We start from the raw sequence: 72,089 nt of genomic DNA on the forward strand, positions 1-72,089 counted from the left end.
AGATGTTCTCAGGGGACTCCATGCAGGCTGGTTTAGCTGGACCTCTCAGGGAAGACATTCTGCAAATGGTTCTGTGCTCCCTGAGGAGCATGGGTGCCTGCACACATGGTACTTCACTCCATTTGCCCTCATTTTGACGCAACGAATCTAATTGAAAGATGGTATTGAACGCAGAGAGCTAATGACCGGCCAGGTTTCAGAACCTCCAAGTTGATACAATCATTTTTTTCCACTTCAGACTATCTAGACACAACTCTGGTCTTTTCCAGGGTTTCGGCGGGCATCCCAAAGGGCTGTGATCAGGCACAGATTTATTCTGCCACTGCTGTTAGGTATGACAACAGGGATGAGATGCCCATGAGCCTCAGGCATTGGGGTCCCGGAGACAGAGACCCTCTTACAGTTACAACTTTTGAGGGTACTTAGGAATGTTCTCCTGGGAGCCCCTTAGCTCTATCTAGAGAGGGCTACAACACCATCCCATGTGTAGTCCTTGGTGGATCCTCAGGCAGGAATTACTGGGTGCAGCCCAGCTAATTCCTTCCACCTGCTGCCTCTCTCCCAGAGCCAGTTTGTCTAATTGGGACAAAGCATTCAATCAGGTACAAATGACATTTCTTGATTCCTATCTTTCACTCTAAGTGGAAAGGGTTAAATATAGATATACACACAAAGGCTTAGAAAGCCCCTAATTGGGAATTCCCTGCCCCAGGATCTCCATGATTGATGATTTAATATCATGAGTTTTGTAACTGATGACTGTAAAACCATGTCCTGAGCTACAGAAAAGCAATCAGTGTTAAGCAGTTTTCAAACCAACTACAGGCTAATTCTTTCAAAATCTTAGTAAAACTCCACCTTTTGCAGAGTATGAACCCTCTCAGAGTGAACTTTCTTTAAGGCTACAACAATAGAAAAGAAGGTGTCTTGAGCTAGCCACATCCAATCCCTGGCAGTGTCCCAGATGAACTAAAACGTGGCAAAAAGCTTCTAACAGAGCCCTCCTACGTAATGGTTATAAAAGCTTCTGGCAATTTATTGAAAAATCCCAGAGAAATCGGCACTGCCCCTCTGGTTGCCTTAGTAATCTTGTAGGGCATCTGGTGGACAGAAAATGAGAAATCTGGGAGGAAGAGAAGTTTCTGCTTAAGTAGAAACATGCAAAAGCGAAGATCTCTCATCTTCTCTCAGGGGATCCACGTCATGCGCCAGTGAGGGTGCTGCTTTTGCATAAGACGTCTTCCCTGGAAGTTACCTGGGGAGTCAGCTGAATTACTCATCGCTGAATACTCTCTCCCCTGGTGAGAGGAGCCAGGGCCGACAGCAACCAACTGATTTGACCCCAGACGAACCCTCCCTATTTTCCGACCGCAGGCATGTGGACTCAAACAATGTAATTTAGTGTCTTATTCTTTGGAATGGAGTGGGACTCACAAACACTACGGGTGTGCTGCCTTTCCTCAGACTGGAGGGAGATTTCTTCCCCTTCGCAGTCTCATAAAAAACCTGCAGGAAGAGAAAGATAGAGAAGGGGAGGGCAGGGGTGGGCAAAGAGAAGAGAGAGAACACCACCAAACAAGATAGAAAGAAACATTTGGGGGAACAATTGAATTTCATTCCCCAATGGCTTACCTCTGGTGTCGCTCACAAACCTGACTGGCTCCCTGGTAGGAAGTTCAGCACCAGAACTGTCATCCATGGGGGAACTAGCAAACTCCTAATCTGTGTGGCTTCTTAGGGACCAGAGATAAGTATTGCTCACTCTCTCTCCCTTCTCCCTCCTGGCTCCCCTTCTCTCCCATTGAGTGGATTCCCATTCATAGCAACTCCCCCTGTGACCACAACTCTTTATGAGAGTAGAAAGCCTCATCTTTCTCCCAAGGAGCAGCTGGTGGTTTCAAACTACTGACTTTGCGGTTAGCAGCCCAACATGTGACCCAACGTGCCACCTACTCATTGATGCAACACTATAGTCACACCAAGTTCTTGCTACTGTGAGTGTATGGAAGAGCTGTGTCAATTACCTGGGTGCAAGCAAACAAATGCTGACTCTCAGAACCTACTGACACATCTGATTTAACAATCTTTACAAATGACTTGTGTGAGGTGGCTTCAAAAAGTTGATCGAAAACAGAATCAAAGGATGATAAATTATTGCAGTGGCCAAACGCAACTCACAGATAATCTTCACAATTACAAGGTTTATTTGGGAAGTTAATAGCTACAATTCAGGATCAGAAATACTCACGATGTTATTTTTTGGACAGGGCCATATCTTCTCAGTTTTGCCCATGAGCATGCCTCTCTCTATTCCTTGGCCTACTCGCTCACAGCCATCAAGTCAATGCTGACTCATGGTGACCTTACCAGATAAGGTATAACTGCACGTGGGGGTTTCTGAGACTGTCATTCTTTATGGGGTTGGAAAGCTTTTCTCTGGAGGAATGGCTGGTGGCTTTGAACTGCTGACTTTGCGATGAGCCGCCCAGCTCAGAACCACCATGCCATCGGGGTTCCTATTGGCCTACTAGGGAAATGTTAGAAAGCTCTTTTAAATCTCTATTTTTAAAGTTTTATTGACATATAATCTACAAAGAATACAACTCAATAGTTCAATCACATACATCAAGATTTGTACCATCATTACCACCACAAATTTTAGAATATTTTCTCCTGTCTTGAAATTATTGCTATTAGCTTCCCATTCCCCAGCCCCCAAACCTCTCCTGCCATAATCCCAAGAATCCATTAATGTATTGCTGTCCATTAAATCCATAGATTTAATAATCTTAGGTTTCATCTACAAAAATAACATAAAAACCAAATGAACAACCATATTCCCCCCCCAAAAAAATTACAATAACCAAGTAAAACATAGAGAAACCTCAATTGAAAATAAATAAAACAGACTTTGGGCCTCTATGGAAGTCCTTGTTGAACACAAGACCACTTTATTTTAATAACCCAGCATTCTGTGTTGCTCATCTTCCTGACACAATCACTGAAGACAAAATGGGCACATAAATGGAGAAGAAAGCTGATGGTGCCCGGCTATTAGAAGGAAGAGCATCTGGGATCTTGAAGGCTTGAAATTAAATAAGTAGCCATCTAACATGGAAACAAAAAGGCACAAATGGAAGAAGCACAACAGCCTGTGTGATCACGAAGTGTCAACAGGATCAGGTATCAGGCATCAAAAAAGACCCCAAATAACAATCATACCGATGTGAATGAGGGAGGTCAGAGTGGAGACCTAAAGCCTATTTGTGGACAATTGGACAGCCCCTCACAGAAAGGTCACAAGGAAGGACGAATCAGTACAGCATCAACAAAACACACAAAATTCCCCTAGTTCTTTAATGCTTCCTCCCCCCACTATCAAGACCCCAGGTCTACCTTACAAATCTGGCTAGATTGGAACATATACAGATAACAACTCAACACATAGAATCAAGGACAGATAAACCCCTCAGGAACAGTAATGGGAGTATCAATATCATGATGCGGGGGGGGGGGGGAGGCTGGGAAGTAGGGATTAAAGGGGGGAGAAAGGAGGACCCAATCACAATGATTAACATATAATACACACACACACACCTGAGGGGGACAAACAGAAAAAACATGGGTGATGGGAGACAGTGGACTGTGTAAGAATGAAGTAATAATAATAATCTATAATTTATCAGGGGTTCACAGAGGTGGGCAGGTGCGGGGGAGGGGAAAAAAGAGCTGATACCAAGGGCTCAAGTAGAAAGGAAATGTTTTGAAAAAGGATAATGGCAACATGTACAAAAGTGCTTGATATAATTGATGTATGGATTGTTATAAGAGCTGTAAGAACCCCCAATAAAATGGTTTATATTAATAAAAGACAAGAAAAGAAAGCAGAGAGGCTTCCAGGAAGATGGTGCCGATGTAGGATTCCTCGCATGAAAAACTTGCCGTATGATAGCCGGATTTATGGGCGAGGAAGTTGAGTTGGGGGACTGGGACATGAAACCAGGTCTTTTGGGACACACCCAAGGGCTTTTCTGTCAGTTTCCCCATGGAGACTGCAGCTGTGCTCATCACACACTGGGATGCTTTCTCAATATATAATTGATCTTTGATATAAAACTCTCTCTTACACACATATGAATTTCCCTGGATTTGTTTCTCTAGTCTACCGGACTAACACACAAAGGATGGCAAAAATTATACCAAGCTATTGACAATTAAATAGAAGGATTAGGGTATAGGTGCTCAGGAGTATGTTTTAAGTGGTGATATTAATCATAGGAAGCTTTCCCGTTAAGTATAGTGGGCTGGTGTGGGTAGACTAGAGAAAAAAAATTCATAAACACTTATATTTTATAAGAGAGAGTTTTGTATAAAGGGTAATTGCACATTAAGCAGCCCAACCCAGTTCAGTCCAAGCCCATAAGTCCAATATTAGCCCCTATGTCCGACATCGGTCTACGAAGTCTTCCTCAAACTCATAAAACACATGCAATGATGCCGAATGCAGGAGGAAAGCTGAATTGGTGAGCATGTAAGCATCTCAGCGCTGGCCAGGATCTCCACATGGCTTCTCCAGCATGCAGGGCCGCATCAGGGTAGGTCCATATGGCTTATCTTCAGGGGTGTCTCATAGGAAGTGAGCCTTGCCAGCTGAGTCAGAGAACTAGCTAAGGCGGCCGCAACTTGTTTGACAATCAGAGAGGAAGAGACCAGAAAGGCGAGGCTTGCTAGCCATTTATCTCTCCTTCAATTAATCCCACATGTGTTCATTGGCCAGGTTGGCACAATAAACCTTATCTATCACATGTAGTGATTTTTAATGAGTTGGAGAAGAGCGTTATGGGAGATAAAATTTTACTTGGTAAATTTAAGGAGACTGTATTACTGAGATTACTGTATTACTGATGCTTACAGGTCCCAGGGGTTATGTTTGTTGAGGTAACTGAGGTTCTGGTAAATGAGGGGTATATTGACTCTACCAGAGTCCCTTTTGAGACCCTGTGTATTATATAGGGAGAGTACAGACCTTTGTTATTGTGATTATAATAGTGTATTCCTGCACAATTAAAAACAAAAACTAAGGGTGGCAATATTAATTTCTGACAAAATAGACTTCAAGGTACATGACATAATGATAGATAAGAATGGGCCCTAGATAATGTTCAAGGGATCAATTGACCAAGAACCCATAAACATAATAAACAAATATGCACCCAAGATAGAATATTGAAATTCGTCAACCAAATCCTCAAAGAACAGAGAAATCACGGGAGCAATAATGATAGTAGGTGATTTCAGTAGACCACTCTCAAAAAAACAAATAGATCAACAGGTAAGACGCTCAATAGAGAACCTGAAGAGCTGAACAACACAATTGAACAACTTAACCTGCGAGATATTTTCAGAGCTCTCCAAGAAACAGCATACAAGTGCACATTCATCTACAATGCACACAGCTCATATTTGAAAATAGACCACGTGCTAGGGCACAAGCAAGCTTGAGAAAATTCCAACACATGGAAGTCATCCAAACCACCTCCTCTGACCACAGCACCATGAAGCTGGAAATTAACAATAGAAAGAACAACAGACAAACACTTGGAGGCTCAATAAAACACCTCTCAACAAGCAATGGGTAATATAATAACTCAAATTAGGGAAATTAGGAAATTCCTAGAAACCAATGAGAATGACAGTACAATATACCAAAACCTATGGGATTCAGCAAAGACAGTTCTAAGAGGTCACTTTATTTCAATAAATGCACACATGAAAAACAGAGGAGAGAATTAGGGCCAGCATCTCCAGCAATTAGAACAGAGTCAACAGCATAATCCTTCCAACAGCCAAAGAAATCATAAAAATTAGAGCAGAGATAAATTAACTGGAAAGCAGAAGAACAATGGGAAAAATCAGCAAGCAAAAAGTTGGTTCTTTGAAAGGATCAATAAAATCAACAAACCACTAGCAAACTTAACAAAGGAAAAGGAGGAGATGACAATATCTACAATTAGGAATGAAATATTGGAAGTCCTAACAGACCCCAATGAAATAAAATGATTAATTATGAAGTACTATGAAAGACTGTATTCTAACAAATTCAACAATGTGGGGGACATAAGCAAATACCTAGAAAATCATGCTCTCCACAAATTATCACTTATTGACATTAAGAACTTGAACAAACTCATAGCAAAATGAGAAATATATAAGGTCATCCAGAAGTTCCCAGCTAAAGCAAGCCCTGATCCAGATGGATTCACGGGAAAATTCTACCAAGAATTCAGAGAGGAACTGATATCAATCCTATACAAACTCTTCCAGAACATAGAAACAGAAAACTCCCAAGCTCATTCTATGAAGCCAGCATAACCCTGATACTAAAACCAGGCAAAGACCCCACAAGGAAAGAGAACTAAAGACCGATATCTCTCATGAACATAGAAGCAAAAATCCTCAACAAAAATCTTGGCCAATAGAATCCAACAACATATCATAAATAATAGATCATGACCAAGTGGGATTCATACCAAGGATGCAGGATGGTTCAACACTCAAAAACAATTAATGTAATCCACCACTTCAACAAGAAAGGGGACAAGAACCATATGATCATATCAATCAATGCAGAAAAAGCATTTGATAGCATTCAACACCCATTCCTAATAAAGACTCTCAAAAAAATAGGATTAGAAGGGAAAATCCTCAATACAATAAAAGCCATATACAAAAAAACCAATGGGCCAATATTACACTCAGTTGAGAAAGCTGAAAACATTTCCACTGAATAAGAGTATCTACCAAGGATGTCCCTTATCCATACTTCTAGTCAACCTTGTGCTGGAAGTCCTAGCCAGTACAAGTCAATGGCAAGATATCAAGGGTGTATGAATGGGTAAGGAAGAAGTGAAACTTTCACTATTTACAGATGTTATGATTTTATGTACTGACAATCCTAAGAGGTCCACAATATGATTGTTGGAAACAATAGAAGAGTTTTGTAGAGTAGCAGGATACACGATTAACAAGCAGAAATCAATTGGATTCCTGTATACCAGTGATGGGAATACAGAAAAAAGTATCAAGGAATCAGTACTGTTCACAATAGCCATGCAAAAGATTAAATACCTAGGAATAAACCTTATAAAAAAACACAAGGCCTGTACAAAGAAAGCTACAGAACATTAGTATAAGAAACCCAGAGGGATCTACACATATCCAAGCATATTTCAGGTTCGTGGATCAGAAGACCCATTCCTCTTCCCTGGGAGAGGGACAGCAGAGAAGGGGGGAAGGGAGATTCCGGATAGGGCAAGATATGACAAAATAACAATGTATAAATTACCAAGGGCACATGAGGGAGGGGGGAAAGGGGAGGGAGGGGAAAAAAAAGAGGACCTGATGCGAGGGGCTTAAGTGGAGAGCAAATGCCTTGAGAATGATTGGGGCAGGGAATGTATGGATGTGCTTTATACAATTGATGTATGTATATGTATGGATGGTGATAAAAGTTGTATGAGTCCCTAATAAAATGTAAAAAAAGAAAAGAGGAGAAAAAAATGATTAGGGCAAAGACTGTACAGAAGTGCTTTATACAATTGATGTATGTATATGTATGAACTGTGATAAGAATTGTATGAGCCCCAATAAATTGTTAAAAAAGAAAAAAGAAAATGTCAAAACTACCTAAAGCAATCTACAAATTCAAAGCAACCCCTATCTAAGTTCTAGCCTCATTCTTCAAAGAAATGGAAAAACTGATTATCAGCTTCATATGGAAAGGGAAGAAGCCCAGGATAGTCAAAGAACTCTTCAAGAACAAAGTAGGCGGTCTTGCACTACCTGACTTCAGTAAACCTACTATACAGCCACAGTTGTAAAGCAGCCTGGCACTGGTATAATGATAGATACTTGAACCAATGCATCAGGACAGAAAACCTAGAAATAAAAATATCTGTATACAGACAACTGATTTTTGATGAAGGCCCCAACAACATTAAATGGGAAGCAGATGCCCTGTTCAATACATGGTGTTGGAAAAGCTGACTATCCACTTGCAGAAGAATGAAACAAGACCTATATCTTACTCCATACACAAAAACAAACTCAAGGTGGATCAGAGACCTAAATGTAAAACCTAAAGCTATCAGGATTATTGATGAGATAATAGGGATAAAGCTTGGATCCCTACTGCAGGGAGTACATGGTCTATCATAAATAACAAAGGAAACGCACTCCACAGAAGATAAAATAGATGAGTGAAACATATTAAAAATAAAACACTTGTGTTCATTGAAAAACTTCATTAAAAGTAAGAAGAGGGTCCACAGACTGGGATTTTGTAATGATGTAACAAAGGACTAATTACTAAAATCTACAGAATTTTACAAGCTTACCAGAAAAATACTCTAAGAAGGCAGGCAAAGGATCTGAACAGATGACTCACAAAGGATGACACCTGAATGGCTAATAAAGACATTAGGAAATGCCCCTGGTTATTAGCTATTAAGGAAATGTAAGGCAAAACAACCATAAGATACCATCTAATGCCCATAACTGTAGCCCAATTAAAAAAAAACCTGAGAAAACAAATGTTGGAGAGGGGGTGGTGAAATAGGAACTCTTGTTTACTGTTGGTGGACTTGTAAATACGTACAGCCACTGTGGAAGGCAATGTGGCTAACCCTAAAACAAATGGCAATTGAACTACCATATGACCCAGCAATACCATTACTGGGCATATACCCAAAAGAAATAAGAAACAGATCATGGACAGATGTTTGCTCCCTGATGTGCATTGCAGCACAGTTCACAATAGCAAGAAGCTGGAAAGAGCCTAAGTTACACATCCCTGAACATCAGTGATGAAACCACGAAACACCTCAAGTGTTGGAGGGATCTGGAAGACATTATGCTAGTGACGGTAGTGAAGCCCACAGGAATAACTACTGTATGAATCTACTATGTATGAGAACACTGTGGTAGTCGGGCACAGGATCAAGCTTGTAGGGTCTCCAGTCTTCTGACAGGACCACACAGCCTGCTAAAGAGCCAGACCAGTGCCAATGAACCACACATCATCCACTCTAGGGAAGTATAGTGTAGGTCCCTTGGCCCAGGGGTGCCTCAAGACAGCTAGGATCAAACCCTTGGGGAGGGAGGGAGGGGATGCAGTCTGGTCCGCTGAGTGGTTGCCATGTGGATCTGAAGTGAGGTCCCAGGAGAGGGAGGCGGTGCTTTCAGAGGGATGAGGCTTACTGATGGTGGGGGCAGCACAGGAGAGGGGAGAGGGAAAGTCACTTTGGGGGAACATAGGTGCATGTCTGTTGGTGGGAGGGGAGTGAGGGATGACCTCCCAATGGGGGGAGTAGAGACTGAGGATACTTTTGGAAACATTAGGTGGGGAGTGTCTTTAGGGGGCGTGTAGCAGGTGGGCAAAATTAAACCAGGAGCCCAGGCCAGGTGCTGTGGAACACTGGGACACTAAATCCTTAATCTTCAGGTCACACAGCATTCTCCAGAGGTTAGAGCAGCAAGACCCGATACAGGAACTCCACTGGGTGAACTGGACTCTCCTTCAGACACACTTGTAACCTGAGGACTTCAGTCAGAAATACACGGTGTCTGAGTTAGCAGATGACAGCTGTGCCAGGAGCGATGTACTGTTGGTTGGCAGACAGGCAAGGTCTTGCAACATTAACGTGCCCTGTATGTAGTTTTAAGATATGCATTATTTTGGCAATCCGGTGATGGGCATTCTGTGATATTTTTCTTATGCTTGTTCATATTGGGATGTATCCCAGAGGTGCATCACCATTGGGGATCAGCCTCGTGAAGTTGTGTGATTTGGTTCTCTGTTTTTTGGTCAATGAAACCCAGGGAAGTTGAGCCTACGGAGAAAGAAAATATAACAAGGGTTTCGGGGGTGGCTGTTATAGAGCGGTGCGGGAGATACAAAGGAGATGATGTGAAGAAGTTCAGGAAGGAAAAGTAGGTTTGGGGACTGATTATAGAAGCAATTGTAGAGTTCTGTTTGACATGATTGAACTATGGAATGATATGACATATGTATCAATTTCCAAATTACAGCAAGTCAAAAAAAAAGCATAGATCTAGGAATGGGTTTGGGGTTCTAACTAAATCCTAGCTCTAACTTAATTGAGAACATTTAGTTTTCATATCGTGACCCTGCTTGATACTTGCCCTCAGGAATGGAACACAGAAGATGCGGGTGCTGGAGCAAAATGTGGCGAAGAATTTAGATGGTTCCCTGCTTTCAGAAAAAATGGCATCTGGTGTCAGGGGAAGCCAGCCCCTAACACATCATTACGGGTACGGTAGGTGCAATTGTACAGCAATAATAAGTAGAGATCATAGTAGAGTTACTGAGAGCATGAGAGATAGAAGTATTGAAATAAATAGGAGTCAGACACGATTCATAGTAGCATGCTCACCTCTGCCCCGCATGATGGTCCATGTGGAGGGAGAGAGAGTTTAATGGTAGCGCCGGCCCCTTTTATATTCTCTGGGGACATGCAAGCCCCCTAATTATAGGTGAGGACATACGTTACAGGAAGGGGCTGTACTACAGGTAATACAGTAATCAGAAGGGGTGGTCTAGGGACATACACGCAATAGGAAGGGGAGGGATTGGGGTTATACATGTGACAAGATGGGCGGACCCTAGATTCAAGATGGCTACCTAACCTTGATCATCCTTGGACGGGTTTGACCTCTCAGGGGTCTCCTACAAGGAAATAGACAACTACTATCCTTATCAGAAGGGAGTGGGCCCTATTTGTTGTGGGATATACAGTGGTGACTACTTGCTCTAGATGGCTGATAGCTCTCAGGGAGAATAACCCCTGACCTACTTCTGATGACCTCCAAGTATAGTCATTCCCAAGCAGCTGTCTGGCATATATTTGGGGGAGACAGCTTGGGAGAAATCCTTCTGTATCCCACAATCTGGCATCTAACAGGCTTGTCTCCAAAGAATCAGCCATCTAAATGAGACGTGAACTAAATCCACATGACAAAGCACACCATCATCAGTCACCGAAGGAATGCGAATCATATAATCCAAAGTTTCAGGGGCGGGGGGGTACAGTAGTGGTGGGGGAGTGGGGGTTAAAAGGGAGATGATGTCAAGGTTTCCATGTAGAAAAAGAAGGTTTGTAAACCGTGGTAGCAATTGTGCAATTCTGTTTTATGTGATTGAAACATGGAAAAATATGATATATGTATTAAATCCCAAATTTTTTTTTAAACTTTAAAAAAAAAGAAAGAAAACATTGTAACTAGAACAATTTTTAAATGGGTCCAAAGGAATGGAGAAAAGAAGTAGGAGGCAAAGGGCATTTATAGAGATCTAAATACAGGCATGCACATATGTAAATTATACAGGATTATGGGGAAATAGATCTATGTGCATATATTTATAGATTTAGTATTAAGATAGCAGATGGACATTGGGCCTCTACTCAAGTACTCCCTCAATGCAAGTATACTTTGTTCTATTAAACTGGCATTCCATGATGTCCATCTTCCCAACAGGATCACTGAAGACAAAGCCAGTGCATAAGCAAATGTGGTGAAGAAAGCTGATGATGCCAAGCTATGAAAAGATATAGCATCTGGGGTCTTAAAGGCTTGAAGATAAACAAGTGGCCATCTAGTGGAGAAGCAACAAAGCCCACACGGAAGAAACACATCAGCCTGTGTGATCACGAGGTGCTCATATCATTGTGAATGAGGGGGAATGCAAAGTGGAGACCCACAGCCCATCTGTAGGCAACTGGACATCCCCTTACAGAAGGGTCACAGGGAGGAGACCAGCCAGTCAGGGTACAGTATAGCACTGATGAAGCACACAACTTTCCTCTAGTTCTTTAATGCTTCTTCCCCACCAGTATCATGACCTCAATTCTACCTTACAAATCTGGCTAGACCAGAGGATGTACAATGGTATAGATAAGAACTGGAAATATAGCGAATCAGGACAGATAACCCCTTCAGGACCAATAATGAGAGTAGCGATACCAGGAGGGGAAGGGGAAGGTGGGGTAGAAAGGGGGAACCGATCACAATGATAACCGATCACAAGGATCTACATATAATCCCCTCCTTGGGGGACAGACAACAGAAATGTAGGTGAAGGGAGATGGCGGCCAGTATAAGACATGACAAAATAATAATAATTTATAAATTATCAAGCATTCGTGAGGGAGAGGGAGTGGGGAGGGAGGGCAAAAATGAGGAGCTGATACCAAGGGCTCAAGTAGAAAGCAAATGTTTTGAGAGTGGTGATGTTGACAAATGTACAAATGTGCTTGACACAATGGATATATGTACGGGTTGCAATAAGAGTTGTGCGAGCCCCCAATAAAATGATTTTAAAAAGAAAAAAATGACAGAGCTAAAAAATGGGACCAAAGTTAGACTGTATCTGTACTAATCCACGTTCCAATGTCCTCTGCATGCCAGCAAGACATGCACATCCCTGGTCTGTGGTCACAGGAGATTCACCTGATGCTTAATTCACACTTGTTTTTAAGCTGAAATAACCTTAAATGGGTCAAATAGAGATCCAATAAGATATTACATCTTAACCTAACTATATCGACCATAATCAGCCTTATAATGCACTCTGTCTGATAGCTAGGTTATTCACATTCCTTGATTATGATCAGAGGGCATTCACCAGAGGCTTAATCTATGTGTGGACCCTGCCAATGGACATTGATTGAGCGGCCACTGTTGTGCACAGCCTTCTGCAAGCCAGATGTTCACCATTTAAATTCTGACAGTATTCCCTCCTATGGATTTGACTATATTATTTACAATCTTTGGATCATACAGGCTGGTGTGCTTCTTCCATGGGGACCTAGTGGATGCCTCACTTCAGTGGCTGTTTGTTTGAAAACAAGCCTTTAAGAGTCCAGACGCTATTTCGGATAGCCCGGCAACATCTAGATTCTTCACATTTTGCTGTGGCACACATATATTCGTTGATCTCGTCATGAGAACAAGTATCAAGCAGGGCCATGTCATAAGAATTGTTCTTCGATTGGAGCTAGGATAAAGTGCAAGTCCAAACTCCATTCATACATGCCTGTGGTTCATATGTGCCTCTGGTTCACCTTACACCCATCTTGTCTTTTAAAGCTCTTTTAGCTCTGTCCACAAATGCCCCAAGGCCACTCGACTCCACCAGTAGCCTCAACCCCAAAGTCCTCAGCTCTAGTTCTGCAGGTTAAAGAACCTAGCCCTCTAGGCAAATGCCCACGAGGCACCTCCCTCCCTCTTCAAGCAAACCTCCTGTCAGGGCACGCAGCTTTCTTGCTCTCTGGGCTGGATGCCCACAGCTCTCTCTACTGCTGCATCTGCTGCTTCTCTGCCAGTTTTTGTTTGTTTGTTTGTTTGTTTTTGGTCTCACTGTTCCTGCATGCCGAACCTCCTTCTCTAGGTCCAAAAAGCACACACTCTCAGTCTTGCTTTCTTGATGGTACCGAGATCCCACCCCACCTTCCTACCTCTCAGATGGCTCTACGTAGGCCTGGTAGGAGGGTAAACTGGATGACAAATATTTATTTACATTATTAGCAAGCTATGCAATCTTCTTGGGGGGGTCACAACCCCTCACATTTGTATGGTCCTATCCAGTCGTTTGATGAGACTTCCAAAGACTATTTCTGGAAGAGCCATAGCAGGAATTTATAGCACTGGAGATAGATCGATGAAAGACGGATATGCAGATAGATAGACTGGTGCCCCTATGATAAGAAGTATATCCATGGTGCTTTCCCCCCCCCAAAAAAGACAAAATGGGGTGAATTGGAGAGAACCGGCGGGAGTGAGCCATCTCTGGGCATTTATTTTTCACTACTCCAAAATAAAATAACGTCAAAACAGTCACAGCTCGGGGGAAGCTGTGCTCCTGGCATACAGAGGGGAGAAGCAAGAGATGATGCGAGAGAGCCTGCAATCCATGGGACTGCCCACCGCCACAGACAATTATACCGTTCAAGTATCACTGCGGGGGTGTGGGGAGAACCCTGTTATAAGGAAAGGGCACAGGAGTCAGTGGGGAAGTTGGAGGCTTACAAATCGATCTCATTTTTAATATGTGTGACACTGTGCCCTGTAACAATAACAGGCAGCTCACCCCCCTGCCCGGTCAGGAATGGGCGCCCTGTAACAGTAACAGGCACGTCACCCCCTGGTCAGAAATGGAAAATTTTAAAATTGGAGCCTGAAACAGGTGTAGCCCAGCCCAGGATGTTTACGCTCCAAGAAGCAGCCTAGCCTACCTACAGTATCGTTTGGCAGACCACTGGGGACAAACTGACCTTAAATGTAGAACTTACTTTGTTAGACTTAAAAACTGTTCTGTTTCACTTTCTGAGAATGCTTTGCCAGTTTCACAAAAGAACTTGCCTTCCCCCTCCCCTTGCTTGGCAAGACGCCCCACAAGGATGTATAATAACTTCCCTTTGAAGCTGTTAGGGGCTCTCGCCTTACAGACTGAGCCTGCCTCAGTTTCTGGTGAGGGCCCAGTTTCGAATCTGTCTGAATAAAGCTTTACTGTTTCCATCTCTGTTTCAGTGAGTGGTCTGGGTGAGGGTCTCGCTCGCTAACAATCTCGATCGTCTTTCCCCACCTCTAATGATCGACGACTCTAGTCCTGTATTCCATGGATGCAGAACGGGGCACACGGGTGTTCAAATGCATCGTTGCAATCTGTCAGGACCGTGATCTATGCTGGCCCGAGAGTACGGGGCTCTTTGCAAACACTAGAATCTTGCAGGCTCTGTCCGTCTTTACTACGTGTTCTGCACCAACTGGATACCATTAGACCAAGTGCCAGCAGCGGCCACTTTTCTAGTTCCGGAGGCGAGGCCATGGATCCAGGTTCTAGCTGCCGCCACAATGGACTGAAAACGCCCAGGGTCTAGAGACGCTCCGCTGGAAAACTACGTCTTTGCTCCGCGGCCCAGAGCAGATCTCAGGTCTCGATCCCTGTGGGGACGGCCCGGAGCCCGGTGAGGGTCCAAGTCCGGGTGCCGAGCCTGCTCGCCCCTCGGCGAGCCTCTCTCCAGGCGGCGGCGGAGGAGTCGGTTGTCCGGGACTGGGAGCGGCCGGGTCCGGTCCCCACCCCGCCCCGCCCGCCCCGCCCGCCCGATCGCCCTACTGGGAGTAGGGCGCCGCGCACACCGACTTCCTGCTGCTCCGGGCCCGCTCCGCCTCGCCCGGCCGGCGCGCAACTAGTGGGGTAGGTGTCTCGCCCGGGTCCCCGCTCTCCCCGTCGCCAGGGAGGAGGGAAGAGCCTCCCCGGGAAAACGCTCCGTCATCCCGCCCCCTCCCCCCAGCCCCGCGCGCCCTTCTGCGTTCGGGGCCCGAGGAGCGGCGCCCAGCGGGGCGGGGTGGCCCCTGGGGTGCGCGGCTCGGGCTCCGCTCCGCTCCCGGCCCGGGTACGCAGCGAGCACTGGGCGCTGCCCAGGGAGCGCGCGCGCGCGCGCGCGGTGGCGGACCCGGGACGCACGCTCCGGGCAGCGGCGGCGCGCAGGGGGGATCGCGCGGAGCCTGCCCGGCTGCTGGCCGGCCTGGCCGTGCCCAGGTGGCCCCGGCCGCGTCCCCAGCGTTCCGGCTCTCGCGGCTGCGGGGAACGGCCGTGGGGCCCCCAGGGAGAGGCCGGCGGGTAGGTGCCCCAGGCGGCTGGGCCAGACGCGGGGCTCCCCCCCCCCCGAGACGCGGAGCCCCTGTAAGGCCCGAGGGCCGCTTCAGATCGTGCTGCCTCTGTGGGTTTTTTTTTTTTTTTTTTTTGGACAAGAGTTGGTGTCTGGAAGGCTAACGCACAGGGGGCACATCCTAGTTCCACTTTGTGGACTAGACACCAAGGGACCGTTTCTGTTTCTCCTCCCACAGAAAAGAAACTCAGTTGAGGTCTGGAAGTGGGGACCGGTCGTCCTCAGACTCTGTCGGGAATATTCACCCGCTGGTCAGGTGGTGGCACTTGTGTTTGTAGACCCTCTGGGTGTGGCATCACAGGAAAATGGCCGGGGGCCCCGGGATTCTGGTCGGACTGAAAGGAAGGGCTGGATAACCTCTGTATGAAAGGCCTGGGCGTGTCTAGTCGTTCGGGCTAAATGTAGCCACTAGCAGGGATTACAGCTGCGCACAGTGTACGCAGGGGATGGAGCAGTGTTCTGCGCTTCCGGGCAACTCCATCTATTATGACTTCATGCCTGGGCAGGTCTGCTCCCTAGTCATAGTTAGCCACCTACGTATTTAGGTTTAAATAAAAGCAGTTCCAGTCCAGGGCATTTTAATGAAAGTTCCTTGTAACACTGAGCAGTAACAGAATAGTGAGATTAAACAGTGGATTCCTTCCTACACATATTAAGGGCAGTCTATAGTACATCCAATGTATGTTGTATAGTACATCCAATGTATGTACCACAGAGAAGGAAGACTTTACATTTCCAACCTTGCTGGATCTGGGATTAGGCCTAGACATCAAGAGACGGAAAACAATATACTATTCTATGTACCATTTATTGAATGCCCACTGTGAGCGAGGTATGCTCATATTTGAACCTCAAACTGAACCTATGAAGTAGATGGAATCACCTATTTAGGCCTTTGCTACGCAGAGAAGTTACACTACACAACACACACACACACACACACACACACACACGTGTGCGCATGCGCCCTGAAAAATACAAGTAGTGACAAAGCAGGAACCTATCTTGTATAAAATACCTTTCCGTTAGAGAAAGAAGTGAAAGAAGGAGGTACTTGGGAAGACAATTTGAGCATTGAACTTGCCGGATAATCTCCTGGAAAATGTTTCTTTATTACAGATATACTCATTGCATGGAAAATATAAGCTGAATAGAAAATATATATAAAGTATAAAAGCTACATTCGATTGCTTATAATTTTCTCTAGCATTTGGAAAAATCTTCGTAAATAATAAGCTGTTTAAAATTTGAGTTTGTTTTCTTTTCAGGATTAATATCACTGTAATCTTTTAATGATGACTATGGAGGATTTATTATTGCAAAGTGGCCATGGAAAATGCTTTATACAATAGTGGCAGATTGTTTTCAATGCACATTTCAGGACAAACAAGTAGAATATTAATTAGTGGTATTCAGTACTTACCTATATACTTTACATTTTAAAGAGGACTCGGGTATTAAATGATGGAAATAACTGAAAATTAAATTAGCTTATTGTGTACATAAAAATCGCTTGGGAAGTCATGACCATTGTGTGTTTATCGTTTTTCTCTGAAAACCCTGATAATATGACACTCAGGGGCTTTTGAAAGCATTACAAGGCAAGAACAAAGATCAAGAGAGAAGGTAAACGGTGGACAAGAGATTTCAGCTGATGTGTAAGGACAGAAATTAGCTGCCTGAAGCAAGATTCACTCAGTGCCTATGGAGGGAAACACCCTGGGCGGAGCTGACAGGCTCCCTCTCTGGGCAGGGAGGGAGAAGTGCAGGCTGAACAGCAGAGGCGGCCCGGGCAGGGACAACTGAGTCTTGGTAAACTGTACAGAGTTGTTTGACCTCAGTTGCCATCTTCCATCCTAGCTCCCAGAAATATCACCCTTCGTGCCTATTGGCCACCCAGTGGCATCGTCTTTCACCCCTAGAGGAACCGACGCTAAGAACTGAGCGACCCACATCAGACAGTGTTGGCCCCTGGGGGTGGGGTGGGGGCATCCTTCTTAAAAGTAAGAATTCTGGATTGAGAGTCCCTTGAGCCCCGCCCTGCCTGCTCTCGGAGGCCAGCATCAGACCTGAGGGCTCCTCCATTTGCTCCTTAAAACCAAACCAAAACAATGACAACCGAAACACCCAAACTCACTGCCATTGACTCTAGGAGGTGGTGTAGTGGTTGCGCATTGGGCTGTGACCCACACAGTCCGGAGTTTGAAACCATTAACCGCGGCGAGGGAGCAAGATGGGCCTCTCTGGTAAAGAGTTACAGCCTTGGAAGCCCACAGGGCAGTCCTGCTTTGCCCTCTAGGGTTGCTCTTAGGAGTCAACTTGGGCTTGAATGCAGTGAGTGAGGGCAGCTAGCACTGCTCTTGGGGAAAGTTGAGTCTCCTCTTTGTCCTTCAGAATGGGGAGTGCTTGCCAACTGTTGGTCTTTTGGTTCTCACCCCAGTGCCTAACCACAGTGCCACCCGAGCTCCCAGTTACTGGTTCCGCAACAGTAGAACTACTCCTTGGATCACATTTCAGTGAAGCCCCAGCTAATATGGCCTGCCTTTGCAGATAGAATTTCTTATCGTTGGGTAGGAACTGAGCTCTAAGGATTGCCAGACATTTGTGGAAAGCCTGCCTATGAAAGGGAGTTTATAAAAAAGAAAGAAAAGAAAAGAAAGGAGGTAATCAAAGAAGGTAACTCAGGCCCCAGTGACAACCAGATCCAGAGAGCGAGAGACAATGCAGGAGCAGCAGACACCACGATCAAATTATACGTGGTGTTCCCAGAGGAATTAGAACAGGCTCGGAAGAAGGAACAAAGAGCAAAAAAGATCCCTGGACATTAAAAATATATAGTTGGAGGGAGCTGGATTGGCAAGAGATGGAGTATGAATAAGAGGACCAGAACAATTAGAACAAAGTTTCATAAGCAGGGAGATATCTCAGTTTCTTATCTTGTTCCTTCTGGGGACTGGCTCCATGGGAGAAAGACGCATAGTCTGTCCTTCAAGTTTTACAACCCCGAAGAGATTCCTTATGAGTCAGAATTGACTCACCAGCACTGACTGGGTTTTATCAAGTATTGAGGACATCTGTTGATGTTAAGTTTTACAAGATAATCTTTGTTATAGTAGGGAGGTATCACTTCCTAGTTGATTTAAGAACCTTCCTTAGGAATGGGCACTTCAGTCATTTAACGATTAACGTAGTTCCTGCTATCGCTGCGTATCATGGATCAATCTACAAGGGCATAGTTGATTATGATTTCTTTATTATTTAGCAATTTTTACGTAAAGCACGGATATCATTTGACCTTTAATGGCTACCAGTAGTCATTTTCAGCTGGGAAATGGCATGCTATCGGAGGCTGTCTTGCGGCCTTGAGCAGTTACCTGGGTTTTGCGCTTCCTTTGGCATACTAACCATGAGGAAGCACTAGAGATGGACGCACAGACAGACAGAGCCTCTGGTGCACTCATTCCCTTTCATGCTACCAGAAAGCAAAAGTGTTCATGGTCCCAGAGCCAGGCTTACAAAGCCCTCTCTCCTTCCTGACATGGGCCTGTTCTTTGAATGGACTGCTTTGTTTTTTCACTTCCGTATTTTAAAAACAAGACTGACACTGTTAAAGAAAGATTGGTCTTTTTGTAAATCGGAGTCTCTGTTAAAATTAAAGCCAAGAGTCTTGTTGAAGGACTAGAACCAGCAAGCAGCATTTTGTGAGAGGAATTTTTCAGAAACTTACAAGGTGAAGTTCTTATTGGTTATCATTTACAAACCCATGCTTCACCATAACTGGACAAATCTGAGATTCCTTAAGCACTGCTTTGCTCTATTGTGAAGTTTGCATGAATCGTTTTGTTCATCTATGGATATATGGGGCCAAGCCTGAATGAGTACTCTTCTGGGGGACAATAAGAACTCTTCTGGAGTCTGTGAGAGAGGGAAGGGACGCCCTGAAGCATTCTGGCAGGCTAGCCGACTTTGAGAGTTTGTGGAGAATGAATAGTTTGCTCAGAACAACACAAATGGAGTTCAGCCTGCATTTTGGTGAAGGCGCCTCCTTATGCCGAACACCTTGATTTTTAAGGCTCCTTCACAGGTCAGTGGCCAGAGACGGAATGCTTTATTAGCAGCATTGCTTTCTTTCTTCTTTTTTTGAAATCGTTTTTGAGGGTTCTTGCAGCTCTTATCACATCCATTGTGTCGAGCACATTTGTACATACGGCTATGTTGCCGTCATCATTTCAAAACATTTTCTTTCTACTTGAGCCCTTGGTATCAGCTCATTCCCTCCCCCTTCCACATACCCTCCCTTCCTCATTGACAATTGAACCCTTGACAATTCATAAATTTTTCTTTTCATGTCTTACATTGACCAGTGGCCCCCTTCACCCACTTTTCTGTTGTCCAGACCCCTGAGAGGGGGTTATATGTCAATCACTGTGATTGGTTCCCCCTTTCTCCCGGCTCCTGCCCCCACCCCCACCCCACCTTCCCCTTCCCCTTCCCCTCATGGTATCTCTACTCTCAGTATTGGTCCTGAGGAGTTTATCTGTCCTAGATTCCCTGTTTCCAGCTCTTATCTTACCAGTGTACATGCTCTGATCTAGCCACATTTGTAAGGTAGAATTGGGATCTCGTGATTTGTAAGGTAGAGTTGGGGTCGTGATACTAGGGGGGTGGGAGAGAAGAAGCATTAAAGAACTAGAAGAAAGTTGTATGTTTCATCAGTGCTATACTGCACCCTGACTGACTCGTCTCTTCCTTGTGACCCTTCTGTAAGGGAATGGCCAATTATCTACAGATGGGCTTTGGGTCTCCACTCAGTAATGGCAATTCTTAAGATGGACATTTTATTTGAGTTAGTATTCCTTCAAGAGTTGATGGGGAAAAAAACCGTGCAATTGCTATGATACACTTGGGGTGGGGGTTGGCGGGTAGAGGACCTTTCCTTGATCAACGTTAGTGGTAATAACCCAGACCCCCAGAGCTCTGTTCTCTGTGTGCACCGTTCAGTCTGTGGGCCCAGTCCGAGGCGGCATCCCTGGCGCTAGCGGAGAAAGCCTGGTGTGGTGGGGATCTTCAGCTCCTTGTGTGTGGCAGACACAAGCAGCACTGTGTTTCTTGCTAAGGGGAGCCATGTCTTTCTCTTAATTCACAAGTTTCTTTAGTTTCTGTTGGAAGAATGTTAGTCATGTAGGCAGCTCCTGGGCTCTTCTGTAATGTTATGTAGATTTACCCTCAACTTTGTTCTAGGGGAAAAGAGGCCCCAAATTCAAATAAATGTTTTATCAAAAAATTAAAATAAAAGACCCAGGCACGTGGGGTTGTTTGTGACTCCTGGTGACCCTTTAATAGGGGTGTCCAGACTGTGAATCTGTACGGGAGCAGACGGCTGCGTCTCTCTCCTGGGGATTGGCGTGAGGGTGTGAACTGTTGAAAATCCTCTACGAAGTTTTAAATAGACAAAGACAAGGAAGACCAAACCAAATCATCGGGATCAAATCGTCATGAGATCTTAATAGTGGCCAAAAGAGTCGCAACCATGTGACTCATTATATAGAACTTGGGCGGGAAGATTGTTATAAGACCACGATTGGCAACAGATCAATCCATACAGTTGCCAGCAACAGATCAATCCATACAGTTGCCAGCAGGATTCCACAAGTGGGGGAGAAACCATGGCTGGGACGTGGACACTGTTGCCAATTAGGGATGCTTACAGGATTGGCTCTGGGGCCCTGGGATGGCTTTGGCTGGGGTTGACTCATCACAGTGCAATTCTGGTACTTCAGTTTCCTTTCCAAGTACACCCGAGGGCCACTCTGCCCCTCCCAGAGCAGGTTAGACTAGTTGGAGTAATCCTGTTTCATACACTGCTTGAGGGCCAAGTTTTTCTTTTTAACATTTCCAGGTGAATGGTCAGAAAATATACTCAATGAAAGCTGACTTTATGTCAAGACTCAAATGGATGTAGGGTCCTGATTGTAACCTCTCACTTCTGCAAACCATGTGCTCAGAATTTAAGCTTTAATGTACTTTGCAATGATTGAACCAGCCACTCCAAAACCAAACTCACTGCCATGGAGTTGATTCAGACTCCTAACAAAAGTTTACATCTTTATGGGCACATACAAATGCAACTTTCTCCCGAGAAGCAGCTGGTGGGTTCAACCCCCTGACTGCGCTGTGAGCAGCTCAAGACTGTCACAATAGTTGGTCAGACTCACAGCAACCAGCGCTCCTTGAACCAGCCCCTTCTCACACCAAATGCTTCATCACAATCGCCCTCACTGGTTGCACCTGGAGCCTTACATCATTGAAAAGGCTACCAGCAGTACTTCCCAAAAGGGTCAGCCCACTTTGGGTTAAATGCAGAATGAGACCCTGCAAAAACAGATACCTACATTTTATCCTGAGTTGTGGGCTATAGTACAAAAGTTTTTACTTGTCAAGGAGGTGCTGAGTAATTTTTTTTTTTCTGAAAAGGGAGTGGTGGGCCAAATAAATTTGGGAGCTTAGAGCTTTTTCCTGAACTAGAAAACCACCCAATGCCATTGAATTGATTCCAACTCATGGTGACCCTATGGACTAGAATAGAACTGCGCCTTGGGCTTTCTGAGACTGTGTGATAACCAGAGCAGACTACCTCATCTTTCTGGTGGGTTTGATCCGCAAACCTTGTGGTTAGCAGTCCTGCACTAAATAAGGACCGTAGGCACTTGTTCTGACTTCCTTCCTTAAAGACACATGAGAAATAGTTCTCATTTGTAACCCAGAGATTGCCTGGGTGTATGTTTTATTGCACATTCATAAAACTCAGTAATCAATATGGGAAGTATCAGCGGACCAGAAATGCCTGATGCCCAACTATATCTGTGTGCTGAGCAAACCAGAGAAGCTGGACTGTACGGAGAGAACATGGCACCGGGACTGAAGGAAGGCTTACGAACAACATGCCACATGCAGATGGCACAGCCTTGCTTGCTGAAAGTGAGGAGGCCCTGAAGCACTTGCTGATGAAGATCAAGGCTCACAGCCTTCAGTGTGCAGTACAACCTGTTGTCAAGAAAACCAAATTTCTCACAGCTGCGCCGATAGGGAACCTCATGATCAGTAGAGAAGAGATTGATGTTGTCAAGGACTTTATCTTGCTTGCATCCACAATCAACACTCATGGAAGCAGCAGGCAAGAAATCAAAAGACCCATCGCATCGGGGAAATCTAGTGCTTAAGACCTTTTCAGAGTATTGAAAAGCAAGGATATTACTTTGACTAAGGTGTGCCCGACCCAGTCATGGTATTTTCAATTGTCGTCTATGCATGTGAAAGGTGGTCAGTGAATAAGGAAGGCCAAAGAGAAATGATGCATTTGAATTATGTGCTGGTGATGAATATTGAAAATACCGTGGTCTACCAAAGAACCAACAAATAAGTCTTAGAATAATACTCCTAAGAATCAAGGATGACAAGACTTTGTCTTCCATACTTTGGTCATGTTATCAGGAGAGACTTACCCGCTGCCATTGAGTCAATGCTGTTAGCAGCTTCTTGTGAGTTTCTGAGGCTGTAACTGTTTATGGGAGTAGAAAGCCAAGTCTTTCTCCCTCAGAACTGCTGGTGGTTTCGAACTGCCAACCATGCGGATTGCAGCCCAACTTGAAACCACTATCACGACCCCTGGAAAAGGAGATCGCACTTGGAGAAGTAGTGGGCCAGCAAAAACGAGGCAGACCTTTGAGGTAGTTAGTTTATTGTGCCCACCTGGCTGGTAAACATGTGGGGTTAATTGAAGAGTGGAGGGCTAAATGGCTCTGTGCGCATCGCCTTTTGAGTTCTTGGGTCTCTCACTTTCTGTTGGTCGGACCAGGGTGCAGCTGCCTTAGCCAGGTCCCTGCTTCAGCTGGCAAGGCTCACATCCTGCAAGATATTCCTGAAGAGAAGCCACATGGACCTACCCCGATGCAACCCTAGGTGCTGGAGCAGCCGTGTGGAGACCCCTGCCAGCGCTGAGATGCTTACAGGCTCACTGCTACAGCTTTCCTCCTGCATTCGGTGTCATTGTGTCTGTTTTGTGAGATGGAGGAGGACTTTTTGGATTGGTATCAGGCATATGGGTTAATGTTGGAACTTGTGAGCTTGGGCAGCACTGGGTTGGGATGTTTTCTTGATGTGCACTTAACCTTTATATAAAACTTGCTCTCATACATGCGTTTCTGTGGATTTGCTTCTTTAAACTACCCAGACTAGTACAACCTTCGACAAGATGGATTGGCGTGATAGCTGCCACGGCGGGCTTAAACATGGGAAATGATTGTGAGGATGGCCCAGGGCTGGGCATTGCTTTGTTTGGTGTGCATCGGGTCCCTTTGGGGCATAACGATTCCCTTGCCTTTCCCTTTCTTCACCTTTGCCAAAACATCATTGTCCGCTTCCTGTGTGCTTTGCTCTTTGCTCCCTGTGTGCTTTTGAGTGAGTCACTGGTGAGAGGCACCAAGTCAGGAAGTATTACCTGGGTGCATAGTGATAAAATCTGTCAGAGCAAGCGCTCTGCTCCGCACAGAGCTCACCTTGCCACCTGGCCTGCTCTGCTGCACTTGTAGACTCTGCTAACTGGGCTGATAGGAGGCCTCTTGTCCTGCCACTCACATTCCAGCTCTTCCTGAGCTGTACTTGAAAGGCAGAGTATTGGCCAGAGTTCAGTCTTCTACCCCTTAGCCTGGATAGATCTCTTTGCTTCTGTGAGCTCCCGGTTCCCATTTGTAAAACGGGCAGTTTATAGCAGGCATCTTTGAAAACCTGTTCTGCTTTAGCATTTTATGACTCTGATTCCCACCCGAGTGAGACACTGCCACCACACCCTGTCCCCGATGGCCTAGCTGCGAGCCTGGCAGAAAACCTGTCTGGTTCTTGAGACATTGGGTTTCTGGTCCTGATGGCTGAGGCTGCCATGGGAGAGTGAGGTAGGCTGCACATGCTGACTGGCACAAGGGGATCGCAGTAGATGCATGGTGCATGGCTGAGCCACTTGCTGAGTTTCAGAAAGGCGCAAGGTCTCACCTGTGGGTGGCGGGGGGGCCTGAGACAGGGCCTGTGATTGGGCACTGACACACGCAGAAGCTTTTAGAATGCAGAATTGAGGGTCAGGTTGCTTGTTTTTAAGCTTTCATACATCTTTTCATGTGGATGGATTTATCTTTTAGTGCTTCAGGCTCTCCTTAGAGGAAGGTCCTTTTCTGTGTGATTTTGTCATGGAAGTGGTCATATTGAATTAATTTCAAATGACAGAATAGTATATAGAAGCCACAACTAACCAGACAATATAGACATGTAAGCAAATAACATCTTTTCTAACTCCACTCCCGAGAAGTAACTGAAGAGGATACTTGCATGTGTTTCTGTCCACACTTTCTCTATGTGCACAAACAAGTAGTCAGATAGAAGTCCTCCAGCTTTATTCTGTCCCATGCTCTTTTTTTAAACAAATATAGAATCCTACTATAAACACCGCTACTCAATTTTTTTCAACTAATATTAAAGGCACACTATGTAACTTGAGGGCCCATAGAATTGTGTGTTTACCACTTTGCTCAGTGAACTGAAATGTCCACCACAGCTCTTAGTAAACAAATAGAGTGGCATGCTTAGATGCGGAAGACTATGTTTACGCTCTGTTGTTTGTATCTCCATTATTTTAGGTTTACCATTATGGACACGATATCAGAAGCAAACAGCACCTTTGCCTTGAACCTCTTGCAAAAGCTGGGTGAGAACAACTCCAGAAATGTGTTTTTCTCACCCATGAGCATCTCCTCTGCCCTGGCCATGGTCTGGATGGGAGCCAAGGGAAACACCGCCATGCAGATGAGCCAGGTAACTAAAACCACTTCAAAGCAACAATAAATAGCCTTACTTTGTCAGATGAGCTGCTCTTTGACCATTCAGAGGCTTAAACCATCACTGTGTTAGTCTGGGTAGACTACAGAAACAAATCCATAGAGACTCATATGTGTATAAGAAAGAGCTTTATATACAAGAACAATTGACTATTGAGAAAACAGTCCAGTCCAGATCAAGTCTATAAGTCCAGTATTAGCCCATATGTCCAATAGCAATCAACAAAATCCTCTTCAGACTCATTAAACACATGCAAGGACACCAAAAGCAGGAAGATCACAGGCCAGTGGGTGGGAAGTCTTGTGGACCCAGTGCTGGTACAGGTCTCCACATGGTTCTTCCAGCTCAGGGCACTAGGGTAGCTTCATGTGTCTTGTCAGCAAGCATGCCTCTCAGGGAGTGAGTAGAGAGAGAGTGTGTCGTCTGCCTCCAAGGAGGAAATACAGGAGTTCCCTCAAGAGAAGGCCATGGCCACACAGAGGCCTCATGGCTATATCCTGATTGACAGGCTAGACTCCACCCCTACCCTCTTAATGCTCAAATTGACACCAGATTATGTAACTACCACATCACTCTGAACTGAATAACTCAGCTCATCTCAACAGTATGGGGGAGAAGGCATGTTACCTATGCTTGAGTGCCTCCCCTTGGGTGGGGGCAGAGTGCTGAGCTCTCTCTTAAGCATAGTGGGTGATTTCATCACCCAGCCGTATAATCACAGATTTCAGTTTGAGTCATGAAATGATCAAATAATAAGCTATCTACCCTACCTACCCCACCCCAATATGGACTGGTGAGATGGGCTAGCTACAGTAGACCCATTCAGAAAAGTGGTGGACTATGGGAGGCACATGGAAGACACTGAGCCATTAGCAGTTCTCAAACCAAGCCAGGTCCATGATGCCAGTTCCCTCTGCTCTGAGGGCAGACGGACTTTTCCTGTGAGCCATTCCTATGCCATGACCTACCTTGGTCCTTGGAGTTACCTTCTGTGTTTTTTGCTTAAAAACACCGTACTATCAAGTCGATTCCAGCTTCTAGTAGCTGTACAGGACAGAGTAGAGCTGCTCCTTATGGTTTCTGAGACTATACCACTAACCTCGAGCTTAGTAGCCAATGTCACACTGTCACTAGGGCTCGATTCTTGGCTTCATTCTCTGAATTTTCTGTTTCTTTAAGAAATGACCCAGATTACTGCTGAGCAGCTCTCTCGGGTGCTTCCTTCTCTAGAAATGGGGAGCCTGGCACCTCCTGCTTTGACCTTTCTCCCTTTGTTCCAGATTGGTGCAGCTACTGTAAAATCTTTGTGGGTTTTCAGTATACTAATGTCCAGTCCGTTCCGTATATAACTTTTGTCATGAGACAACCCGCATTCATAACTCTGATGTGGGATGGGGTGTGTATTGTGATGCTGGGTAGAGTGCACTGGGACATTGTCCTTCACCTCCTTGTCTAGTGGGAGAGAGGCTGACACCCTATGTAGGCCATGGGCATACCTGCGAGGCCTTGAGGAAGGACATGCAAATCCATCCTTAACAATACCTAGAGGATTCGGTTTCCTGAAGGTGATATTATAGGAGACCTTGGAAGCGCTGTGGGCAAGGAGACAAGATGGTTTCAAGATGCTTGCTAATGTTAGTGGGTTTATCCTGTAAGGGAGAGTCTGTACAGGAGCCCCGATGGTGCACTGGCTACCGCACTGGACGGCTAACCAGAAAGTTGGTGGTTTGAACCTACCTCCCACTCTAAGAGAGAAAGCTGTGGCAGTTTGCTTCCCTAAAGACTGCAGCCTTGGGAGTCTTGTGGGGCCATTGTACACTGTCCTACAGGATCGTTGTGAGTCACATTGCCTTGGTGGCAACAGGGAGGATGTATAAAGTCCCCAGTGCTGGGGTCAGCGCTGTACCCGTTTCTCAAAGTCAGGGGATGTTGCCGATGTGTTCTTCTTCTGTTTTGATTCCAGGCACTTTCTTTAACTAAAAGCCCAGGTGGCGGTGGAGATGTCCACCAAGGGTTCCAGTTGCTTCTCACCGAAGTGAACAAGCCCGGCACTCAGTACTTGCTCAGAACAGCCAACGGGCTCTTTGGAGAAAAGACCTGTGACTTCCTCTCGGTAGGTGATGCTTGTGTTTGTCACAAAGGAAATAAAGGTGGTGAGATGCGGGAGGACGGAGCGCAGGCGTGTGCTCTGACGTCGCACAGGTGGTCTGAGTCCACACTGCTCCGTGGGCTCCTCTGTAAAATGGGCCTGGTAACAAAGGCGGCGCAAATGTTGCGATGCCTACCTGAGTTCCTATCAAAGAAATGGCCCTGGAGCACGGGGAAGCTTGAGATGCATCAGCCAAAGTAAGAATTCCCGAGAAGGATGTTTCTAGTTTCTGCTTTTTCACATGTTAATAGAGGCATTATTTTTGTTTGTTTGGTGCCGTGTGCAGTTTACATAAGTTTCTGCACAGTTGATTATTTAGACTGTTTTTTCATATATGAAAGTTTTTCTTTCTTTTTTTCTTTATTTGCTTGATAAAATGACTCTATTTTTCTTTTTAAATCACTGCTTTTTCCCCAGGCAGCAGCCAAAGGCAGTGGACGAACAGGTCCTGGTACATGGCACCTGAAGCCACCTCCTGCGCTTCCTGTGGCCAGTGCGGCCAAGTAGGTGTTGCTGACATGGAAGGTGTGCTGTGAGGGCTTCGCATTTCTGGCAAGTTCTACAGACAGAACCAAGCTGAAGGACTCGGTCTTCCTCCACAAGGGCTTGGACACCATCTCATCCCTATCACTTCCAGGTCCTCAGCCACAGATTTCGGCAGATTCTGCAAGTCATGCTGCCTCACAAGAAAGGCCTAGATTTGTTGGCCACCCTGGGTAGTCTCAAGGCGTTTATCAGGATCCTGCATCCCTCCCTTCCCACTACTGACAAGAAAATGCAGGCGGTGGTTCCTACGTGCCCACAAGGTGGGCTGGAAGTTCCAGGCAGTTCTAGCCACCCTGGAAGAGCCCAGAACTGAGTCATCCAGCATGGAAGGTAGCTGGTATCCTAGCACTTGTGGAGGAAGGCCAGTTCAGCTTGGTTCTGTCTGTAGAACTTGCCAGAAATGTGAAGCCCTCCCAGCACACCTTCCATGTCAGCAGCACCTACTTGGCCGCACTGGCCACAGGCAGCGCAGGAGGTGGCCTCAGGTGCCACGCACCAGGAACAGTTCCTCCACTACCTTTGGCCGCCGCCTGGGAAAAAAGCAGCAGAAAGCTGTATTGACAGGAAGCCATTGCATGAGGCTGTAGAAATGGGTTGAGAAGAACCAGGGGTAGAAAATCAACATATACTCTGAGATCCTCAAGACCTAAGGACTCCTTGTCTGAGCCCACAAAGACTTTCAATTCCTCACTGACATGGCCTGCCCCTCTTCCATTGCTGCTCTGGGGCATGGGGGCCTCCCTGACCACAGCAAATATCCAGGTGCCATAGACATATTTAGGGGTGTTCCGAAAGGGCATGTGTCATAGCTCAAAGTCCTTTCTCTACAGAGTTCACAGTTACGCACATGTTAGACGTTTCCATAAATGAGTAACAAACAACCAGTCACTTGGGTTGCGATACTTTTGCAAAAGCGAGCTGGGAAACTACTGTGTCATATTGCTTCTCAAGTGCCCATGGCCATCAAGTTGATTTGATTCATGGCCGCCTACAGTAGAGAGCAGAACTGCCCCTGAGTTTTCTGAGGCTGTAAAGCTTTACCGGGGCAGGCAGCCTCATATTTCTTCCATGGAGTGACTTGTGGGTTTGAACTAATGACCTTGTGATTAGTGGCCCACCACGTAACCCAGTACACTTCTTATTTGCTTATAGAGTAATGCAAATTCCTATATTTTTTAAATTCTAAAAAGAGCAATTAAAGTTCTGGCTGTCAGTTGTTCCAAATAAAAACATTGGAAAACTCTTCCATAATGCACTGTTAACACATAATTATCTTCATTCTTATCATTGCATCACATAGATTAAAAAATGAAGATTGAATTTTTTGAGAGTTGATCACATTCCATAACTGTGTCATCCAGCATGGTAGTCATCAGCCACCTGTGGCTATTTGAATATCAGTGTTATTAATTAGGTTTGAGTGTGAAGACCTTCAGTCCCACCAGCCACATGCCAAGTGCTCAACAGCCACATGTGGCACCTTATTGGGCAGGGAGAATCTAGATCATTCCTATAGTCAGAGAAAGCTGTGGTGCAGGCGGCTATTGTTCTATATAATTTTTGGAACAGTGGCCTTGTTGTGAGACTGAGAGGGGGCGGTGGCCCAGCTGTGGGAAGCCTCCCTCAACAATGGTGGCGGCAGTTTGTCAGGGCATCTCCCTGTCTTTATCAGCCCAAGGGTGTGAAGCACGGCCCTTCAAATGATTGCTGATTTGATGTGTTGCTCTGGGGAAGCAAACTTCGTATTGTGTTTGTAACTTTGCCGTGGTTCTGTTCTGTTCTAGTCTTTCAAAGATTCCTGCCACAAATTCTACCAAGCAGAAATGCAAGAGCTGGACTTTGCTCACGCTACGGAGGAGGCCAGGAAACATATCAACACCTGGGTAGCCAAGAAGACAGAAGGTGAAAATATTTTGTTACCCTACTTCACTTGTATCTTACTCAGCCTTATTGTCCACCCTTCCTGAGATTGTCAAATGCAAACCAGAATGCCCTCTTTTCACTCTAAATAACAATAAATCTGCACCTGAAATATTGCCAATGTATGATGTTTTCTGAAATGTCAATGGATGATATTTTCTGTACCTTTTCCCGGTTTTCACAAAAGTACCTGATGTCTATCGATGTTTGGGACACCCCTTCCAGTATAATGTGCACTTTCAATGTGTATTTTGGGTTTTTAGTTGGTATTAGTGTCTTAATTACCTACGACTGCTGTAACCCAAGATCCTTGGTTGACACAAATGGTTTGCACTTGACTACCAAAGAATTGAGGTTTCAGCCTAGCCGGCGGTGCCATGCAAGAAAGGCCTGGCAATCTTTCCACTGAAGAGCGAAGCCAAGAAAACCCAGGGGAGTACAGCTCCACTCTAAGACATGAAGTGGGTTAGGCTGGGTTTTCTAGAGAAACAAAACCAGTGACACTCATATTCATATAAGAGAGAACTTTATATCAAGAAATAATTTTATATCAAGAAGATGTTCCAGCAGCGTCCACCTCAAGTCAATGAGTCCAGTGTTAATTGGAACCCTCTTCAGACTCACATAGCTTCAGGTTAACGGCTCAGAAATGTAAAGTAGGAGCAGGGAGGTCACAGGCCGGTGGGTGCAGTGTCGTGGAAACATGGGAGTCTGCTGACAGCTCGGAGGTTGGCTCCCGGGTCAGTGACCCACTTGGGGCCACTCATGGAGGCAGATACAGAGTCCCAGAAAGCAGGGAGAGGAGAACACAAGAGCAGAGAGGTAGGGAGTTTTCTACTGTTTCATTTTAAAAAGTCCCACTCCCAAGGAGAAATCATCAGGCTGTGACCTGATTGATAGGCTGGATCTCATACAGCTTCAAAATTGATTTAAAATCTAACTACCAAATGGTGTAACCTTGTGTCTGAATCAGTCCATTGCAGAGTTTTCTTTTGCTTTGTTTTGTTTTCCCACAATACCAAGTGGGTAACTTTATGGAACAGAAATCTTGCCTGGAAGTGTATTTTATCAGAAATTAATATTACCTCTCCTGCTGTTTCTTTATTGCTATTAGTTGGATTTTTAATTTCCCCCCAGCTCTTGGAGTTTTAGTCTATTTCTTTCTTTGTGTCTGAGATATGTGGCTTTTATGCATGTGGATGGGTCTTGTTTTCTTTATCTATCTGCTGCTGCTCCCTATCTTTTGATTGGTGCCTTTAGTCCATTTACATTCCATGTAGTTATCAGTAGGCATGAATTTATTGCTGCCATTTTGCTATGTGGTGTGTGTGTGTGTGTGTGTGTGTGTGTGTGCGCGCACGCACGGTGTAGTTGATTTTTTTCCACATAATTTCTGTGCCGAGTTCACTTGTGTTTGTCGGTTTTCTTCATTTTCTTCACTATTGTTTTAGTGTTTACTAGATCTTCATTATTCTCCTCTTTTATTTTGATGGGTTTTATTTATTTTGTGTAATTTATTAATTTCTTCCGAAGTTTAAAAGTCTCCCTGTCTTGAAATCTACTTACATTTGGATGTGGTGTTACTTACTATACTATTCCCTCTATTTCTTTTTTAATTGGTTTTGTTACTAATTGACATCTGTTGTTCTCTATTTCCAGTCTTGTAGTTTGGTTTAAGGAGTACTAGTGGTATGGTAGGTTACACAAGGTCAGCAGAGTGAGGTTTCTGAGGGCATAAATCCTCTCTTTTAAAATCATTTTATTGGGAGCTCTTGCAGATACTGTAACAATTTGTAACTCAATTAGGTCCTAGCTGATTATACAATTGCTGCCACCATCAGTTTCAAAACATTTTCATTCTTCTTGATCTCCTTGATATCAGCTCTCCTCTATCCCCTCCCTCCCCTACCCGGCGCCCAGGAGTCCTTACTATTTTGTTATGTATACTATAAATTGTTGTTGTTGTTGTTATTGTCCATGTCTTACACCATCCAATATATCCATTCACCTGCAACTCAGTTATTCGTGTCCCTTGAGTGGGATTATACAGTCATCATTGCTATCAGCTCCCTCTTCCCCGCCCCCCCACTCTCTTCCTGTACCCTCCGGGAATCATTACTCCCATTACTGCTTCTGATGGGTTGTCTATCTTGGCTTTCATGCATCAATAGATCTTAGTTATGCACATGCGCATACTCATGTCTAACTAGGTTAATGAGATAAGACAAGAACCTTTAGAGTGAGGAGGGGGGAATATTAAAGAACTAGAAGATAGTTGTGTGTTTTATCAGTGTTATATGGCATCCTGGACTAAGCATCCCTTCCATGTGGTCCTTCTGTGAGAGACTGACCAATTATCTTTCAGGTGGGTTTTGGGCCTCCACTCTCTCCATGCTCCTTCACTTCTATTTGATTGCTTGGATTTGTTTGTTTGTTTGTTTGTTTAACTTATTCCTGTGGACACCTCATGATCACACAGGCTGGTATGCTTCTTCCATGTGGGTATTGTTGCTTCCCTGCTAGATGGCCATTTGTTTGACTTCAAACCTTTTTTAAGACCCCGGATGCAATATCTTTTAATAGCTGGACATTTGCTTATGTACCTATTTTGTCTTCCGTGATCGTGTCAGGAAGGTAAGTATCATACAGTGACAGATTAATAGAACAGGCTGTTTTTGTACTGAGGTAAGATTTGAGTAGGGTCCCAAAGTCCATCTGCTTCCTTGTTGTATTTACATATATGTATATATTGGACAAATACACCTATCTTTATATATTTGCATGTATGCATATCTGTTTATCCCTATACATATGTATCAATTCTACTTTCTTCTACCTTTCTCTTTTCCTTTCATCCTGTCCCACCAGCATGATACCTGTCATTCACCTGTCCATAGTTCCTCTTGGATACATTTCGATCGCTCAGACATGAACAGGAGCCCTGCACCCTCCTCACTGTTTGTTTTGGTGCCCTCGCTTTTCCTCTGTCCCTGTCGTGGTTGGCTCACTGCTCCCCTTTCTCCCCCTTCTCCCCTGCAATTACCCTCCCTCCCTCTCCCCTCTACCATGGGTCCTGTCACTGTCTCCTTGGGCTTGTTTATCTGTCAGGGCTTGTTGCCTGTCATAGATAGATAGATAGATAGATATGCAAAATGAAACAAAAAAGAAAAGATAAAAATAAGTAAATAGTCCCAGGTCTGGTTCTTATCCTGTCCCAGAGTAGATGAGTATCTCTCTGTTAGACAGGGGGAAGGACTTGTTATACCCGTCAGTCCCGTCCCCATTTCTTTCTGGGTTCAGGATCCCAGGACCCGCTGACCCAGCAGCACGCACACTCTGTAGGTCCTCAGCATGCATGGGCCTAAGGGGAGCGTCCTATAAGTCCCCATTTCTCTTCCTGCCATCAGGGATGGAGTGGTCTAGTGCGCCCCCCCCCCCCGTCCCACAGCACTGCCCCAGGCTGAGGTTTCTAATCTGTGTTCCTCAGGGGGTTCATGGCTTTGTTCCCATTGCTGGTCTGTTGGACTCCCCCGTAGTTTGACCGACCATGCACCCCGGTCTGTGTCCTTAGCGCTGCCCACAGCGCTACCCTCTGTAGCTCTGTCATGTAGGGAGGGGACCTCAGCCCTCTTGGTTAGCCAGCTGCTCGGAGCAGGAGCATCACCCTCCAGGATGGAGACACCAGAATGAAGTCCACTCTCTTTCTCCCTTTTCTGTGGACACATAAACAATACCCTCCCCATGGGTGGATTAGTGCCCTGCTCCCCCATTGCCATCTGTTTTTCCTCTCCTCCCTCTGTGGGCCTTAAAGGCATATGACGGGGTGGGAGATGTCTTTCAGCACAGATGTCTTTCAGCGCTGCATCTTTTTATTCCTTTTTAATTTTTTTGATGTCGTGTGCATCGTTGAGGTTTGGTCTGACTCATGCCAGGGGTATAAATCTTTATAGACGTAAACAACCTCATCTTTCTTCCTCAAAAAAGCCAGTGGGTTCAAACTACTGACCTTTCAGTTAGGAGCCCAAAGCTTAGCGCCCGGTGCCCCCAAGGCTCTGTTCTAAGGCAGACATCCCTTTATCTGGTTACATTTGGGAGCCTTAAACCCTTTCATCTGGGTACTTGACGCCTGTGGGCGTGGTGCTGATACAGGCACCCGGCAACTCTTCTAGCTAACTGGCTCTTGAATTTTACCTTTCAGATAAAATTACAGAGTTGCTGTCTCCGGGGAAAATTGATCCCATGACTAACCTGGTTCTCGTCAATGCCATCTACTTCAAAGGAACCTGGAACCATCAGTTTAACAAAGAGCACACCAAGGAAAGACCTTTTAAAATCAACAAGGTGAGTATTCCGCAGTAACACAGGCGATGCTTGGGAAAGCCCCCGCATATGTTTAGTGTGTAGAACCTGCCAGAAGGTGAACTTTCCCTGTCCCTTTGTCAGCTGACTTCTCTGACAAGTCTGGGCTTTTCTCCTTTCTCCTTTGTCGTGTTTCCCATCAAAGGTCTCACAAACACACCCTCCCCCATCATCTGTCTCTGCATCACAAATCTGATTGTGTTCACAGACTTGACATAGTACTTGGTTTCCTTCCCAAATTGAGCTCAGAGTTCAAGCTCCCGAGTCTGGCAGGTGAGGCCCTTTGCATCTAGTCCCACCTCATTGTTTCTGCCATTTCCCATCCGTCTCTGTGCTCGCCTTCCTTTCTCTGAGAGTCTGCCTTGACCTCTCTCTCAGGGTCGGGTTCCCCCACCCCTCTGCTCAACCATCACAGCCCCACCCTGCAGAGTACCGGGTGAGGCCAGAGACTAGTGACGTACACGTTGTACCACATAACTAGTGATCAATCAATGCTGAGCAGATTCATCATCTCTAGTCTTCTATTTAAATAAAGAGCGCAGAAGCACAGCATCCTGTTTAATCGCAGATGTACACAGGACATGCGTAGGATAGACAGAGTTTAGATTCTCCCAGCTTTGAAGACACTCTTTGCTTTATTAGTCTCATCAAATCCAGTTTCTCCCCCCACCCTTAAAAAAAATTTAACTTTAATTATAGAGGGTTTTTCACACACGCAAGTACACTGAATGGAACAGTCCAGTGTGTCCTCACCCCGAAGTAGGTCTTCTAGGCAAACTTCATGTCTTCTCTCGAGCTGGTGGGAATTATACTGGCCTGGTCTCCCCTGGCGAATGGCTCTCTCTCCGTGGAGCACTGCGTTTGCTGGAGAGTTCTCCTCCCTGTCCACGGTGGAGTCCAGGAGGCAGTGACCGCCGGAGAGCAGGAAAGAAGTTGGGTTAGAGGTGTCAGTGTTTTAACTCGAGAGAAAATAAATGTAAGCATTGAGCCCTGGGCCCCCAGGACTTGGAGGTAAAGAAGACAAGGTGGGGTAGGAGTGGGCTGGCCTGAGGCTCTGGAAGCCAAGGTAGGAAAAGAAGGGCCATGTCTGTTAGGAGCCTGCTATGTGTCAGCGGGTCATATTTCAAGGTCTGGCTCATCCATTTCCTTTACAGAAGGAGGAGAAGCTTGTGCAAATGATGTTCAAGAAATCTACATTTAAAATGACCTACATAGGAGAAATATTCACCAAGATCCTAGTGCTTCCCTATGTCAAGAAGGAGCTGAATATGATCCTCATGCTTCCCGATGAAGACACCGAGTTGAGCACGGTAATTGCGCAACGGACGGTCCCTGGCGGTGACATCGGCCGAGAGAGTGGCTTTGAGATTTCTTCCGTAGCCTCGCTCCTCGCTCCCCAGCCCATGACGTTTGGTTCAAGCAAGCTTGCGGGCGCTTTTAGTTCCTTTCCAGAACTTGGAAGTTTAGGGAGTGAAATACTGGGGTGTGGGAGCACCAGAAGAGACATAAGTAGATCATCTTGGGAAAAGGCTTTCCAGCCTGATTCTAACGTGATACTCATTTCTGATTGAGCATCATCTCATTCACTCTGTAAAAAAATCTAGTCACTCTGTAAAAGAAAAAATCATGATATGAAGAGACATTGATACTACTTTAAAGATATTTAAGCCAGCCCCAGTTTGAAGATAGACTATTTCGGTTGTGTTTTACTGCCTTGGGGTAAATCAGCGCGGTGTTAGGGAAGGAATTCTGTGCACAGGAGGTGGCTCTTCCTGGCCCGGTCAGAGAATGGTAGCACACTGTGGCCCAGTGAATGAAGCTTGCCATGTGGAAAAGCCTTTTCTCTTAATGGAACAAATCACGGGGTAGAGAAAGGGTTTGAAAGGAGGTTCCAGTTGAACAGAGACTGTTAGGAGCATAAACGCTCCTTATCTGCACAGTGTATCTAAAACCAGACATAGACAGGAGGTAAGTAAATACCCATACATATGCAAAGAGCTTTTACAAATAAATAAGTAAAAAGAGTAAATAGAAAAACATGCTTAGTAGCCATTACCCATATGAAAATATAATTGTCCACAAAGTCGTATAAGTGAAAAGATCCAAAACCATTTTTCACTTTCTAAGTTATTAAGTTATGAGGATGGTAATATTCATTATTAATGAGGGTGAGGAGAGAAAGGCTTCCATTATATGTGACCTAAGTCTAAACTGCTGTAGCTTTTTTGAGAGTGCCATTGAGGACTTTCTAAGAAAAAAAAAAAAGTGAGTATGCATCCCCTTTGGCATAGCAGCTCCACCTAGTGGTGGTGCAGGTTTGCACAGGTGCACGAAGCTATGTACAGTGGCAGAGGTGCTGACAACAACTTTTATCTCTGTGCAAATGGGAAATAACTTATGATATATCCCTGCTGTGAATACTTCTCATACAGTACTAAGACTCAGGAGAGCTGTGCACTATGGAAATGGAGAGATTTCCCAGACATAAACCAAAAAACCCAAACTCGCTGCCACTGAGTTGATTCCCACTCTTAGTGATCCCGTACGACAGGGCACAACTGCCCCTGTAGGGCTCTGAGACTATAAATCTTAATGGGAGTAGAAAGTTTTCTCTTTCTCCTGGAGAAGAGCTGGTGGTTTCAAACCGCAGACCTTGTGGTTAGCAGCCCAGCAGAACCCACTGGAATAATTGCAGCAAAAAAATAATAGTCAGTACTTACTGGTTATTTCATGGAGGTATTTTTCTAATATTTTATATTTCCTGATTTACTTGTAACACAACTTGCAAGGTAGGAATGGTTTAGTATCCCATTTTAGGGATGAGGAAACCCAGGTCCAGAGTAGTTAAATAATTGGCTCAACATCTTATCAAACCAGTAGACTGGGTCCCCACTCCTAACCACTAGACCTCCTGCCATTCCTTGATGAAACAATTGAGGGGACACCAAGGGGCTGTATGTAAGTGCTAAACAAAAAAGCCTAGAAAGATATTGTACCCCTCCCCCCCCAAAAAACCAAACATTCTTAGCTTTAGGGAGTGGGGTTGAGGTGGAAAATGTTTTCATTGTTTCTTTCTATACCACTCACAATAAGCACCGATTACTTTAAAACATTAAAGCGGGTTTTAAAGATGGCGCTGTTCTCGAGATCAGGAGGCTCTGAGCAGTCTGCAGAGGTCAGGGTTGTAAAGCAGTCATTAGAGCGCAGGTGGGTGCCAAGTGCAGCTGTGCAGGTGCAGACAAAGTGGCTGCCCAGAGGAGCGTGCCGGCCTTTGAACTGCCCTTGGCAGGTGGGGCTCAGCAGGGAGGGCACCGTGGGAAGTGAGTGTGTGCAGGGTGTGCTCATGGGGCAGTCTGTGTGGAGAAGAAGCTGAAGGATCAGTCTGGAGTCAGGGTGAACTTGCCTCAGAGGCCATGAGGGCTGGGGCCACGTTTCCTAAAGATTCTCAGGACGCTCCTTAAACACAGTGTCGCTGGTGGAATAAGTTTATGGACACAGGCCCCCTATTTTCTTCTGGGAAATTCAGAGGTACATTTTCTTGTATTAAAGGTTTTAGCAAACCTTGCAGGGAAAGACACTTTCAAATGCTGCCTGAAACTATGTTTCCCTGGCGTACTTGACCATGTGCCTTTCCTCTCTCTGGTCACACCCAGCACCTCCCTCCCTGCATACACTTTAGGTTGGCGCTAGGCCAGGTCAGAGTTCAATGTTTCACTTTACAGGTGCAGAGGGTGATTTCCAACCCCCTACTCCCGCCCTTAGCCACTTCCCCCTATAGGGAATGGTGACAGTGCCTAATGAGGAGGGTGGCCAGAGGTGTGTATAATTCATTTACTTAATAAAGCACAGACTAAACCAAACTCATTGGGATCGACTCAATTCCGAGTCATGGTGACTTTATAGGTAGAACTGCCTCCGCGGGTTTCTAGGTTTAGGCTGTAAATCTTTACGAGAGCAGAAGCCTCGTCTTTCTCCCAAGGAGTGGCTAGTGCTTTTGAACTGCTGACCTTGTGGTTAGCAGCCTAAGTCGTAACCCACTATGCTACCAGGGTCTTCATCTCAACCTCACCTGCAGAACTTCTCTAATAGGAATCATATGGGAACCTTGTAAAAGATGTAGATTCTGAAGCAACCTGGTGAGGCTCAGGCTGCTGAGCCCTAGACCTCACCCCAAGGATTATCAGGTAGAGAATCAGTGATGGCGAACCAAGAGACGGATGAATCAACAGGAGGGTAAAAGGCGATGATGGGTCAGGCAGGAGCTGCTGTGGCATTCCAAGTAAGGAGTGACAGGGTTCTGCGTGAAGGCAGTGGCCGCGAAACAGGAAGGGGCAGAGTTGGGAGAGATTTGGGGAGTTAAATCCACATACCATGGTTGAACTCGTTGTAAGGAGGCAGAGGGAAGAAACGGGCAAGCCTGACATGCCTACCTTTTTCTGTCTTTGAGAAAGTAGCACCTCAAACAGAGCAGACGGCCCTTCCTCTCACCAGTGGAGCCTGGCCTGTGCCTGATTTAAGTGTGGCTCTTAAAGAAGAGATTGATAGTCTGGGTTCAAGAAGTCAGGGGAGAAATGTAAGCTCATCTTTAGTTGAATGGACGAGCATTGTCGTGCTCTCTTCTATGTTGGCTGACCAATATAGTAGCCATAGTCACAGATGGCTGAACAAAACTTATTGAAATGAAGTCATATAAAAAAAATTCTAGGGCTGGGGGAGGGGGGACAGAAGCATTAAAAAAAAAAGAAAAAAATAAATTCTAGTCTTCCCTGGCACCACCAACCTTCTTGGTGTTCAGTAGCCCCCTGTGACTCATGGCCACTGTGTTAGACGGCAGGACTGTAGCGCATAGCGGGAAACCCCCCTGGACAGCACCGTTGTAGATGTTAAACTCGTCTCCCCTTTCCTTCCAGTTGGAGAAAGAACTCACCTATGAGAAATTCATGGAGTGGACAAGGCCAGACATGCTGGATGAGGAGGAGGTGGAAGTCTTCCTTCCGAGATTCAAGCTGGAGGAGAGTTATGACATGGAGGACGTCCTTTGCAGTCTGGGCATGACGGATGCCTTTGACCAGGGCAAGGCGGATTTCTCTGGAATATCGTCCAAGAAGAGCCTGTATCTGTCCAAGGTCGTGCACAAGGCTTTTGTGGAGGTCAACGAGGAAGGCACGGAGGCAGCCGCCGCCACGGCGGCCATCATGATGATGCGCTGCATACGGATCACCCCCCGGTTCTGCGCCGACCGCCCCTTCCTCTTCTTCATCCACCATACCAAGACCAAAGAGATTCTGTTCTGCGGCCGGGTCTGCTCCCCATAAGGAAGAGCAGGTATTGGTGGTAGCCCTTCTCCTTGCTCCTCCCCTCCTGCCCTTCCTCTCAAACTTCACAATGGGCCCGAGGCCCGAGGTGACCTGATTGCCACAGTGTTGACAATTCAGAATTAAAGAGCCTGCTGTTGACATCCTTGCTTCAGCACTTGTGTGTGTGTTTACATGTTGAGTGTTTTTCTAGGTTCTCAGATGGAATTTTCCGAGGGTTGGTAGCCAAGTTGGCTCTGGTAGCCTTAACGACTCGGCAGAAGATTCTGTTCGGAATGACGTCTTCTCCGCACTGCCCTCATTCCCACACACGGCATTCCAGCTTTCCCAGGGACTGCCTGTGTATTCCTTTCTGCCAGGTGCCGGGGCCCAGCCCAGGTGCATTGTTGTGCTCCCCCTGTACAAGGAGATCCATGCTACCCTCCCCTCTTTTCTATTCAGTAGCGTCCACTCAAACTGAGTGTATATTCAACGTATGCTCAGCAGAGGACCATTCGCTTTAAGAGCCTGCGTGCTTTCAGTGCAGGATCTGGAATTGAAATCCAGGGGAGAAGCAGGTCTCAGGAAGGCACAGCGGGGAGCCCTGATCCCAAACTCCATGCCAGCGCTTCAAAACCCAGTGTGGGTGCGAGAGCGGTCCTGCCTGCAGGCGGTGAAAACCCAGGCCCCTTTCATTTGCGTGTTTGCTTTGATTGTGGTTTGTTTTCACATGGTCTGTGGCACACATGCCCAGTCACATGCACAGCACTTCCCCCTGCCCTGGAAACGTCAGGTCACTTCCAGGGGGCTGGGCATGCCCCATCCACAGAGATTTAATGCTAGGCCATGTCATGAGTCAACATCGGGTGACCTTCTCTGACTTCAAGGACTGGCAAAGGGTGGCAGATACTTCACTGTGGTTGCAGGTGCTATTTGGTCACACGCGATAACTGTGTTTGGCGACTTGAGAACCAATGATGCATGCGACTGACTAGGAGAAGCTGTGCTGTTTGCTGGGGGCAGCGAGGCAGCCTGCTCCACTGGCCCAGTGGCTCTCAGAAGGAACCTAGACCTTCTCTCTTAACCCGACTCCTATCTCCCTGCTCCACTTGCCCTGCACCCCAGGCCCACACCCTGCTCGTGCAGAGAGGGGCACCCAGGAGCAGAAGGAAGTGTGGTCACGGCAGTGGACCAAAAAGAGAGAAGGGCAGTCAGAGGAACTGGGGGTTTAGACACACTCATTGTCCTCCCACCTTTGCATAGCACGATCCCTTTTCTTTGTTTCATCTGAAGAAAGGGAGACTCAGAGGATTCAGGGTGGGGGAGTCATCCGGACAGGTTGCTTCCACAGTAGTAGGGTGTCACTCCCCAGGGGCGGGGGAGGGAGGCAAGCCATCATAAATGGAGTTCAGGGAAATGCAGCGTAGGGGCTGGTTGCCTGTGCAAGGGGAAGAGACTAACCAAGCTGTAGGATTTTTAAAAAGAACTTTACCTGGGATATGGACTTTAGACTACATCAGCACAGATGTTATGAACATGAACATCAGCAGTCCCTCCTGTTATGACTATTAAAAAAACCCCAAACCCAACCCTTCTGCTATCAAGTAGATCCTGACTCATAGTGGCCCATTAGGATAGGCTAGAGGCCTTCCCCGGTGAGTTTCTGAGACTAATTGCTTATGAGAAGAGAGAGCCTCATCTTTATGCCACAGAGCAGCCCAGGGCACCATGCCACCAGGGCTCTTGGTTATGATGATCTCACTGCCATCAAGTCCACGCCAACTCATAAGGACCCTATTGAGCAGGCGGGACCTGCCCCTGTGGATTTCCCAGACTGCACCTGTTGATGGGAGCCAAAGGCCTCTTTGTCCCTTGCAGTGACTGGTGGTTTCAAGATGCAAACCTTGTGGATCGCAGCCCACTGCATAACCACTACACCGCCAGGACGCTTCGTCATGGTCATCCTGTAAAAACACTGGGCACAGGACAAGCTGTTATACAACCTGCCCAGAAGGCTCTTCTGAACCTCCCAGGTTCCTCACTGCAGCTGCCTGTGAACTTGTCTTTGAAGAGTTACTTCTCAGTCTGTTGTTAAATCTGAGTACGGGGCAAAAGATGCTCTCCTCTCTTTGGTGAAATGGCACCCAGAGCTCTTCCCAGTGTGTGGCACCAGGTTTCCTCTCAAGAGAAGCCCTGGTCGTGGACTCTGAAAACTCCGGGAAGCGCAGTCCTCTTCTAACACATCGAGGTCTCCATGAGTCTGGGACAACATAATGGCATCTGGTACTGGAGCGGTTAGGAATCCATTTCCCCCAATCTCATTCATGCCTGTTGACTAAGCACCTGCTTTGTGATGGGTGCTTTACAATGATGCTTTGACTTACTTCTCAGCAGCAACCAGAACCCTGAGGGTGCCGTGGCTTAAATGTTAGCCTGCTAACTGCAAGGTAGATGGTTCGAAGCCACTCCAGGGAGAAAGATTAGTCTCTCTGCTCCTGTAAAGATTTAAAGCCTCAGAAATCCTAAGGAGCGGTTGTACTCTGTTAAAATAAAAAAAAAGGAGGGCGTGCCTATGAGTTGGGCTTGATTCCATCTCAGTGGGTTTGGATTTTGTTTTCAGTGAGAAACAAACAAAGAAGGAATCCGAGACCCAGGAGGTTAAGTAACTTGAGCAGGCTCTTGCAGCTGGCACGGGGACAGAGTCAGACCTGTTGTCAGGCATGGGGACACCTAAGCTTCTATTCCTTCCAGCGCACTGAGTTGTTCCAGAATATTAAAGGTGGGGAATGGGTTGGTGGAAACCTCAGTTCTCTGCAAAGACAGCTGGCACTGCCCTGCAGGCAGGGCTGGACCAGAAACCCTCAGTTCTCCGGCTATGCTCTCCTGTTAGGAAACACACTTGGGGATTTCCTGCAGGAAAGCACTTGGAATCAGATCCCTGGAGATGGTCTCTCAGCATGGGGCTTTCTTTTTTTTTTTCAGGTTGGAAAATTTTGGGTGACATCTGCAATCTCTTCTTTTGTTTCCTGTCTGCTTAAATATTCTTCCTCTATGATAATTTAGCTGGGTCTGGAAAGCTTTTTGGTTTTCAATTTGGGGGAGTACAATTTTTATAGTATTCTATTATGACCCTCTTTCTTTCAGTTGGATTTGATGTCATTCTTCCAATGTCAGTTTTCATTTTGTACTTTTGAAAGAGACATTGCTATTTCTTCATTAACATCTTCTGATTTTTGTCCACATAATAGTAAAAAGAAATAAAGGAAAGAAATAGGAGACAAGGGGCATTTATAGAGGTCTAAATACAGGCATGTGCATATATAAATATATTTATATATGAGGATGGGGAAATAGATCTATGTGCATATATTTATAGGTTTAGTATTAAGGTAGCAGATGGACATTAGGCCTCTACTCAAGTACTCTCTCAATGCAAGAACACTTTGTTGTATTAAACTGGTACTCCATGATGCTCACCTTCCTGACATAATCGCTGTAGACAAAGCAGGTGCATAAGCAAATGTGCCTGGCTATAAAAAGGATATAGCATCTGGGGACTTAAAGGCTTGAAGATAAACAAGCGATCATCTAGCTGAGAAACAACAAAGCCCACATGGAAGGAGCACACCAGCCTGTGTGATCGCAAGGTGTCAAGAGGATCAGGTATCAAAGAATAAAAAAATCATATCACTGTGAACGAGGGGGTGGTGGTGGTGCAGAGTGGAGATCCAAAGCTCATCTAGTCAATTGGACATCTCCTTACAGAAGGGTCTCGGGGAGGAGTCAGGGTACAGTATAGCACTGATGAAACATACAACTTTCTTCTAGCCCTTTAATGCTTCCTCCCCCACACTATCATGATCCCAATTCTACCTTACAAATCCGGCTAGACCAGAGGTTGTACACTGGTATAGATAGGAGCTGGAAACACAAGGAATCCAGGACAGATAAACCCCTCAGGACCAATAATGGGAGTAGCAATACCAGGGGGGGTAAGGGGTACTTGGGGGAGAAAGGGTGAACCAATCATAATGATCTTCATATAAGCCCCTCCCTGGAGGACCGACAACAGAAAAGTGGGATAAGGGAGACATTGGACAGAGTAAGACATGAAATAATAATAATTTCTAAATTATCAAGGATTCGTGAAGGAAGAGGGTGAGGGGGGGAGGAGGGAAATGAGGAGCTGATACCAAGGACTCAAGTAAAAAAATGTTTTGAGAATGATGATGGCAATGAAAGAACAAATGTGCTTGGCACAATGGATGTATGTATGGCTTGTGATAAGAATTGTACAAGCCCCAATTAAATGACTTTAAAAAAAAAGACCGTGCCCACAATATATACTTCATTTATTGAGAAATAAAAATCCTGTTTTGTCTTTGACTCACTGTTTCCTAGGAGGGGTTATGGCAAAACAAAGAAAGTATAACTGACAATAAAGATGTGGTAGCAGATTTCATTAGAGGATGGTTGACAAAAACCACTGGATCTAGAGAGAGTGGACTCCAATATAGTACCTGTAACTGGACTGGGTAACCTCTATTTTCCTGTACATAGTTTCCATACACCAAACTGTTGATTTCCATATGCCAAACTGTTGATTTCCATATATCCAACTAACCCTCCCAAATGACAGGTGCTAAGAGCCATGGGACAACCTTGTGACTGCCAGGGGAAGCAGCAGCCAATACTTCTCCCACCAGCACCGAGCCGGGGTGAGCGAGCAGATGTCACTGCATGCTGTCTTTGAGAGGGTCGGCAAAGGAGAGAGAGCACAAGGCTATCTCAAAAGGGCCAGTGTATTGGACAGGGTTCTCTAGAGAGACAAACCAGATTGCTAGCAATTATATATAAATATATTTATAAAGATAGATATATAATTCAAGAAATAAATCGTTAAATAATATACAGATAGATAATACAAGAAATTAACAGTTAAATTATAAAGCAGTGAGACACTAGCAGTCCTTCAAGTTTTGAGAGCTGCCAGTTGCCAGACCCCTCCTGTAGCGAGAGCTGGGCTATATATACCCAGGCAGCAAACAGCAAGGCAGGTCCCCAACTGTCATCAACTGTCAGTCCCCTGCTCCAGAGATGAACATTCCAATCATGTGGGCTTAAAGGGGCCTCAACTTACAGCGACACAGTCCACAGGCTAGGCATCCCACAGGTAGTGTACCCCTTTAAACTGAGGCACAGAACAACCAAGGTGAGGCTCACTGAGCCATTTATCCCACTGCCCTTCAGTTAATCCTACTTGTGTTTATCGGCCAGGCTGGCACAATAAACTATAGCAGCCAGGAAAGAGGCAGAACCACTGGTTGCTTTGTGGATTTGTTATCAGTTTATTGCATCTCAGCGGTAACTCACCATTCAAGGGTGAGCTTTCAATTAGGGACCTAGACCTAGTGAACATTACTACTGTTGAGCCCATGCCAGGGTATGCCAATAGAGGGCGCACGGTGGACACAAAGAGATGATAGAAATGCAAGCCTGGCTCTAGGACCCAACATCCTGTGCGGACCTTCTCTAACTATCTTCTATGACTGCAATCACAAGCTGGGGTAACCCTCTCTGACAAGCTGCAGTCTGTTCCACGCTTCAGCAAAGACAGCCAGCAATCAACTACTGGAGACCAGGCCCAACTCAGCCCTCCATGCATAACTTTGCTGAAAGCAGACTGCATATCCTGCTTGTAGCTACACCCTCTTCAAAGGCGTCTGTGGGTAAATGCACCAACCTTATTTAGTTCCTAGTGCTTTCTCTGCCCACTCTCTGTCAGTCAGCCTAGAGGCAGCCACTGCTCTTTGCCCTTGGCATCCCTAGCATCTTGTTTTACCCCCTTCTTCCTTTAATTTTTTTCATGATCAAGTAATGGATCTTTCCCGAGTGGACCAGGAATGATATGGCTGCACATGGACCTCACGCGTAATCAGAAAAGTGGCAGACACTCCAAGTGCAAAGTAAAGGTCAACTGAACCCGCCTAAGCGGAATTCAATGCTTAACAAAATACTTCATGAACAATTTTAAAACCTGGCACATGCTGAACCAGACGGGACGCCAGGACAGCAGGTGTCAGCGAGGTCTGGTCCAGGAAAACCAGAGCAGAGGGTTACTCTATTAATAGATCACATCCCACGAGCATGTTGGGGGTTATAGCGCCTATTTAACTTTTCTTTCTGCAATACACAAAGCGCCCCAGAAAAGAATGGATTATTGAGATGACGGACCAGTTAAACCAGTGGCCATGGAGTTGATCGCTCCAGGTGACCTTGTGTATATGCCAGTGTCCCACAGGGTTTTCAGGATCAGAGTTCTCTGAAATTGACTGATAAGCTTTTCTTATGGGGCACCTTGGAGTACACTTTAATCTCCAACCTTTCAGTTGGCAGTTGAGCAAGTCAACTGGTTGCCCCACCCAGAGACCCCCAGGAGGCAGACCTCCCTAATTGCTTCCTGACCCTTCGTCACTTAATACTTGACAAGTAACACCTTGGAATTGATGAAGAGCGTGGCTGTAGATTTGGGGAATGGATAGAGGTGACACAATATCCAAACGCATTTGCTTTTCTCCTACGTTTCCCGAGGCACAACCTGATGAATTAATTAATGGAATGCTTTTCAAATTGAGGTTCAACGGCACATTTCTGAGCTAACAGGCGCTTCACGCTATTTATGTGTTATTGTGCACTTTCATTTTGGTACACGTTAATGTACCAACCATGTGAATGTAGGCATGCTTTGGAGTTTCTAGATGACCGTTTCTAGCTGGGTTCTCTATCCGTGTGGCATAGTCGTTGGGTCCTCGGCTGCTAACCAAAAGCTCAGTGGTTCAAACACATCAGGCAATCTGTGCGAGGAAGAGGCGGCAGCCTGCTTCCCTATGGATAACAGCAACGGAACCCCCCTGGCGCAGTCCTACTCTGACCGCTAGGGGCCCTCGGCATCGGAACTGACTTGAGGGTCACAGCTTTGTGTTCTGTCTACTCTATTTGAAGTGCTGGGAGCACTCACGCATCTCTGGTGGGAAATCCGGAAGACAGCTGCTTGGCCAATTGACTCCAAGAGATCAATATTGTGACCCAACAGAACGCTCCCACTATAGAACAATACTATTGATTCTACATGCAAGTAAAACTTTGCTGAAAATCACCCAACAATGGTTGCAGCAGTCCCTTGGCAGCGGGGCTTCCAGAGGTCTAGCCCAGATTTAAAAGAGGACTTGAAACAAAGGATATCATTGGTGACATCAGATAGAGCTTGGCTCCGAGCAGAGAGTATCAGAACGAGGCTTACTCGTATTTTATTGACTATGCCAAGACATTTGACTGTGTGGATCATAACAAACTATGGATAACTTTGGGAAGAATGGGAATTCCAGAACACTTCACTGTGTTCCTGAGACACTTGTGCATCAATCAACAGGCCGTTGTAGAAACAGAACAAGGAAAGACTGCATGGTTTAAAATCAGGAAAGGTATGTGACAGGGTTGCATCCTCACACCGTACTTATTCAGTCTGTATGCTGAGCAAATAATGAGGAGCTGGTTTACATGAAGAAGAATGTGGAATTAGGATTGGAGGAAACCTTATTGTCAGCCTGCAATATGCAGATGACACAACCTTGCTTGCTGAAAGCAAGGAGACCTTGAAGCACTTGATAAGAATCAAGGACTGCAACTTTCAGTAAGGATTACAACCCAATGTCTAGGAGACCAAAATCCTCACAACTGGACCAATAGGTAAGTAATATGACAAATGGAGAAAAGGTTGAAGTTGCCAAATATTTAATCTTGCTTGGATCCATATTTGGTGTTCATTGAAACCGAAGTCAAGAGATCCAAAGACTAGTTGCATTAGGTAAATCTGCTGCACAAGACTTATTTTGAGTTTCGAAAAGTAAGGATGTTATGTTGAGGAATAAGGTGTGCCTGACTCAAGCCATGGTATTTTCTTTCTTTTAATCATTTTATTAGTGGCTCATTCAACTCTTATCACAATGCATACATACATCAATTGTATAAAGCACATTTGTACATTTATTGCCCTCATCATTCTCAAAACATGTGCTCTCCACTTAGGTCCCTGGCATCAGCTCCTCATTCTCCCCCTCCCTCCCCTCTCCCCTCTCCCTCATGAACCCTTGATAATTTATAAATTATTATTTTTTCATATCTTTCCCTGTCCAATGTCTCCCTTCACCCACTTTTCTGTTGTCCATCCCACAGGGAGGAGGTCACATGTAGATCCTTGTAATCGGTTCCCCCTTTCCAACACATCCTCCCTCTACATTCCCAGTATCGCCACTTGCATCACTGATCCTGAGGGAATCATCCATCCTGGATTCCCTATGTTTCCAGTTCCTATCTGTACCACTGTACATTCTCTGGTCTAGCCAGACTTGCAAGGTAAAATTGGAATCATGATAGTGGAGCGGGGGAGGAAGCATTTAGGAACTAGAGGAAAGTTGTATTTTTCATCATTGCTACATCGTACCCTGATTGACTCATTTCCTCCCAGAGACCCTTCTGTAAGGGGTTGTCCAGTGACCTACAAATGGGCTTCGGGTCTCCACTCTGCACTCCCCCCAAACCCCATTCGCTATAGTAAGATTTTTTTGTTCTGATGATGCCTGATATCTGATCCCTTTGACACCTCATGATCACACAGGCTGGTGTGCTTCTTCCATGTTGGCTTTGTTGCTTCTGAGCTAGATGGTCACTTGTTTACCTTCAAGCCTTTAAGACCCCAGACACTATATCTTTTGATAGCTGGGCACCATCAGCCTTCTTCACCACATTTGCTTATTCCCCTGCTTTGTCTTCAGCAGTGTGTCGGGAAGGTGAGCATCATAGAATGCCAATCTATTTATTTATTTATTTATTTTTTGAGTTTCAAAGACTTTTTATTTATTTTTTTTTTAATTTTAACAATTTATTGGGGCTCATACCATTCTTTTCACAGTTCATATATATACATACATCAATTGTATAAAGCACATCTGTACAGTCTTTGCCCTAATCATTTTTTTCTCTTTTCTTCTTTTACATTTTATTAGGGACTCATACAACTCTTACCACAATCCATACATATACATACATCAATTGTATAAAGCACATCCATACATTCCCTGCCCCAATCATTCTCAAGGCATTTGCTCTCCACTTAAGCCCCTTGCATCAGGTCCTCTTTTTTTTCCCCTCCTCCCTCCCCATTCCCCCCTCCCTCATATGCCCTTGGTAATTTATACATCGTTGTTTTGTCATATCTTGCCCTATCCGGAGTCTCCCTTCCCCCCTTCTCTGCTGTCCCTCTCCCAGGGAAGAGGTCACATGTGGATCCTTGTAATCAGTTCCCCCTTTCCAACCCACATAGAATGCCAATTTAATAGAAGAAAGTATTCTTGCATTGAGGGAGTACTTGAATGGAGGCCCAATGTCCTTCTGCTACCTTAATACTAAACTTATGAATATGTGCACATAGATCTATTTCCCCATCCTCATATATAAATATATTTGCATATGTACATGCCTTTATCTAGATAAATGCCCTTTGCCTCCCAGCTCTTTCCTCTATTTCCTTTGACTTTCCTCCTGTCCCACTATCATGCTCAGTCCCCACCAGGGTTTCAGCTCTACTTCCTGCTTACATTACCCTTAATCATGCCCTAGCAGGCCTCCCACACCCTCCTCACCACCGATTTGCATTACTTATTGTTCCCTTGTCCCTGGGTTTGTTAACACCACTACCTTTTCCCCCACCTCCCCCCTCTACCATGTACCCACCCCACCCCCCGGAACTGTTGGTCCTGTTGTTGTTTTCTTCTCCAGCCTATCTTATTTAGACAGACCTGCGGAGATAATAACATGCGCAAAAACAAGACAGAGCAAAACCAAGCAACAATATACAACAAAACAGCATGCCAGTGTGGAGTAGAGAGCCAGTGGCGAGGTCTGGTGGGCCAGCTCCAATACCAACTACTAAGTGGACACCTGCCCCTCCCCCAGACGAATTTATTTCAAAGGACGGCATTGAATCTACAGCTCTGGGAGAGAGACATATCCGATCAGAGCACACAGGAGCAGATGAAGGGACAGGAGGAGAGAATGGAGCACATCCTGGCCCACCAGGCTATGAGGACGATGTTGCCAATTAGAGCAGCCAGTCTACAGAGAGGATCATAGGACTGGCCCCACTATGAGACATGAAGCCCCTCACTGACCCAGAGCCCTACAGGGGACAACACCGGAGACACAGGTGGGAATTGCACCCAATCTGATTCCACCACACTGAGGCAAAAATCTAAGGGGGTGCAACAGAACAGCAAGGGAATGGAGTGGCGAGGTCCCCAGGAGATGCTGAAGGTGGACTTAGGGCCAGGGCGTGATGCCCCAATAGCCTGGACAGGAAAACACTCCTAAAGACCAACAAACAATCCTTGAACTAATTACAAGCTTTTCTTTCTTGTTTTTTTTTTTTTTTTTGTCATTGGTATGTTGTTGTTCTTGTTGTTTTGCTGTATATTGTTGCTTGGTGTAAGCCATGGTATTTTCAATCATCTCACATGCATGTGAAAGTTGGATATTGTGTTAGTCCAGTTCAGGGGTCCTCAAACTTTTTAAACAGGGGTCAGTTCACTGTCCCTCAGACCTGTTGGAGGGCCGGACTATAGTTAAAAAAAACCAAATATGAACAAATTCCTATGCAAACTGCACATATCTTATTTTGAAGTAAAAAACAAACAAAACGGGAACAAATACAATATTTAAAATGAAGAACAAGTAAAGTTAAATCAACAAACTTAGCAGTATTTCAATGGGAGCTATGGGCCTGCTTTTTGCTAATGAGACGGTCAATGTCAGGTTCCTTATTTGTCACCGCTAGTCCTAACAAGCGATGCAAGTATGCGTCAGTCTAGATCTGGTTGGGGAGTTCAGATGTTTCATTCTGGAAAAAGTTTGTTCACAGACTAAGTACTGCCAAAGATGGTTCCCATTTGAGTGCATGGTTGCTGAGATTAGGATATGTCTCAGAGAGGGGAGATGCATAGAAATGAGGAAGGCTGCTTGACTTGAATGCGTCTTTCAGAGAGTCACAATTCTGCAGTTCAGCCAGTTCCATTTAGTAAATTGCATCCACATTTTCAATGTCAATAGAAAATGGGTTCCGGAAAAGCAGTATGTCCTGTTCATGGAGCTGAAGCTCATTAAATCTAAATTGGAACTCCTTTTGCAACTTTTCCAGTGAGTCCACACATGTTTTGTTTGGGATTGCAACCGATGGTTTTTCCGCTAACAGATTTTGAGTTGTGGGTGATGGCAGAAATGTTCCTCCTTCACTTGATCAATGAGGAGGCCTAATCTTACTTCAAATGCTTTCACGTGGGATTGCCTATCACAGATGAGCTCCCCCTTCCTTGAAGTTGAACATTGAAGCTGTTGAGTAGCTCTGTTACGTCTGTCAGAAAGGCAAGGTGCCATTTCCATTCTGCACCATTGAACTCTGGTACTGCTTTGTTTTTTGAAAGCAGAAAAGCCGTAATCTGTGGAAGAAGTACAGACAGAATGCTTCTCAGGGACAAGGATGCAAGATTTTGTCTTGCATACTTTGGACATATTATTTGGAGAGATCAGTCTTTGGAGAAGGATATCGTGCTTGGTAAAGTGGAAGGGCAGCAAAACAGAGGAAGTCCCTCAATGAGATGACTTGATACAGTGTCTGCAACAATGGGATTTAGCATAGAAACAATTGTGAGGCTGGTGTAGGACCAGGCATTGTTTCATTCTGCTGTGCGTATGGTCACTATGGGTTGGAATCAACTCAATGGTACCAAACAACAACAGCATTTGAATTAGGGTTGTGTTGGCTCTCTAAAACAACAACATGGCCATCAAGTCGATGCCAACTCAGAGCAAGCTTATTGTGCTGGTGCCATGCACTACTACATTGTTTGCGGGGAGGAGGCGGAAAGGCAGAAGTAGATCTTATACAAATGATTTACAAACTCTAAAGAAGGGCCAAATAATATTCAGAGATTTTTAAGTAATCATTTGGCCAAAAAGAAGCGGTGGGAGAATCAAATAGAGAGGAAATTTGGGTCAGTTGTTCTATAGAAAAATCCACAGTTTTCTACCCAAAAACAAAACAAAAAAAGCTTCTCAAGGTTATTATTCCCAGTGAGAAAAGAGAATTAACTGTAGCTTTTTGAGAAATAATGGAGAGTCGAGAGATTTTGCTGATACCATAATGAAGCCTAGAAAAATATTTGGGCTGTGAACTTTATAAACTGTGTTGACCTTGTGCAGAAAACCTACAGCTACAACATACATGAACCTGCGATTCCTGTATGAAAATATCTATCCCTTTTTCACACATGGGGATACTTGGTATTTACCCAGTGTTTTTGCCAGCCTTTGCCAGGGCTGATCCAACAAGAAAGACTTTGGGGACTCTTTTACCAAGTGTTACTCTGGCTTCAGCTTTTACCGGCCCAGCAGTAAGGACCTTGGAAGCAGATATTTAGGGGGTGCTGATGCTCTGTCAGTTTTCTGCTTAGGCATACATTAGTGTAGAAAACTCTTTTCGATTTCCTCATTCAGTGTGGCTGGATTAGCCTTGCTCCGCACCCTCAGGCAGGACCACACATTGAGGTAACAATTTTTGATGATCCAGACAGGGCTGTGCTGATGGTAGCCTTGCTCAGATCCACTCAGTGCCCAGATCAGGAGTCTTCAGCTTCTCCTAGCACACAATTGGGATGGTTTCTCCAGGGGAGGAATCACCTCCTGCCACGAAACCGGGCACCTGCGGTCTCAAGGGCAATGTGTTTGAAGGAAACAAACAAGCAAAAGGCTGGCCCTCAGGAAGGTGAGCAGATTGTAAATCCTCTCATATCTGCTTCATTTGTGCCAAGAATAGACACCCACAGGTAGTGAGAGATAGCCAACTAATAGGGCCAGAATCCCTTCTAGCCTCTGTCTGCCCTTAAATCTCATTTTGGAGGGAACTCTCTGCTAGGCTAATGAACAGGACTCAAAAACAAACAAACAAACAAGCAAACTCAAGTCAATGTGGACTCGTGGAGCGCCATTGACAGCGCAGAACTGCCCTGTGCATTGCCGAGAGCCTCGCTCGAGGGGAGCAGAAAGCTTCATCTTTCTCCCACAGAGCAGCTGCTGGTTTCAGTGGTTGCAGTCCAGTGCATAAGCCACTACACCAAGGGCTCCTGGACTCAGTTAAAGTAGGATTAAGGAATTATCAGGCTTAAAGATCCCCAGTGGCATAGTGGTTATGAGTTTCTCTACGCTCAGCAAGGTCAGCAGATTGAAACCACCAGCCTCTCCAACGGAAAAACACGGGATTTTTTTACATAGAGAAATCCACAGTCTCGGAAACTTACCAAGGGAATTCGACCCTGCCCTTTAGGGTGGCTGTGAGTCAGCAGGGACTTGAAACCAGTACTTTTTGAGTAAGCAGTCTCCAGAAGGTGTGAACCAAGCCAACACCTTTTGTTTCCTTGGGGTAGGTTTGCGGGCAGATAAATACCGCCCTCAAAGCCATTCTTCTGCAGATGAGTCAACTTAGAAGCACAGAGAGGAATCTTAGAACCCTCAGCAGTAGAGCACCTTCTAGATCTCTCTTTCAAGTGGTAGAGGCTGTGGCATAGAGACCATGGGACAGAGCAAAGGGGCCAGGCCGAGACAGAGGAGAGCCACTATCGTGGACCCGTGGCTCTATCGTTAGCATTTGTAGATTCTGACTTGTGGTAACCTATGAACTTCTCCAGGAAGCCCTGTCATTGTGAGTTTTGTCTATAAGTCCCGTGTGGCATTGCCATGCGTTATCTAACCCAGTATAGAAGTAGAGTGGAAGATGGCGGGTGGGGGTAGGTCAGGTCTCTGCCTCATAGCAATAGTGAAGCCAGAGGGGGTCAGAGATTTATTACTTTTTTGCAGGTAGTTTGGGAGGCACTGAAAGAGGCCTGGATCAACCACAAGCAGCGTGTGAGGCTTCAGAGCCAAGACCAAGTTGTGATGATTTATGAGGTCCTATTTGCTTGGCCATCGAGGTGTTCTACGCAGGGAAAATGGATCAGGGTCAACGCTCTGTTACAGATGGCAACCTTTAAGACGCATCCCAAATAATTGGCCTTGCTTGGGGACTCTATGAAAAAGTCTAAAATGAAATTCATGTGCAACATTGCCTAGCCACAATATTTGTTAGGGGGGGGGTGGGAAGTGCCCTTCGAGTGTGGTTCTTCAAATTATAATACTAGTTGACAAGACTGTACATTGCACCCAGGAAAGAAAATGAGGGGAGAAAACGCACTAGGAGCTTCCGTGACTCTTTGGATGTACACGGTTTAAGAAACTAGGTTCCCTATACACTTATATTGTAGGGTATTTTATAAGCTGAGATTAAAGCACAACATAGTTCTGTTTCACGTCGTTTAAGAGCTTGTTGCAAGTAAGCTGCTTTTTTAACACGAAGTCAAAGGCAATGGCTGATGTTTTTCATAGAGCATTCTTAAGACTTCAGTTCCTTTTCCTCTTCTGAGGGAAACAAAACAAAACTGCTTCTTGATTTTGGCTTATACTGTGGCTCTGACCTCTGAGAAATGTTGAGTTTTAGAGACTTGATGAAATGAACTCATTTTAAAAGAGGGTTTTGTTTTCCAACAAAATCTTAAAAGCAAAAAAAAAGATTCCAAATGAATTCGATATTACAGAATGCACTTCAGCTAAAGAAAAGGTGATTTTGAGAGTAAAACTAAAATTCTATAATGAAGAGGAGGATGATTATTTATTTTAACCAAAGAAAAAGCATAGAACCAAAATTAAAAAAAGATAAATAATTGGATAGATTTGGAAAGTCAGAGATGGCTAAAGTAAGTTGTAGATAGTCAAGGAAAGTTAAAATAGAAAAATAAAACAGAGGTTTGTATTTTTTTTAATCATTTTATTGGGGGCTCGTACGACTCTTATCACAGTCTATACATCCATCCATTGTGTCAAGCACACTTGTACATTTGTTGCCATCACCATTCTCAAAACATTTGCTTTCCACTTGGGCCCTTGGAATCAGCTCCTCATTTTCCCCCTCCATCCTTGTTCCCCCTTCCACGTGAACCCTTGATAATTTATAAATTATTATTATTTTGTCATATCTTGCCCTGTCTGACATCTCCCTTCACCCATTTTTCTGTTGTCCATCCCCCAGGGAGGAGGTCACATGTAGATCCTTGTAATTGGTTCCCCCTTTTTACCCCCCCCTCCCTCCACCCCCCCCCCCAGTCTTGCCACTCTCAACACTGGTCCCGAAGGGATCATCTGTCCTGGATTCCCTGTGTTTCCAGTTCCTATCTCTACCAGTGTACACCCTCTAGTCTAGCCAAATTTGTAAGTTAGAATTGGGATCACGATAGTTGGGAAGGGGGGAGGAGGCATTTAAGAACTAGAGTAAAGTTGTGTGTTTCCTCATTACTACACTGCACCCTGACTAGCTCATCTCCTTCCCACAACACTTCTGTAAGGTGATTTCCAGTTGCTTACAGATGGGCTTTGTGTCCCCAATCCGTACCCCTTCTCATTCACAATGATATAATTTTTTGTTCTTTGATGCCTGATAACTGATCCCTTCAACACCTCGTGATCACACAGGCTGATGTGTTTCTTCCATGTGGACTTTTTTGCTTCTCAGCTAGATGGCTGCTTGTTTACCCTCAAGCCTTTAAGACCACAGATGCTATATCTTTTGATAGCCAGACACCATCAGCTTTCTTCACCACATTTGGCTTATGCACACATTTGTCTTCAGCAATCATGTCGGGTAGGTGAGCATCATGGGATGTCAGTTTAATAGAACAAAGTGTTCTTGCATTGAGGGAGTACTTGAGCAGAGGCCCAATGTCCATCTGCTACCTTAATACTAAACATAAATATATGCACATAGATCTATTTCCCTATCCTCATATATAAATATATTTACATATGTACATGTCTGCATTTAGACCTCTATAAATGCCCTTTGCCTCCTACTTCTTTCCTCTAATTCCTCCCACTTTCCTCCTGTCCTATTATCATGTTCAGCCTTCATTTGCATTTCAGTAATTCCTCTTGGTTACATTGCCCTTGATTAACCCCTACCAGGCCTCTTACACCCTCCTTGCCACTGATTTTGGATCACTTGTAGTTCAAAGTTTGTTTTTTTGAGGGGGAAAAGAAAGCAGTTTGTCTTAAAATAGAATATCTGACTATGCCAGAATATGAACAACAATAAAAAACTAAACCTGGAGGTATACAAGGAGGCTTAAAAATATTGTAGAAGATAATGAAATTTTTTCATGATGTTTTTGGATCTTCCTGTATCGTAAGTTGTAAAAAATCAGAGAAAAGAAAACATGCCCCAGACACTGGAAGGGTGCGTATTTGGACCTAACAGTGAATGGATTTTTCCTCCCAGCATTTTTATTGGCATATAATTCACATGTCACATAACTCAGTAGTTCCACTACATCAACAGGAGTTGTATAATCATTACACAATCAAGTTTAGAACATTTTCTTCATTCTTGTACTCATCATTTTTATTTTTTTAGCTCCCTATTCGCTTCCAACTTCCCTTGCTGTGCCCTGTGGAAACATTAATCCAAACACTGTCTCTATAGATTTACCTATTCTGTTTTTCATAGACAGAAAAACACTCAAAACAAAACAAAAACTAACACAAATAATAAAGTAAAACAAGTAAAAATCTCAAGTGAAAAGAAGGCAGAAAATATGAAACACTAGAACGAATTTAAGCGCCTAACAAGGGAGAGCAAATACTAGGATGCTAAAGTTTAACCTAACTGCATCTGCAGTAAACCATGTTCCAATGCACTCTGCATGATAACAAGGCTCTTCACATCCCTGCTCCCTGGTCCCAGGGGATTCATCGACATGTATTTCCCTTTCGCTTTTAAAAAACAAAACCTGAAACAGCTTTACAATGGGGCAAAGGGGAGATCAGATTACATTATTCTACATCTGTATCTAACCTTGTCTGCCATAATTGGCTTTACAGTGCTCTCTGATCACAAGACTGTTCACATCCCTCAATGGATGCTAAAAGGTGTGTTAGGCTGGGTTCTCTAGAGTAGCAAGCCCAGTGATACTTGTATGTGTTGTATATAGAAAGAGACTTTTGTCAAGAAATGGGTTACACAGTTATGAAGTCAGTAAGTCTAGTCTAGTCTGGTTCAAGTCAGGTTCCTCCTGATTCAAAGAAGCCGCCAAACAGGAAGCATGATGAAGAAGGGAAGGATTGGGGTCTGGGGGTGGGCATGGCTTAAGCACAGAGAATGGATGCGGAAGTAAAGGAATCAAAGGTCCACTGGATGAATCTACCTTTGGTAGTCTACTGCTGGTTCCTGGGATTGGTAGGTGACACAATAGAAAAAATGACAAACCAGATGCAGGGTCCAGCTCCAGCAGGAAGCAAAGGGCCAACTCTTATGCAAAAGGCCACATCCCTAAGGAGGTGTCAGCGGCTGCACCGTGATAGCCAGGAGTATATGGTTGACATAACCCCTAAACATTACAAAAGGAGTATGGTGTGGAATTACAACAAAAGCAAGGGACATTGAAGAATTCATCAAAGATGTTTGTTGGATATGATCAAGGTTTGTTACTAAATTAAAGAGTGAATTTTATTCTTAGGCACTTTGCCTTGATGACAAATATATATATATATATGATTTATAAATCATTTTATTGGGGACTCTTACAGCTCTTATAACATTCCATATATCAATTCTATCAAGCATATTTGTACATATGTTGCCATCATCTTTTCCAAAATATTTTTTACTTGAGTCCTTGGTATAAGTTCCTCTTTTTCCACCCTCCCCAACCCTCCCACCCTTATGAATCCTTGATCAATTGTATATTGCTACTGTTATTTCATGTCTTAAACTATCTGTTTTCTCCCTTCACCCACATTTCTATTATTTGTCCCCTTTGGCGGTTGGGGGTGGGTTGAGGGGGATCTATATAGCCCACCTTGTGATGGGTTCCTCTTTTCTCCCCCTTTCCCCTTCTAGACCATCCCTTTATCTCATGATATCGCTACTCCCACTACTGTTCCTGAGGGGTTTATCTGTCCTGAATTCCATGTGTTGACAGCTCTTATCTATATTAATGTGTGTTTGCTCTAGTCTAGCCAGATTTGTAAGGTAGAGCTGGGCCATGGTAGTGGAGGGGAGGAAGCATTCAGGAGCTAGAGGAATGATGTGTGATTTGTTGGAGCTATACTACACCTTGGTGTAATCATCCCTTCCTTATAACCTTCTGTGAGGTGATAGCCAATTGTCTACAGATCCAATTGTCTCCATTCTAATCCCCCTCATTCATGTTGATATAATTGTTCATTTTGGATCTTTTGATGCCTGATACCTGATCCCATCGACATCTTGTGATCCCACAGGCTGGTGTATTTCTTCCTTGTGGGCTTATTTGCTTCCCTGCTAGATGGCTGCTTGTTTAACTTCAAACCTTTAAGACCCCAGATGCTATATCTTTTGATAGCCGGGCACCATATGCTCTCTTCACCACATTTGCTTATGCATCCAATTTGTCTTCGGTGATCGTGTTGGGAAGGTGAATATCAAAGAGTGTCAGGTTATCAGAACAAAGTATTCTCGTGTTAAGGGAGGCCTTGAGTAGAGGCCCAAAGTCTGTCTGCTATCTTAATACTTATCATACATATATGTACATTGGCCTCTATCCCTTTCCTTATAAATTAATATATTCACATATATGCATGCCTATAGCTATCTCTATAAATAGCTTTTTCCTCCTATTTCTTGCCTCTATTTCCTTTCACCTTCCTCCTATCCCACTCTCATGCTCACCCTCCATTCGGCCCTCAGTATTTCCTCTCAAATACATTGCTCTTGATCAAACCCCACCTGGCGTTATACACCCTCCTCACCATCAATTTTAGATCTCTTGTTGTTCTCTTATCTCTGAGTTTGTTGGCTCCCCACTCCCCCTCCCTGCCCCTCCTCTCCCATGTCCCCATAGGAACCACTGGTCTCATTGTTTTCTCCTCAGGATTGTTCATCCCACCTATCTTCCATAGATAAACATAGGGAGAAACAAAAAGAAACGAACAACAACAACAAAAAGAAACAATAGATAGTTCCAGGTCTATCTGCTGAACCGTATGTATGTTTTCCGATCAGGTCTAATGAGGTGCCAAGCCCTGTCCCACAAGTCTATTTTCAGTTTCCAAGCCCTGTCCATCAAGTCTATTTTCAGGATTCCTTGAGGACTTGGTTAGTTTGCTCCCCTTGCTGCCCACTTGCACTCCCTTTGCGTTTCATCCCACTGTGTATGGGGCAGATGGGTCACACTCTCCACACAATGTTTCCAATGCTGTCCCCCATAGTGCTATGGGACAGTGAGGGAACAAGGACAAGTATTTTTTAATCGTATTATTAGGGGCTCTTCCAACTCTTATCACAGTCCATACATACATCAATTGTGTAAAGCATATTTGTACATTCATTGCCCTCATCATTCTCAAAACATTTGCTCTCCACTTAAGCCCCTGGCATCAGCTCCTCATTTCCCCACTTCCTGACAAGTTTTTTAAAAAATACTTTTATCAGGGGGCTCTTACAACTCTTATCACAATCCATAAATTCATCCACTGTGTCAAGCACATTTGTACATATGCTGCCATCATTTTCAAAACATTTTCTTTCTACTTGAGCCCTTGATATCGGTTCTTCATTTTCCCCTCTCTCTCCCCAACCCACCCTCGCCCATAAAGTTATAGATTATTATTGATATGTTATAGATTATTATTTTCATATCTTACATTGCCTTCTGTTGCCCTTCACCTACTTCTCTGTTGTTCATCCCTCTGGGAGGGGGTGATATGTTGATCCTTTTGATTGACTCCCCCTTTTTCCCCTCATCTTCCCCTTATCCTCCTGGTATCTCTATTCTTATGGTTGGCTCTGTGGGGTTTATCTATCGTGGATTCCCTGTGTTGCAGGCTCTTATCTGTAGCAGTGTGCATGCTCTGGTCTAATCCAATTTGTAAGGTAGAATTGAGGTCATGATGGTGGGGGGGGGGGAGCATTAAAGAACTAGAGGAAAGTTGTATGTGTCATCGGTGCTATACTGTACCCTGACTGGCTCATCTCTTCCTTGTGACCCTTCTTGAGGGGATGTTCAATTGTCTACAGATGGGCTTTGGGTCTCCACTCCATGTCCCCCCACCCCATTCACATTGGGTATGAAATTGTCTAGGTCTTAGATGTCTGATACCTGATTCCATCGACACCTCATGATCACATAGGCTGGTGTGCTTCTTCCATATGGGCTTTATTGCTTCTGAGCTAGATAGCCACTTGTTTATCTTCAAGTCTTTAAGACCCCAGATGCTATATCTTTTTCTATCCAGGCACTATCAGCTTTCTTCACCACATTTGCTTATGTACCCATTTTGTCTTCAGCGATCATGTTAGGAAAGTGAGCATCACAGAATGCTGGATTATTAGAACAAAGTGTTCTTGTGTTGAAGGAGTACTTGAGTTGAGGCCCAATGTCCATCTGCTACCTTAATTCTTAACATATAGATATGAGTACATAGATCTATTCCCCTCTCGTTATGTATAAATATATTTACATATGTACATGCCTGTATTTAGACCTCTATAAGCGTCCTTTGCCTCCTGGTTCTTTCCTCTATTTTCTTTTACTTTGCTCTGATGACAAGTATTTTAACAGAACAAATTCCTAGGTAATTTCAAGGTCATCTTCTTTGCAGAATATATCCTATGGGTGGGTGCGCTGTTGGAAAATTCCAGTTGCAGGCTAAAGTATTGAAAGCAATTCCTAACATAATGTTTCCATTAAAAACTGTTACTATAGATGTGGGCACCTATTATGCTGTGTTAAAGTTGATTACTATGTTCTTTGGCAACCCCGTCTAGTTCAGGACCAGTTCATATTCATCTGAGAAGGACCTTGATGGACATTCTTAATACAAAGGATAAATTTGAGTTTTCCCAGAAGTAGTTGACTGCATAAAAGGTAGACAGCTTGACCCAAGTTCACTTGAGTTGAGATCAAATCATTAGTCTTTGTAAATTTCTTTTGCTATCTTGCTATTGCATACCTTTAAAGTTTGTGGAGTTACAAGTATCCCTGGATAGATGAACATTATTAGAGTTAGAGGTCTTTCATTAAAATTTTGAATAGTTTTTATAATCACAAAAAGTTGTGCGTTTTTAATACAAAGACTGTTCCTCACCTCTCTATGTATTTAAATATTTTTCAGGGTGCATAATATACCATTATTTAATACATTAGCATGTATAAATTAATAAAGTATTAATGGGTATGCAATCAAAACAGTATGGAAACCACTGGCTTTAGGAACTTAATTTTGAAACTACTCGCAGACACACATAAAAAAACAAACATACACAGAAACACCAATAAACACCCAATTGTCATGTAGCACTAACTGTCCCATCAGGCTGCCCACCAAGGCCACATGGCAAGGCCAGAGCAGCACTGGGTGCAGGTGAGATTTGGGCCCCTCTGGGGCCCTGCTCTTAGCATTCTGGATTCGAACTTGGGCCAGTCACACTTTCATTGCTGAGTCATTCTCCAAATGTCTATACCTCTGGCCCAGCGCACATGACACACGGATCAAGCACTATCTTCATGATCACTGGCACACGTGAGGTCATTATTGTAGTGATTGTGTCTCCTCATCTTATCCAAGGCTTCCCTCGTTTTGCACTGATCAAACATGATGTCCTTTGCTAGTGGTTAATCTCCCTGAGGGAGAAATCTGAAGTCAATGTGCCAGCGGCTCACAATCCGCTCTTCTAAGGAACATTCTAGAGACATTCTTCTCAGAATGGTTCCGTCGTTCTTCTGGCAGTACACAGTGTATTTGGCATTGCTCACCACCATCAGCTTGAACACATCCGTTCTTCTATCTTCCTTGTCACTGTGTCCGACTTGTACATGCATCTGAGGTGATTGAAAAGATGATTGGGTCAGATTCCCCTTAGCCATCCGGGTAACATCTTTGCTTTTTAAAACCCTAAAGAGATATTTTGCAGCAGATTTGACCAATGTAATTTTTTTCTTATTGACTGATGTGTCCATTGACATTGATTATGGGACCAAGTAGAATAAGAGAGTTGACAACTTTTAAAAATTTCCCTCCAACTATCATGATGTCTTTTTTTTTTTGGTCCAATTGTAAAGAATTTCATTTTCTTCATGCGCAGGTGTAATCCATACTGAAGATTATAATATTTTACCTCTGCCAATGAGTGTTGCAAGTCATGCTCACTATTGACATGAAAAATTGGATCATCTGCTTATTGTAAGCTGTTCATTTCTGTTGATATTACATGCCTTTGAGCTGGTTCTGACTCATGTACAACAGGATGAAACAATGTCCAGTCCTGCGCATTCTTCCCAAGTGTTCTTATTTTTAAGACCATTGTTGCAGCCACATTGCCAATCCATACTGCTGATGATCCATACTGCTGATGATCCATACTGCTGATGATCCATACTGCTGATGATCCATACTGCTGATGATCCATACTGCTGATGATGATCCATACTGCTGATGATGATCCATACTGCTGATGATCCATACTGCTGATGATCCATACTGCTGCTGATGATCCATACTGCTGATGATCCATACTGCTGATGATCCATACTGCTGATGATCCATACTGCTGATGATGATCCATACTGCTGATGATCCATACTGCTGCTGATGATCCATACTGCTGATGATCCATACTGCTGATGATCCATACTGCTGATGATCCATACTGCTGATGATGATCCATACTGCTGATGATCCATACTGCTGATGATGATCCATACTGCTGATGATCCATACTGCTGATGATCCATACTGCTGATGATGATCAATACTGCTGATGATGATCCATAGTACTGATGATCCATACTGCTGATGATGATCAATACTGCTGATGATGATCAATACTGCTGATGATGATCCATACTGCTGATGATCCATACTGCTGATGATCCATACTGCTGATGATCCATACTGCTGATGATGATCCATACTGCTGATGATCCATACTGCTGATGATCCATACTGCTGATGATGATCAATACTGCTGATGATGATCCATAGTGCTGATGATCCATACTGCTGATGATCCATACTGCTGATGATCCATACTGCTGATGATGATCCATACTGCTGATGATCCATACTGCTGATGATCCATACTGCTGATGATGATCAATACTGCTGATGATGATCCATAGTACTGATGATCCATACTGCTGATGATGATCAATACTGCTGATGATGATCCATAGTGCTGATGATCCATACTGCTGATGATCCATACTGCTGATGATCCATACTGCTGCTGATGATCCATACTGCTGATGATCCATACTGCTGCTGATGATCCATACTGCTGATGATCCATACTGCTGCTGATGATCCATACTGCTGATGATCCATACTGGACAAGCCTCTTCTTTCCCAAGCATCCTTTTTCCACCCTAAGGTTGTGCTCTTCTTAGTACTGTATAGTTTGACCCCATGGGTGATTTGTTCAGTCGAATAAGGTGAAAGGATACAGTTCTGCCACATACTTTCCCAATTATGAGCCACAGGGCATCTTTTGTTCTGTTTGAACAACCCAAGCCCACGGCCCGTCCTCAGCACAGTTAGCTAGGGGCCTCAGAATAACCATTTTGTCTTCAGCGATCGTGTCAGGAAGGTGAGCATCACAGAATGTCAGGTTATTAGAACAAAGAGTTTTTGCATTGAGGGAGTACTTAAGTTGAGGCCCAATGTCCGTCTGCTACCTTAATGCTTAATATATAAATATATGTACATAGATCTATTTCCCTATTATTATATAAATATATGTACATGCCTGTATTTAGACCTCCATAACTGTGTTTAACTCCTAGTGCTTTCTTCTATTTACTTTTACTTTCCTCTTGTCCCACTATCATAGTCGACCTTCATTCAGGTTTCAGTAATTCCTCTCAGCTACACTGCCCTTAATCAAACCCCACCAGGCATCCTACGCACTCTGCACCATTGACTTTAGATCATTTGTTGTTCCCTTGTCCCTGGGTTTGTTGGTATCCCCCTTCCTTTCCCCTGCTTCCCTCTGTCTTGTGTTCCCCCGAACCGTTGTTCCCATTGTTTTCTCCTCCAGAGTAGGAAAACCAATTTAATGCCAAATCATTTTAATGAATAGAAATTCAAAGTGTTTCCATATTGTAGTGCTTCAATGGCACTGTCTAATTGTGACACTGTTTCCCTATGGGTATTATTTTGCATTATAATGAAATTAATTACTTTGGATTTATTGGGAAGATCCATTTATTGAATGTTCTAACCCTCTCAAAGGGAGCCCTGGTGGTGTAGTGGTTATGCATTGGGCTGTGATCGGTAAGGTCAGCAGTTTGAAACCAACTGCATCTAAAGAAAAAGATAGCGCTTTCTACTTCCATAGACAGTTACAGTCTCGGGAACCCACAGGGGCAATTCCACTCTGCCCTATAGGGTAGCTATGAGTCAAAATCAAATAGATGGTAGTGAGTTTAGGTTTTCTTTGTTTTGTTTTGTTTTAATCCTCTTAAATGTCTTAATGTTGAAATTTGAGCCTCAAGACCAATGGGGGAAAAGAGCCATTCTGTTATCTTGTGCAGTCCCTGCATGACTAACAGGGGTACTGACCACCAACTGGTGTGTGACCAGCGCCTGGATTTTGGAAAGGCATGGCAGTGAGGACATGTGATAAAGAGAATATGGGAGAATTGAGATGTAGATGATTGCAAGGAATTATGGGCAGATGTGCAAAATTGAGATGAATGGGTATTTTAAAGTTGTGATCCAGGGACATCTGACCTTCCTGTTTAACTTCCCAGGGTCAATGAAAGGGAATCCTTGTCGACAGCAGGAGCAACCCAAAGCTGATTCCTATGTGGTGGGCATCAGAGATACCACCACCCTCCAATCTTTGTTATCAAGCTTACACTACACTAGCTATTCCGCCCACAGCACTCCGTACTTCCGCTCTGCTGCACTGGAGTGTTCATTGCAATGACCACCAACAGACCATACTCAAAGTTATGGGTTGCAGTCCAGAATCAGAAATGACTCAGGGGGAACCTCTTCAGTCAGGACCTGTAGGCAGGTCTCTCTGACCCTCAGCCCCTTGCCTCAGCGTTTGCCCTGCCCTGGCAAGTCCTATAGTCCTTGGGTTCTGCCAACAAAAGTCTGTGGCCCCTCATTTCCCCAGAAAACCTCCTGCCCAAAGATGCTTATCTCCCTTACTGTAGGGGTCAGCACCAAGGGCAGCCAGGGAACCCACTGCACTAGCTCATGCTGGTCTCCCGGTTCTGTTGCCACTATTTCTCTCCCACTGCTTCTGATTGGCCTGTACCCTCTCCAGCATTACAAGTAGTTTCTCTCTCCTGGGTTTGGGAAGTTCTCAGCACAGAGACTATGGGTCCAAAGAATGAGCTCCAGTCCCTGTGAGTCCCTGAGATGGGTAGGGAGGACCCTGAGACTTCCAGTGTCGGGAGGCCCTGAGATCTCCTGAGATGGTTAGGGATTAGGTCAACTGGACACTCCTGGTGGAGTCAAACTTGTCAATCAGATGGTAGCTTGATGATACATATCTCCACGGGGCTGTGACCTTTTAGATAAGAGCAAGACAGCGATGATAATTCTTTCTTACCTTCCTGCTTGCTGGGACTCTGTAGCCTGCCTCCACAGTGGGTCCATGTAGGCTGCCCAACCCTGAGGGCTGTTGGTGCCTTACCATGTTTCCAGTGACCTTGAGTCCATGAGTCTTTGCCCGTCCTGGCCTGTGAACTCACTGCTCCCTGATTTACCTTTCTGTGTCATTGGCCTACAGCTACAGTGGTCTGCAGTGAGTCTGAAGAGGGATCCATGAGTATTGGATCGATGGAGTTGAGTGGGACTAGGCTGGGCTGGCTTCTTCATACCAAAGTTGCTTTTTGATATGAAGTTCTTTCTGGTACATAAATGAATGTCACTGGCTTGCTTCTCTAGACAACCAAGCCTAACACTCCCCACTCCTCGCCCCGCCCCCCTGCTTTCTGCCTCTGGCGTGGCTCATGTTAAGCCAGCAGCATGGAAAATCTAACTAGTCTCCTTGTTAGGGTGCTCTACATCTCACTTGCATCCCCCCAATGTGCCATGGACCTGTTTTCATCATTACCACGCTATCCAATCCTCTTGGGGGGCCTAAGCACCTTGTTTGTATAATCCCACCAAGTCATTTGGTGGGTGATACAGGACTCAGGCAAGAAAGGTCATCTAAAGCAGTCCATAGCACCATAGTAAGATATTGTAGTTTTCTTCTATGTGGGTTAGGCAAAATGATTACACACACACACACACACACACACACACACACACACGCACCACCTGAATTCCAAAGCACCCATGCCTAGGCACAATCAAATGCAATTTTCGTGTGTGTCTTTGTCGTGTCCCGTTTCTTTCTTTCCCAACTGGGGAATCTATGGTAGTGCCACCCAAAGAGCAAATGATGGGCCCACAGCTAAGATGTTTGACTACTTCTCCCTGATCCCCAGCCCCCTTTCCCTACAGTGTGTCCAAGTATAAGGGGAGGTTGAGTGGACTCAGTTATGCTGTGAGGGTTTCCCACAGTGCACACATCAATCTTCCAACATCTGCTGCCAGCAGGGAGAAGCTGAGCAACAGAAGGCCCTAGAGAGGCTTTTGATATCAGGTCAGTTGAGGATTTCAATCCCTTGTTCTATAATATAAGATCTAATATGTGGAGAGCACCGTTGTACAAATAATCTCACTATTGTATTTTCTTGGTTGAATCTCAAAGAATATGTGCTGGTTTGACCTACTCTATATTTTGAGCATGATCTTCACTTAAAGGGAAAAAAAAGATTAACATGGTCCATTCAAAAAATAACAGGGAGAAACATAAAAGAAAATGTTCAACAGTGGTGCTGTCCCACTTGAAATAATTGTCCCCTCATTCTAGCTCCCTGTCTCCTCCCTGTGCTCTGAAAGACACAAAACATGCTCCTGAGCTTAATGAAGTTGTTTTAAACCTGCTAAACCAGATTACTGGGAAACTAACTGGTAGACAAAATGAGCTTCCAACAATTTTTGGTTTTCTTATTCTCTAACTTCCCCCAAATGGAACATACTTTTCTTGCGTGACTTTAAAGCTTTTGAGCTAAAAATATACATACTACATACAGAGGGTTATAAAAAAGATAACACAATAAATAAAAAGTAGGTTGTAGACTTATGGGGTGTGTACACCTTGTTCTTTCGTGTTCTACACAATTCTCCATTTTAATAGCAAAGAGACTGGAAGAAAGAGATGGGCGGAGAAGCGCAAACATGTTATTGAATGATAAACCCATTGCTGTTGAGTTGTCCCCCAGCCCTAACTCATGATGACCCCGTGCACGGCTCAGTCAATCTGGGCTCCCTAAGGTGTTGCTTGACTGGTGCTTTAGAATTCCCGCCTTTCTTCTGAGGTGTTTCTCTGGATGAACTTACACCTCCAACCTCTGCTTGTAGCTAGTTATGCCACCCGGGGACGTGTAGTGACCAAACCTTACAAAGCAGATCCTGTTGTTATTGTGTAAACTTTGTTCTTGGTGTTTGGTGCCTTTGTGTTGACTCTGACTCATAACACCCTATGTGCAAAAGAATGAATCCGTCCCCAGACCTGCCCCATCCTCCTGATAACATTCCCAACGTGAATGAGACGTCTCATCATCCCCATTTCTAAGGAATATGCTGGCTATCCGTGTCCAAGATAAGTTTGTTCTTCTGATAATTGATGGTACTTGCAATATTTTGGTCAGCACCATGAGTCAAACGTGCCAGTTCTCCTCTGGTCTTCCTTAGTCATTGTCCAGCTTTCACATGCATACGAGGTGACTGAAAACACCACGGCTTGGGCCAGGCAGGCACACCTTAGTCCTCAAAGTGACATCGCTGCTTCCTGAACACTTTAAATAGGTCTTGCTCAACAGATCTGCCCAATGCAATCATGTCATTTGATTTCTTGACTTCTGTCTGCATGAGTGTTGATTATGGACCCAAGTAAAATAAAATTCTTGACAACGTCATTCATTTCTCCATTTACCATGACGTGGTTTATTGGACCAGCTGTGAGAATCTGTTGCATTGACCACACAGAACTCACAATACACAAACAGTCAATTGGCTTCTGAAGGAAACAACAGGACACAGACAGGATCAGAAGCAGAGGCAGAGTCTCCCTTCTTCAGAAGATGACAGCACTCTCAGCACTTCTAGACCATAAAGCCCTCCTCTCAACCTCCCTAGGAAAAGGTTCCTCATTACCCTGACATCTGTTGCCCAAAGCTCTGCCACTGGGCCCCTTTGGGGCTGTGGTAGTTATATAATCTGTTGTCAATTTGAGACTTAAGAGTGAAGGTGGTAGCCTGTCAATCAGGTCGTAGTTTGATGACCTCATTTGGAGGCGCTAAGGAGATAAACAGCTCATTGGAGGCGGGGCACACACTCACTCCCTGTGAGACATTCCTGCGGACAAGACAAATGGAGCTACGCTTATCCTCGGAGCTAGAGGAACCATGTAGAGACCCCTGCTAGCACTAAGATGCTTCCCCGCCACTGGATCCACAAGGTTTTCCACCCACTGGTCTGTGATCTTCCTGCATTTGGTGTCATTGCATGTGTTTCCTGACTCTGAAGAGGACTTTATAGATTGGTATCGGACATATGGGCTAATATTGGACTTATGGACTTGATCTGGACTGGGCAGGGACGTTTTCTCAATAGTCAATTGCTCATGTATATAAAGCTTTTTCTTATATATATGAGTGTCTCTATGAATTTGTTTCTCTAGTCTACCCAGACCAACACAGGGCCTCTTGCTGTCTTTGTTAATGAACCAGTATTTGAGAAAGAGAAAGAAGCTTTTTAGCAAAGTGCTGAGCAAGGAGCCAGGAAATCTGTCTCTTTGAATAATTGGAGTATTTTCTTTTCGTAAGTGGACAATAAGGGAAGTTCTACATATTTTAAAAACATCTTCAGAAACCTCATATGTATGTATTTGGGGATGGTTTGGGGTTCATATGTTCCATGTTCAAAATATGGCATCCTTAGCATGTTCATTAGGGGATATGTCGAAGTGACCTTTAGGATGCGGACAGGTCTGACTATGCAAGCCCAAAATGAATGGATCTAGCAAGGTCAGAACCAAAGTTACTTTCCTGAAAATCAACCTTTTAAAAAGCAGGTCAGTAGTTTAATTTAGAGGATAACTATCAGCTTCCCTTTGCCTTCTCTTGCCCTCTTTTTTCTTTTCAATTTCTAACATTGACTAGTGTAGGTCAGTATATCTTCAGTCCTATAGCCCTTGACCTATGTTACAGGTCTTTTAGGAGGTTCTTTGGTGCCCCTTTCTCTGATTCTATTTTTTCTTTCTGCTTCTCTTCCTACAAATGTAAACTAATTAGCTAGCTAGCTATATGTCACCTTATCAAGTTCAAGATATAAACCCTCCCCAAAGGGGTCATGTGTTAGACTAGGTTAACTAGAGAAACAAATCCAGGGATACTCATATATGATGTGTAAGAGAGAGCTTTGTATCAAGAATTATACAGCACTCAAACATCCTAGCCCAGTCTAGATCAAGTCCACAAGTCCAATACTAGTCTATAAATCCCTCTTTAGACTCACACAGCTACATTCAATGATGCAGAATCCAGGAAGATCACAGGCCGGTGGGTATAAAACCTTGTATTGGATACAAAGTTTTGTAGATCCAGTGGTGGTGGACGCATTTCCAGAGCTCTGGCTGCCATCAGAGTGACAGGAAGAGGCTGGTCAAAAGGAAGGTGAAACAGGGAAGGGGGTGGGCGGAGGTTCCCTGGACCCTCCTTATGAGAAGATCACACCCACAGGAGGTACCATCAGGCTATAACATGATTGACAAGCTAGACTCCACCCTTTTATTCTATATATCAAGTTGACATGATTATGTAACTACCCCACACCACAAATTGACCGTTCATTTGCATAGGAAACTAAAGCCATCTAATTTGCATAGTCTATGGACCAATCCCTACAAGGTACTTACCAATCACAAGGCAGGCTGCAGAGGTCCCACACCCTTGCCCCCAATCTAGTCAGTTCCCACTAATAGTGACCCCATATGGGGTTTCCAATGTTTTAGATCTTTACAAGAGCAAATGGCCTCATCTGCCTCCCAAGAGCAGCTGGAAGGTTTGAACTGCTGACCTTGGAGTTGGCAGTCCAACGCTTACCTGACATCTGGTGCCTTTGGGACTCCGGAGGCTGCAGCTCAAGACCAGACCAAAAAATATCAAACCACAGGTTATTTACAGATTGCCCAAGAAATGTCAATTAACTTCAACAAAAGTGGAATTTTAGGGCAAATGTTAGGTGGTTAATCTCTCATAGTTTAGTGGGAAAATCTCTCACCTGTTTTTCCAAAGAACCAACAAAAGTAACAGCATAAAAAAGTCCATTCCTCCACAGCCACACACGTGATATTTATGCCCAGTGCCTCTTGGAAATATCCTAGCCCTGTATCATTAGTTTTAGTGGAAAATAGTATATCCCTTTGAAATCCTCCTGATTAAAAGTAATTGTTTTCCCCTGTAATCCCAATTTTAGGTCAGACGGCCCCAAACAAACCTTCCAGATTTGCTGGAACCTGTCTAGCTGTTTTCATAGAACCTGACATTTCCAGAAACTGACATTCTTCAGTCAGAAAATTATTTATGTATAAGTTATTGGAGATACTTCAGCAAAAGGAACCTGGAACCAACTACTGAATCGCTCCCAGGTTCCACATGATTAAGAGCACATGCACATTTCTTAGTTGGGGGGTTCCTGAAACCCCAGCAACTGGATATAGTTTTTGCTACACAGCCTACCACAGGTTTGTATAATTAATAAGTGGGGGACGAACAACAGAAACCACGGGGGAAAGGAGACAGTCGTCGGTGTAAGATATGAAAATAATAATTTTTAACTTATCAAGGGATCACGAGGTGGGGAGGAAGGGTAAAAAGAGGAGCTGATACCAAGGGCTCAAATAGAAAGGGGTGTCTCTGACTTGCACTGAAGACAAGGCTGTTCCCAAAAGTCTCCCACTGCCCTTGTCTACACACACACACACACACACACACACACACACACACACACACACACCCCTAAAGTATCCCCGAACCCCGAGCTACTACCCAGCCTCGCCTTTCTGGAGGCAGAAAGGCTCAGGCTTCCGCGCACCCTCGCTGCAGCTCTAGGAGAACCTAGCTGGGGGACCACCAGATGCACCCCCGCTGGACCCCAGGGCGCGGGAGGTGGAGGGGCTGCGCGGGTCTTCAGCTCGGCTCTGGAGCAGCAGGGTCTTGCCCCGCCCACCAGGGCGGAGGGGAGGGGCAGGGAGGGGGCCGCCTGACCGGAGCCTGCTGGGCGGGACTGGGACTCCCGGCTCTTTCGGTTCCTGTCCCCCGCCTAGAACCGCATTTCGATTTCGGTGGTGGCTCGAAGGGCTGTCCAGGAGACGTAGCGGCGCTCTAGGGCTCAGGTGAGTCTCAAGTTACCATCTCGGGATGGGGTGGGATGGGATGGGATGGGATGCGGGCAGAGGGTGTTTAGGAAAATAGCAGAAAATAACGCCCCTGGCAAACACTGAAATTGTTCTGCCCAAACATCTGGGAAACCGTCATTTAAATTACTGTACCCTAATAACTGGACAACAGAGAAGCATTGATGCACTTCGGTGAACTGCAAGTCTCCCGGCTGCCAGAAGAACAAACATCTGCTTGGAGGAAGTACCTCCAGCAGGCTCCTTGCTTTTAAGGATGGACAGACTAGTCTCATGAGGGACCAGCCTCCGGAATGGGGTTGGTTAGGACACTTTAAATTGGGTAGAGCATTTGAGGGAACGGATGGAGACTCTGGAGCCAGGCTGGGGCAGGGGGAACATAGTCTGATGCGCTTTGGACACAGACTTGGGGTCTGAGCAGTAGCCCAAAGACCTTGGGAATGTGGGCAGGTGGGTGAGAGTACCAGACTTTCATT

At 44.9% G+C, this 72,089-nt stretch overlaps 2 protein-coding genes across 5 annotated transcripts in view; both read left to right on the forward strand.

Annotated features, from left to right (window-relative positions):
• The first annotated feature begins 15,106 nt into the window (after positions 1-15,106).
• On the forward strand, positions 15,107-40,074 carry LOC142426085 (serpin B6-like). Of its 4 annotated transcripts, none has more exons than XM_075531588.1 (7): positions 15,107-15,274; positions 25,433-25,607; positions 27,595-27,744; positions 30,111-30,228; positions 34,445-34,587; positions 35,760-35,915; positions 39,516-40,074. In XM_075531588.1, exons 2-7 carry the CDS (start codon positions 25,443-25,445, stop codon positions 39,918-39,920), a joined length of 1,137 nt encoding a protein of 378 aa, XP_075387703.1. In that variant the 5' UTR covers positions 15,107-15,274; positions 25,433-25,442; the 3' UTR covers positions 39,921-40,074. The 4 variants fall into 4 exon arrangements, with proteins under 4 accessions (XP_075387703.1, XP_075387698.1, XP_075387699.1 ...); XM_075531583.1 differs by having other exon boundaries at positions 15,142-15,274; positions 35,763-35,915; XM_075531584.1 differs by lacking the exon at positions 39,516-40,074 and adding an exon at positions 39,053-39,298 and having other exon boundaries at positions 15,142-15,274.
• Positions 40,075-71,452: 31,378 nt separating this feature from the next.
• Positions 71,453-72,089, forward strand: part of LOC142426117 (serpin B9-like) — a 17,928-nt gene continuing 17,291 nt past the window's right edge. The window contains exon 1 of the mRNA XM_075531591.1: positions 71,453-71,592. The gene's annotated coding sequence lies outside the window, so the exon portion shown is untranslated. The remainder of the gene's footprint in view (positions 71,593-72,089) is intronic.

This window comes from Tenrec ecaudatus, chromosome 1, assembly GCF_050624435.1.
Source record: "Tenrec ecaudatus isolate mTenEca1 chromosome 1, mTenEca1.hap1, whole genome shotgun sequence".
Classification (NCBI taxonomy): Eukaryota; Metazoa; Chordata; class Mammalia; order Afrosoricida; family Tenrecidae; genus Tenrec; species Tenrec ecaudatus.

Coding starts and splice junctions, on each gene's coding strand:
- LOC142426085 (XM_075531588.1), top strand. CDS start 25,443: ATGGACACGATATCAGAAGCAAACAGCACCTTTGCCTTGAACCTCTTG. Junction 25,608..27,594: donor CCGCCATGCAGATGAGCCAG/GTAACTAAAACC, acceptor TTTTGATTCCAG/GCACTTTCTTTAACTAAAAG. Junction 30,229..34,444: donor GGTAGCCAAGAAGACAGAAG/GTGAAAATATTT, acceptor TTTACCTTTCAG/ATAAAATTACAGAGTTGCTG.